The sequence below is a fragment of the Colossoma macropomum genome, unplaced genomic scaffold, assembly GCF_904425465.1.
Source record: "Colossoma macropomum unplaced genomic scaffold, Colossoma_macropomum, whole genome shotgun sequence".
Lineage (NCBI taxonomy): Eukaryota > Metazoa > Chordata > Actinopteri > Characiformes > Serrasalmidae > Colossoma > Colossoma macropomum.
The window spans coordinates 660,765-732,853 of record NW_023495267.1 but is presented as its reverse complement, the minus strand read 5'-3'; the positions used below and the strand labels follow the sequence as shown (position 1 = coordinate 732,853).

The window sequence follows — 72,089 nt, the reverse complement described above, 5'->3', positions numbered from 1 at the left end:
TCAATGTTATTATTATATCAAAGTAAAGGTTAGGTTCAAAACCTGATTGCGACTTCTAATGTCAATTGGTTTTCAATACAAGCCCTGAACAATATAAACTGAGTCTGTTCTACAGTTTCTCATTAGGTTGAATGAACCTACTGGACAAGTTTCCCCCTTTAAACTCTCGTTTACAACCAAAACTTAACAATGAAACACGAGCATTACTACAATACGTGCAGGATCTGAATGCAACAAGTGCGATGATCCAACTGAATAAAAATGAACTAGAAATCACAGAATGGTTAAAAAGTATCCTCACTCTTAAGAACTGAGGAGGTCTGATCTGATTGGCTGAGCCGGGCGTTAGACTTTCCCCCAGGGCTCTCTGAACAGCCAGACTGCCGTCTCCTCTTGGTTATGGTGTTAGAAAATTTCTGTAGGCACAGCAGAGGCAGCTAACCCCCCTAAATCTGGCCCAGTGACGCCCCCGACTGCTTCTACCCAGATACCGCAGAGAAAAACATTCCCAATGGACAGTTTTCTTCCCTTTTAACCCTCTTGTTTCCCACCAAAACCTAACAACGAAACACGAACATTACTACAATACGTACAGGATGTGAACGCAACGAGTAAAATTGAATAAAAATAAACTAGAAGTCACAGAATGGTGATTTATTTTTGTTACTTCACATAAATCATTAGACCTAGAGCTCTGGAGGTTCCCCACTACAGTGCAGCGAGCAGTGAGTGGACGCAGGGGTTTCTCATAAAGTGGACAGGGTCTGTATCAGCAAACAGTACAGAGAATCGGCTCCTTGGAGGAAAATGATTCACGGGATGTTCGGTTCATTGATCCGAACAGTTCTTTCACAAGAACAAAATCAGTGAAATGAACGTAACTCTTCCAGGGCGGTAAGTGCAGGAAGCCGTCTAGGTGTTTGACCGAAGAACTACACCGGCTCTCTTTTGAGAATCTGAGTTTTATTCAGTCCTCGTGATTTAAATTTGTCCTTATGTTTACATTTACAAGCTTAACACTTTTCTTGTGGGTCTTATTGTTTTATTTTAAAACCTTTGGCATAAAATTAACTCAGTGTACGGGCCTACAGCAAGACCCCATAGTGTGCTGGCTGGAATAACATGAGGAATTTTTTGGGTCACGGTATTTATTGACGACGTCATAAACCCCATACATGGACGTCGAATTGTGACGCCAGCGTCTGACGTAATTGCCCCGAAAATCTATATATAGGGGTGAAAAACCTTCACTTTCCACTATTGCACTTAAGCAGTGCAGCGTCGTGTGTTTTGTGTTCAGATCTCTGTGAGAACTGAAAGCAGTTTGTTTAGTGATTTACTGGAACCTGTTGGAGTTTATCGAGCTGTTTTCAACGCAGCGTCCTGAAAAATGGATACAAGTTATTTAAAAGACCTAAAAGCTGCTATTGATGATGCGCTACAGAACACAGCTCATGTAGTGCAGACATGCCGTGCAGCATACAGACAAGCCCAGGAGAAACTGGAGAAGGTCCAGGAAGAAGTGTGCCAGGAGAGAAAGCAGCTCGAGATTGCTCAAAATGTGGAGAGAGAATAGATCGTGGCCATGCAACACTGCCCACTGGCACATCTGGAGGAGCTGACAGCAGTACAGGGAAAGAAGCATGAGGAGGCCGGACGAAGAGCAGAACTTGACCTCCTAATAAACCACCAGGACCTGGAGAGAGAAAACCGTCAGCTGAAAGGCAGACTGTCCAGGATGTAGATGGAGATGCAGGAGGAACGAGAGATGTGGAGAGCAGAAAAAGAGGAGATAATGAGGAGATCAGACGAGCTCATGGAAGAAACGTCCAGCAACAGGGCCACAATGGAGCAGAAGGTCCCCCTGATAAACCACCAGGACCTGGAGAGTGAAAACCACCAGCTAAAAGATAGACTGTCCAGGGTGGAGATGGAGATGCAGGAGGAAAGAGAGACATGGAGAGCAGAAAAAGAGGAGATGATGAGGACAACACAGGAGTTCATGCAGTTCATTTGCAGCTACATGGCCACAACGGAGCAGAAGGTGAGGGATCTGGAGAGAGAAAGGCACAATAGAGTAGAAAAGAGAGGAGATGAGAAAGGACTGGAAGAAAGGAAGAAGGAGCAGAAAAAGAAGGGTAAGGAGCTGAAAAAACAGATGAAGGAGGAGCAGAGGAGGGTGGGGAATTTGGAGCATGAAAGGGAGAAAGAAAGGAAAGCAGAGGAGAAAGAAAGGAAGAAAGAGCAGAAAAAGAAGGATAAGGAGCTCAAAAAGCAGATGAAGGAGGAGGAGAAGAAGGAGCTGCAGGAGGAATAGAACTCAGGAAGGAGGAGCTTCTGGAGAAGACTGTGGAGAAGGAAATAAAAAAGACCCTGAAAGAATGGATGTGAGTGAAGGAGTTAGTGAATGAGATTTCTCCCTGAAATGAGCTAATAAAAATGTATCTAGAGCCACTGAGTTGTGTTTGAGTGGTTTCTGTACTCAGAAGTACACATGTCACCATGTGTGCACTGTGTCTGGTTAATAATAGTATTAATAATTATTATAATAATAATCATCATCATCATCTTTATTTAGCACCTTTCACTACAATGCTAATAGCTGTCTAGCTACTGCTGTGATGGCAAGAATTAATATTTTATAAATAAAGTAGAAATTTTATATGTAATACAAATATGATAAATATTATTGACATACTGAGCCAGCTAACATTACTAAGCTAAAGTGGACAAATAAAACTGCTAACAGTTTAGCATCTGTAGCCTAGAATGATCTACCTTATCTAAACGTAAAGGAACTCAATGTTAATAAATATATGAATAAATTCACACTACATATAAAAGTTCATCTGTACAATGTGTTCTCTACACTAAACCGTTGGAAGGTCAAACTACAAAGCATTCATTGACCTAAACTGTTGTTGAGAGGTTAAACTTTGAAAGGTGTTCTCTTCACTAAACTGTGTATGTGTATTCAGACAGTAAGCCATTCTCTACCCTCAAGTGTTGTCGAGGTCAAACTGTACAATGTGTTTTCTACACTAAACCATTGGGAGCTTAAACTAAGCAATATATTCTTCACACTAAGCTGTTGTTGGAAGATCAAACTGCAATTTGTTCTCTACACTAAATTGGTGGGAGCTCAAACTACAGTGTGTTCGCTAATAAATGATGTGTATGTATTTATGAGATGCTGAAATGTTTTGTGGAAGTTATTTACTTCAATTGTAATCTCTATTGTATTGCAGTTATTTCTTCTGGCTCATTCTCTCTTGCATATTATGCCTACTTTAACAGTTTCTTTGTTACTGTACATGTTCATCTAGCAGGTGGTGAAAATGTTGGGTGATTAGTTTTTCCCACTGTGCTGTCTTTGGCATGTTGTTTCTTTGGAAGTGTCACTTCATGGCTGCACTTTCTGCAGCTGAACTTAAACAAAGGTTTTATTTATTTATTTATTTTTTTGTACATCCAGACTGATCAGGCTGAATGTGTTTGTGTGTAGATGTCAGTCGAGGTGAGTTTCTAATGTGTGGGTTTTTTTGGGGGATTTTCCTTCATTTAATTCGTCACTCAGTAAGTCAGTAAACGTTACCATGTTCTCATGTTACTGTAATTGGAGGCAAAAATTGTGAGCGAATTAAATGTAACATATGCTTTACACTGAAGTGTGCTGGCTGTTGATGAAGTGTTGGTTGGTGTGTATGTGAATTCAGCATTCTAGTTAACGTCATTTGACAGTCTTGCTATTGATTTGTATCAGGGCAGAAGCATTGAAAAAGGTATAATGTTGACTGCACTGCCATCAGAAATTGTCTACAGCTTGATGTTACCACATTGCGGTACATGGCATGTTGGGAACTTATTGTATTGTTGGGAACTTTTGTATACCAAGTTGTCCTACCCACTTTTTCCACAGGTTTACCCAAAGTTTTTTTCTGCCTACACTACTGGTATGCGTGGGGTTCATCATCTGTGCAATGTGTGCTCTACACTAAACTGTTGGAAGGTCAAACTACAAAGCATTCTTTACCCTAAACTTTGTTGTTGAGAGGTCAAACTTTGAAAGGTGTTCTCTAGACTAAACTGTGTATGTGTATTCAGACAACAAGCCATTCTCTACCCTCAAGTGTTGTTGAGGTCAAACTATGCGATGTGTTCTCTGCACTAAATTGTTGGGAGCTCAAACTGCAGAGTATTCTTTGAACTTAACGGTATGGACATTCAAGCTGTGCCATGCATTTGGTACAATAAACTGTGTTCGGCAGTCAATCTGTGCACTACGTTCTCTGCATGAAACTGTTGTAGACAGATCAAACTGTGCAACGTGTTTTCTGCACTAAACTTCTGGGAGATCAAATGTTCTTTACACTAAACTATGTTTAGAATTGTTCAGTGTGCTACTTCATTTGCATTCATCTCTGTACTGTTACTGGTGCATGATGTATATGTATTATGAGATGCTCAAATATTTTATGGGATTTGCTTCAATTGCAGGTTTTCTGTAGAACTGCAGTCATCTCTGCTGGTTCGTTCTCATCATAACAGTTTTCTTTGTTACTGCACTTATGGTGGCATGTTGTTCGTCCAGCAGGCGGTGGTCATAACTGTGTGATTAGTTTTTTTTTTCCCCACTGTGCTGTGTCTTTGGCTTGTTTCTTTGAAGATGTCTTTTTTTTATCACTTTATAGAAGTTATCCTTCACGGCTGCGCTTCATTGATTACTTTAGCTGCACTTTATTCAGCAATTTTCTGCATTTTCTGCAGCTGAATTTAAACGGACCTGTTTTTTTGTACATCCAGACTGAGCAGGCTGAGCGTGTCTCTGCCTCACTGACACGCTTCTTAGAGCATGCCAGTGAGGCAGAGTTTTCCTCTGGTTGGGTAAGTGGGATCTCCATGTGTTTTGTGCAGATGTCCGTCTAGGAGAGTCTTTCTTCATTAAGAAGCATCAACTTGATAGCCACAAAGTTTCTTCAGCATCTGCCTTTATTTGCCTAATTTTCAGATTGAGGATTCACTCCATGGTCCAGAAAAGTGAAACAGACCCAGTGAAACGGCATTATTGGCTAATGTTGTTGTTGAATCCAACCTAAATTTTTTTTCATCGGCATGGAATCTTTCTGAGCTAGGTTTCTTCTGGCCTGGGCTTGCTGACGTCTGTGCCTGGTTGGACTGAGCAGAGGATGTGCAAGTCAGTGTATAGAGAAGAAGTAATCCAGCATCGTAGGATCCCATATTTGCCTGTAACTACTGCTTTCTTTTAGATTAAGTTAATGTAATTTTTTTTTGTAGTTTTAACTCCTATGTTGTGTCTAGTTTAAGCCATGCAGCATAACAGGGTTTTTTTTCTTGGGAGGAAGGATTTTGTTTAATTTGTTTCATTATTTTGTAAGTCAGCAAATGTTGTCATGTTACTGTAGTTATGTTAAAAAAAGCAAATTTACCTTAATTGTAGTCATTGTATTATGTGTTGCTTAGACAGAAGAATCAGGACAAGGAAGAGCTGGACTCCAGAGCACTGTGTGTATTTTGTTTCCACTTGGATGGAAGCATCCTATGAGTACCCCGAAGAATCACCAAGTCGTGTGTTTGTTTTATTTTTTTTTTAACCCCCACCTCCCTCGTCTGTGTGCTGTTAAGGTGGCTCGTTGCGCTGGGTTGTCTATATGATGTTGGTGGGGCTCATTGCACCAGGTGGTCTGTGTAGTCTTGGGTGTTTTCTGTTGAGTCATTGTTTGACTGGGTGGTTGGTCCTCTTGCAGTCCTTCCTGTGTGTGGTTTTGTACTGTTTTGTGTGTGTGTGTGTGTGTTTTGTGTGTAACATCTGATTGACTAACAATACTCACTGTATCTTATTGATTAATCTGAATGTTGTGTTTTATTTATTTTCATAACTGTGGTGGTGTGTGGACCAGAGGATGTGCTCCCCTTTTAAATCTTGGATTCTCTCAATGTTTTTTCCTCTTGCTTTTTTTTGTTTGTCTGTTTTTTTCCACTGGTTTATGGAGCTGTTGAAAAACACATCATTTTTTCACAATACAAAGTGCAGAATTTTTTTTATCAAATATAATTGTGATTAATTATGGAAGTCTTTTCAATAAATTATTTAATTCTTCAGTTTCACACATTGTGATATTGAGGTCCTATAATTTTTCAGTTAGAGATTTTGTTTTCTGATTCAGATCTTTTTCTTACGGTTTCAAACTTTATTTTTCTGTTTTCAGTTTTTTCAGCTTGTTTTTGTTTCTCTTTCTCTCAAGACTTTTGACCTTGATCTGGTGTGGGGTCCTCAACATCATCTAGTCACCTTTGCACATCATAACAGCAATTTCTCATTCTTTTGAACATTTTGCAAATGCTTTTGCACGTGTAAAAGGCTGTGTGCAATCATCTGCTGTTTAGTCTTACCCCTATAGAGGTAATTACATTGCAAAACTTCAGAACTTGTAGGACCTGATCTGAGAACTTGTAGAATAAAACATGTACTTGAATTTATAAATGTCTGTTACACTTTGGTTAAAAGGGCAGCAAACCCAAAATTCATGAAGATTTTACACTCTTATCCGTCATATACCCTACTTGTCAAAGAACCTCCATCACAGAGCGTTGTTATTAGTTGTGTATTAGTTTTTCCATAACATACATAGAAAATCTGAATATAACCCCATTAATTTAGAGAAGTGCCAGTCTCAACAACCCAAATTAGACAACCCCTACTAAACCTGTCTGGATGACTAACTAGAAATATAGTCAAAGTTTTTTACATTTATATTTTGGTTAAACTTCCAATTAAACTATTCTGGTCTAAATTAATTGTCTAGTATATCATTTTTGTGCTGTCACAGATTTGAAGGCCACAATAATAAAATACTACTTGGCACAGAAGCCCTTTGAGCACCATAGTAAATGCTGTTTGTACCTCTGTGTAGAGAAATGGTGGCAGGAATTGAGGGTCGTTTCTCTGAGCGACCACAACATCAGAGGAGCCCACAATACTTTCTGACTGACTCTGACAGCGACCTCTACAGGTATGTTTATTTTCATGCAACTAACAATGAACTGTTCCTTTTTGTTAATGGTTTTATAATGGAAGTAACACATTCATGCTCAATGTTTGTAAATAGGACTGTTGGAAAGATTCTGGCTGTTAGAGTCCAGGCCACCTCGCACCAAACTGTTTTCTTTCAGCCCATGGACTTGGTTATCTTCTTTATAGTGTTCAGATAAACCTGACGGTTCTCTACAGTGATGAGGAATAATTAACCAGGTATGACCTCTTTTTGATGGAAATGCATAGCTAATGAAAAAAACATTCCTTATCAAATTATATTGTCTTGTGTTTGCAGGGGGGCAGCACAGTGGCACAGTGGGTAGCACTGTTGCCTCACAGCAAGAATGGCCTGGGTTCGATTCCCGACCAGGCGACCAGGGTCCTTTCTGTGTGGAGTTTGCATGTTCTCCCCGTGTCTGTGTGGGTTTCCTCACACAGTCCAAAGACATGCAGTCAGGCCAATTAGACATGCTAAATTGCCCCTAGGGGTGAGTGTGTGTTTGAATGTGTACGTCTGTCTGTCTGCCCTGCGATGGACTGGCGACCTGTCCAGGGTATATCCTGCCTTCCACTTGATGATAGCTGGGATAGGCTCCAGCGCCCCACCGCGACCCAGAAGGATAAGCGGTTTAGATGATGTGTGTGTGTGTGTGTGTGTTTGCAGGGAATATTCGACAGTGTCCTGGTTGAGTTGACTCTGCATTCAGTTGAAGGCCTATCTGATAATCTTAAACTAAATCTGCCTTCAAAACAAGGAGTTAACTGTTTGGTGTGCTACAACATGTATTTCCATTTGTATAGAAAATATAACACATGAATAAGGTTTTGTAGGATGTTTCTTTTCTACTGTTGTAGCGCCATCAGTGCTGAAATTCAGCCTCTATTGGAACAACCAAGAGAAGACCTGCAGCTGTATGACCTTTCACTACTCAGGCAGTACCCAGATATCTTCCAGCCCCTGTTTGCTCCTGGTTGAGATGCAAAAGTGAGCAAGAGTGACCATTTACTATGAACAAGAAACATTTACTTGCTATGAAATTTCTTAATCAAACTGTTATGATTAACATCTTGATTTTATCTCATCACAGGTCAATGCAGAGTCTGTCATGGCATCCATTTTTCCTCAACTGACTGACAAAGGGACCACCAGGCATCAGACTGAGCTGGAGACGATCAACTGTATTTAGGACATCCTTTATGAAGCTGAAGGTATGTACACCGATCAGGCATAACATTATCTTGTTTCTACGCTCATTGTCCATTTTATCAGCTCCACTTACTATATAGGTGCACTTTGTAGTTCTACAATTACAGACTGTAGTCCATCTGTTTCTCTGCATACTTTGTTAGCCCCCATTTTACCCTGTTCTTCAGTGGTCAGGACCCCCATGGACCCTCACAGAGCAGGTACTATTTGGGTGGTGGATCATTCTCAGCACTGCAGTAACACTGATGTGGTGGTGGTGTGTTAGTGTGTGTTGTGCTGGTGCGAGTGGATCAGACACAGTTTTTAAACACTGTGTCCACTCACTGTCCACTCTATTAGACAATCCTACCTTGTCGGTCCACCTTGTAGATGTAAAGTCAGAGATGATAGCTCATCTGCTGCTGCACAGTTTGTGTTGGTCATCCTCTAGTCCTTCATCAGTAGTCACAGGACGCTGCCCACAGGATGTTGTTGGCTGGATATTTTTGGGTGTCACCAGCAGTGACACTGAGGTGTTTAAAAACTCCAGCAGCACTGCTGATCCACTCAGACCAGTGCAACACACACTAACACACCACCACCACATCAGTGTCATTGCAGTGCTAAGAATAATCCACCACCCAAATAGTACCTGCTCTGTGAGGGTCCATGGGGCTCCTGACCACTGAAGAACAGGGTAAAAGGGGGCTAACAAAGTATGCAGAGAAACAGATGGACTACAGTCTCTAATTGCAGAGCTACAAAGTACTCCCATATTGGTGAACCTGATTAAATGGAAAATGAGTGAATACAAGGTAGCTGTAAATGATAAAGTGCCTGTGTGTGTGTGTGTGTGTGTGTGTGTGTGTGTGTGTGTATATAAAATAAAGCACAGTGGTGTACTGCACACTTGAGTTTCGTGTGCATGTTTATTGGTATATGTTAACTGTTTACCTTTATGTACTGACTATTCCATTTTGTTAGTGTTGTAGACATGTACTGTATATTTATGTAAGACAATTAAAGCAGTTGTTTCCAAATGATTCCTAGTGTTGTCATTGAAATTCATGCAAGCATACAGGTGAAAACAGGTGAGCTTTAAGAATGTGTTACTTTACAAGGCATGATACAGTGCATACTAGCTTAATAGTTGATGATGCATATTAAAACTGTGGCAAACTATTGATTGTTCAGCTGTGTTCACCTGTGCTTTACTGTGTTCATTGGGTATTGGGTCAGTTGGTTTTCTTTTTATTGTTGTCTGGATTCTGTTATGCTATTTCAGAATAAAAGTGAATGTTAGTCTACATCTGAGCAAATGCTATGCTTTTGGTTGAGGTACATGTAGTTATAGAGATTCAGATTTATGCAGAAACTGTATGGAAGTAAATTGAGTATATTTTGCTAGCTGGGAGTGTTAATAGCACAACGTATCTGGATGTGAGCCGAGCATTTAGGCCAGAATTGGGCCGAGATATAAACCAAAGTTTCAGCCAACGAGGTTTAAGCTCGGTATGCAGTATTTGGCCGGGATGTGGCCCAACTGATTTTTGCTATCTGGGAGAACGTTGAAAGGTAAGATGTTGAAACAAAGTCGTGATATCAACATTGATTCATCTTTCAAAATCGAAACATAATCCAACGTTGTTTCAACCATGATCTGTGACGTTGATTCAACCGTGAATAAACGTTGAAATGCCAGCTGGGACAGGGTGCGATAGGAGGCGACTTTTCGAAAACCCTATTCATTCTGCCCATAGAGAAATGGAGCTTAGACCCGGAGTTCCTAATATGGGCATAAGAACATGGCGCCAACTACAAAACGACGACACGACTACAGTGGTCTATAGGGGAAAAGAGAGTCGTAGTTCGCTCGTTGTAGCCTCATGTTCAAGTCACAGTTAGAATCAGTTTGCTTTTAAAGACATTCTTTTCACCACGTGGGCAATGCCCATAAGTATAACTTACCTTTTTACTTCATATCATTTATATATCTACGAGAATAAGCAATATGCTGTGTAACTTTGTGTTAAAAATAGCTTTTCTTTGCTTTTGTAATGGCGGCTAAATTTAGCGTGGTCCCAGTTACTGTCCATCATGTCAGTGAGATTCATATTCTGTAAGAATTTGCGCTTCATTGAGACATGTATGAGCTAAAAATGATTTAATTGTATTTTCACAATAAAGGAATAGCAGAAAAGCCTACATGCCTACATGTTATGACTCAATAGAGGCTGACTTTAAAAAAGTCAGCCTCTATTAAGTCATAACAGATTGGTGGGATACTTTAAATGGCCAATACTGGAAGCAGCCTCAACCTCTATGGGGCTGGGAACCCTTAGGCTCGACTGATCCTCGAAGTTAAGAGAGGCTGGTCCAGGTAAGTAAGTGGATGCTGCCTTGCCAGGAGTCCAAGCTTTTCAACCAAACCTTTGTTTTAAAACTAAGCTATAGGCACAGTGAAAAGAAGTTCATACTGTGGGACTAAGCAGAAGGCTTAAGACAGCAAACAGGAAGTCTGTATGTTCTTGGTTATATATTCTACTGAATTACTTTAGAAGGCCTGTACTGGGAATGTACTGGGAACCCTTAGGCTTGACTGACCTGTGAAGCTAAGCAGGGCACCTTGTCAAGGATGTGGGTGGAGTGAAGGAGCATTGGAGAGAGTCTCTAATAAAACTGACAGGAAGTTCATGTAAACACAGGCAAGATTTCTGTCCCCAAACTCAGTTTTTCCAAACAGGCTTTCTCAGACATGTGACTTCACATCAGTAATTTCTCTTTTAGTTCTACATTCCGTACGAGTTCTGGTTATTTATAATAATAAAAATGTAAACAATTGACTTTTGCATCTTTAATAATTGTTTTTTATTTCTAATTTTTCTGTCTACCATGGTACTCTTTTACTTTTTAATAAACAGACATGTTTAATGAACATTCTTAGCAGCACAGAACATTAAAGGATCAGTTATGATTAATAAATGTTATGTGCAGATCTACTTAGACGTCAGCTGCAGAAGCGAGAGACGAGGAAGAGGAAGAGGAAGAGGAAGAGGAAGAGTTACTTTTCTGATAAAGATCACTCCACCTCTGATAAAGAGGCCACAATGGAACCTCCACGTACTCATCCTCGAACTGACTTCACTATGATGTTTAGTTGATGTATAGTTTCATCTGAAGAGAGTCTTTTCTGCTCTGAAGAGATTCTGGACCTGCTGGAGATGAAGCCTGACATCTGACAAACACCTGCAGAGATGAGTTTTAATGTCTCAGAAGGTCCTGGATCATCCTCTGTTTAGCTGTTTAGTTCATTATTACTGTTTGTTATGCATTAAACATGCTTATATTTCCAATAAAACATTTGAGAGGTGATGGAGTTCAGCACTCTGGACAGCTTCAGGAAAGTGACCCTGTTGGAGTCCGAGATAAATCCATCATCTTTAAACACAGTGAACAGCTCTGATCAATAATCAATATATCAACACACATCATTATCCAGAGTTGATCTGGAGACTCTTTCACTTCAACAATGTTCCCCAAAAAATCAACAAATGCTGCTTTGAGGGACTTTTCAGGCAGAGTGATTCATTAAAACAATGTTGACATGTAAATATTCTTAATAGTAATGTGATTGTTAAAAATGTTAGTTTTAGAGTAACTATATCCAAAAACAGACCTTTACTCATATCTTTAAATATGGTTTAATTAATTTAATAAATACTTTAATATGCTGTTTATACAGATTTTAATCCTCTGATCCTCTCATCAGTATGAATATGACATTAGAGGAAATGTTTTTGATCAGTGTATGTAAATGAGAAACATGAGTTGATGTAAGGCAGTGATAAAGTATTTATTTACTTTGTTCTTCATTTATTCTCATAGTTTTGTCATAGTTCATCACTTTTATAATGATTTTTTACTTACCAATTAAATCAGTTAGTGACATCTGAATTTAAAGGTATTTATTTGCCCAAAAACAGTGATTATGGCTCCTTTGTGGCTCCACCTTAAAAAAGTCCTACAGTCAGTATGTTGGAGAAAAGCTAACGGTGCTCTACATCATAAAAAAAATGCATAGACACCACGCTGACTCAGTTACAGTGATGTGTCTGCACATCCATCATATTGGAACAGTTAATATTGCTCGTAAATAAATAAACATATATTAAGATATGATGGCTGCTTATGTTTAAATCAGACATAACTGGCTTATTACAGCTATTATATAAGCTAGTATACAACTATTTCAGTTATAACACCTTTTACCTCCTTCTTTATCTTTTTCATTCTACAGAGTCTACACTCTGAACAATGAAAAAAAAAAAGGAAAGTAAACAAACTGTCTGAAATAATGACGTATTGTGTATTAAATGATATACAGTTGTCAGTGTGTGGAAATGAATGCAGTGTCTTCCTCTTTTTGTCTGCATGTTGGTGAGTGGATTAAAAATGTCCACTGGTTAATGGCTGCACTGGAATATAAGATGAGATAAAGACTGCTCTGATAGAGTTTGTACTTCATGTAAATATAAATATAATGATTAGGGCTGGGAGAATAAAATCATACAACGCATCATCAAAATATTTTGGGGAGGATAATAATTCACTTTTTAATTGTTGATGTTTTCTAAACTCACTGCTAGACTAATAGGAAACACAAATGCATTATTTTTTTTATCCACAAGATGGAGCTGAGAAGTCTTTTTTTGCTTTATGGTGAGATCAAGGCCTCTATCAGGGATGGTTAGAGAGATCAGATTACATCAGATTCTTCATTGTCCTCCAAAATGAAATCTGTTTTCAGTCTGTGCCATTTGTACATTGTGTTGGGACAAACAGAGATCAGAGATTAGATATTACATACATTCATATAGACACTAATCAAGCGTAAGTACAGGCAGCCCCATCCATAAAGCACCAACATAAGGCCTCTGTATCAGCTACTTCCTGTAAAATCAAACACTGAGGAGCATTCATTTCAGCAAGTAAGTGTAGTGAATAACAGCTTCACTGTAACATAGATACATGTTCCCTTATCTACTTTAAAATTCTGCTTTATTTCAATTAAAATATTAAAGTGTGACTCATAACATGTAAATTTTATTAGACAAAACAGAGAAAGGTTTCTTTTCAAAGTGTAATTTCCAGCCACAACTTTTAATATTTAATATATTGCATATCAGGACTCTTTAAAAATCACAGTCAAGTCATAACACGACTCAAATGTCATGATAATTTCATACAGTGGAGCCTCCAGTAATTCTCACTGCTAGTAACTATTTAGATGTACATTTATAGACATGTTCTTAATTTACCATTTCTGTTCTGTCTGATTTCTATACAGATAATCTACTTCAATTGATCAGTTGTTTATCTCCCACTTTACTCTTTGTTCCACACTAAAGAATAACAAGAATAACACTGAAAAAGACAAGTACACAAACAGTAAACAAAAACAGTGTTATTTATTGCATAAAATCATAAACAGTTCAGTGTAAAAACTGATGACTATCATCAAAGATCATTAACAATTAATCAGCTTATGAACATCAGAAACACTCTTTTAATAAGGAGTAAATAAACACCTAAACTGGGAATCATTAATAATCATTTTTTTCCCGCATTTCTGCATTCAGGCTCAGGCTTTCCACGACTTCTGGACTAGTTGACAAATCATAGTATTTTAGACATCTAAGATTCTACTAATCACATTTATTTTGTTATGATTTCACTTCTGTGTCCAATCCCCAGATGAGCGAGCCAGCAGCAACAGTGGCAAGGGGAAACTCCCTCCAAGGGGAACCAAGACTCAAAAGGGGAACCCATCCTCCTCTGGTCGACACTGGATAGCAAAACAATAATTTAAGAACTACATGAATGATTAATGATTAGTAATTAATTATTTAGTAATAAAATTTTTATTCTTCAATAAAAACTCAAACAGCGTACATTTAAATAGTATAAATCAAACTAACAGGTGTTTTTAAACATTTCATTCAGTATTTCAACAATGTTGGGAATTATTTGTTATTAAAGTTATTAAATGACAAACATACTAAGATTATGTATTTAAAGTCATTCCAGTCTCGATATTTGATTACTGTTTTACAAATATGGAGAATTCATTTTTTAAATAATTCTCAGTTGTCTACAGCTTTCTCAATCATTTAGAGAGATTTACAGCTCTGTCCATTATTCTGGACACATCTAAAATTTCACACTATAAATTATCATAGAATCATATTTAAAAGCCATTTTTATAGCTACAAATCGTGTAAAGTTGCATAGCAGTATAAGCATTTACATATTAGAATACTTTTCTACAGTTATCTGCAACAAATTTAATTCTGATAAAGAGCAGCAAGGAGACTACAGATCTCCAGCGGAGACCTGCAAAAACCACAGGAAGAGTGATGAGACACTGCAAATGGTGATATCATCAAAATACACTTTACAAATATACAGATACAAATAAACATATTCACTTTCCTTACCTCATGATACAAAACTGCACAAAAACTTCCATTTTATTTGAATAGCCGCCAATAGATTATCTACAGATGTTCAAACTATTAACAAACTATCTGAAACTCATTAGATTCTCAGCAGCATTTGAGTTAGGATTAGATCCAAGTTTAGGGATGAATTTCAAAGATTTGTAGTTGAATTTAAGGATTTTTTTTAGTTAAATGCAAGGTAAGCATCTACAGTGGGCTATTAAAATAAACTGTTACAACTTACCAGGTTCCAGTTTATACTGTAACTCAATATTAATAACAACAATAAATATAGCTGCAAATGGCAATGAGTGGGTCCAAGTGCACAATAGCACAGTTAGGCCTAATTAGCAACCATGTGCAAAAGTTGTTAATAGAAAGGAATAAAACAAGGCAAGTCAGAGTTTATAAAAAGTCCACAAAAGATTGTCCATAGACTAGTTCGCAAGAATAAGTTTTTAACATTATGCAAATTACCTCAAGAACTAAGAGAGCGGATCTAAAAGTGACCCAGGGTGCACTTAGGTCCCAAGCAATCAGCATCAGCAGAAACAGTTTGTCTCTATGTCACTCTGATCAAAAGTTACAGGCAAAAATGTGTTCAAAAAATGGGTAAAAGTTTGTATGTGTGCTGTAGCCCCCCCATTGGCCAATTGGGGTCACTGTTGTTATACGAGGTTGGAGTCTCCTCATGAACATAACCTCCAAGTTTGGTGGATCTACAACTTACGGTTTGGGCTCTACAGAGAAATTGGTGATTATACTCTAAGCGATTATAATCACCAGTACAGCTAAACATTGGAGGCAGAGTGATTAGATAACCTTATGTCGATGTGAACCTTTACTTTGTGTAGTGTATGCAATATGCAGAGGTCTTCAGCTCTGGATCTTGGTTCCAGTTTCCAGCCCTGGATTTTGTGATTACTGGTAGTTAGTAGAAGTTTTGTTGCAACTGCCTATACCTGCCAGTGACCACAGAACGCAGGACTGGAAAGTTGAACCAAGTCCACAGTTGAAGGCTTGTTCACTAGAGAGCCCTATTATGTTAAATGTTTTTATGGTTGTTCTGGGTTTTCAAATTTGCTGGTAGATGTCCTTTAGATTGCATGAAACTTTCATGAGAAATAGACTAACAGGAAAAGTGTAATGTGATTTAAAATGAAATTGCAGTAACTGACAGTGAAAGTTAAGCAAAGATACGTTTTGGAGGTGTGTGTGAATATGTGAAAATCGATAGTTGAAAGTTGTTAGAAGAACAAAGTGCATTCTGTTTTAAAGGGCAGTCTATTTCTGTTACAGGTTCATGTGACTGTGAGGGTCATGGAAGAACGGGAGAGGGGGACAGCAACCACCAGAACCAACAAAAAGCTCAACAAAATTTTGTATGCCATGTCCGATAAAAGAGGGTCCATGTGTCTCACTGTATGGGGAGATCACCATTTGTCAATTGGCAAATGGTATCTCCTCAAAAACTTTTCTGTTAGGATGTTCCTTGGAAAAGCTGCCTTGAGCACTACAGCACAGACAATGGTTCAAGTTGTACCGGATGCTGGACCTGCTGCTGAAGCAGTGAGAGATGGCGCTGAACTGGTTACTGGAGAAATTTTCAGCGCTGATGTGGTTTTAGAGTATCATTGCCCCAGAAGGCATGTCCTGAATGGGGTAAACCCAGGAACCCTGATGACAAGATGTCATCAGTGAGGGGCATTCATTAAAAATAACATCAGAGGTTCAGGGGAAGATTGCAGTGGTAGATGAACGTGGTGATCACCGCTCATTTCAATTGACTGAGCAGGTTTTGCGCAGTGTGTTGAAGCTTGAAAACAATGCAGTGGTGAAACCAGATGACCTCATTGCTTAGTTGCTGCAGTATGACAAGGCAGAGATTTTATGTGGCAGAGCTGTGTCCGTAAAAGGGGAACTGTGCGCAAAGCGGAGCGGGATGATGATTCTCAATTGCTACAGTCTGGATTGGTTACCACAGAAACAGCAGCAACAAGTGGGCCAAGTGTGGAAGATGACTTGGACGGCAATATGTGATTTGTTCAAACACGATGACCAGGAACAGCATATAAAGCAGGACAAAGAAGGTGTTGCTCCAAAGCAGTCCAGGAAAGGACGTGCTCTTTTATTTTACCCTGTTATTTAATGTTATGTTGTTGTTCTTCAGTTACAGTGTGTATGTGTTTATTGTGTTATTTTGTGCCCAGCTTAGATTTAGAATGTGTTTGTGTTTGGTATCCATCAGAAGAAAGAGTAGGGCTAGGAGTGACCGACCTCAGTTTTCAGTTGCTTTTCAAGTGGCATTGTTCTCCCTTGCTCTCAATAAAAGAGCATTTTTCAAACATAAATTACGGCCCCATCTGACGCTTCTTCATGTCAAATTATGTATATATTGAAGCTCCACCCATCTGTAGCTTCACAACATATATCAGTCACTCTCAGATCACCTCGCATTACTCTCTGCACAGACATTCTGAAGCAATTTACTCACGCGATACTCTGTGAACAACGGAAAAGTGAAGAGCACGCTGCTGTCACCTACTGCCCATTTCTGGAACTGCAGGTGAATATACAGTCATGTTTCTCCACAAAAGCACAGATGGGTGATAACTTTTCTAAACATGCTCTTGTGGAATTGTTTACCGATTGCTCTTTTAACTCCTTTTTTTATGTTAACAATCACATTGTCTGACTGTGCTTCACTCTCCCCGTCAAATTTAAAATGTTGTCAACATTGACTTATTTCATACATCTAATTCACTCTTTTCCACTTAACTTCCTATTGGCAAATATGCACAATGGTATCTTTTGTTAAACATTATATTAATCATTCTTTAGACCAAGTTATCTATCAGAAGAAATACCAATGTAACCAAATATAAACTAATTTTACTTTGTTAAGTTTAAGTAAACCCTGTCTTTTACCAGATGCAAACTCAGTTGTAACAGAACTTCATTTCGACCACCCAAATTCAGCAGTCTGTTACCCATGTTTTCAGTTTACCCTTTTCTAAAGAATGAGTCCAACATTTAATTATCTAGGGATACTGACTGCAGTTTAGTCCTTTGCTCATTATTTCAGTCTGTAGGTTTTTCCTTAAGTTCATATTATCAGTTTTGAAAGGTTCAGTTTTGAAGGTTTCTTTTCCTAACATCTTGTTTTATTGTTCATTACAGTCCAAAGGTGCCACAGTCCATGAGTAGGTAGAGGATTTGAGTTCAAATGCAAATTGTCAATTTCTACTTTAACAATGCAAGGTTTACCCAGTTCTTAATATGTCAGGACCTTTGGTCGCTCTCTATGTGGGCAAAAGTTGACAGACTGGGGGTTGGGCTCTCCATCATTTGGAGCATCTCCTGATAACACAAGATATTCATTCTAAGTGAACCCCAGAATACTGCCTCCATTTCTGCAGAGTCTGATAAGTCTGCATTACTTGCATCTTGTCTTGGCTGTACATCTCTTCTCTCTTTGTCAGGAACATAAGGCCTCTTTTACCGGGTTAAGGGCAAGATTTCTTTTAATCTGAGGTGTGTCAAGTGGGAATCTGCAGATATATTCACATTCCTCTGTACTCTCACTGTCAGGGTATTCTGCTGGCTCTCTCTTTCTTTGTTTTATTTCTGTCTGTGCATTGTTATAGCCTGCTCGTGGCCTGAGTTCTGTCTTCTGTCCATTCGGGTCTGGCTTATCCAGGGGCAAACTGTCCCATGGCAGTAACAGATTCCTATGGAGCACCCGAGTCTTTCCACCTCCCTCAGCTCTAACCTCATAGACAGGACTGCTACTCGCCTTTCTTTTTACCACAATGTCAGCTTTGTCTTCCCAATATGACCAAAGCTTGCCCGGTCTACCTCTTTCAGACATGTTTCAGACTAAAACTCTTCCTCCCGGGTGTAAGTCAGTACCTTGGATTTTCATAATTTCTCTTTCCTCTTAAAGCTTCTTTGCCAGCTGTTTTTGAAGCAATCTCATATGCTTGTTGCATCCTTGTTTGCCAGTTCTCCACATACCCCTAGTAATCCTCTTGTTTCTTGCTTGGGTTAAGACTGAAAAGGAGGTCTATGGGCAGTCTTGGGGAGCGTCCAAAATATGGCTTCACTGCGGGTGCAGTTATAGGCATGGACCATCTTAGCCAGTGAGTTCTTCCAGTCAGCTTTTTCACTGTCAGTCAAGGTACAGAGCATGGACAAAAGTGTCCTGTTGAATCGCTCCACTTGTCCATTTCCCTGTGGGTGGCAGCAGATTGTATGAGTGCCTCGCACCCTGCAGCATTTCTCCAGCTGGGACATTAACTGGTTCTCAGATTCTCTCCCCATATCGTGATGGATTCTCTCTGGAAACCCGAAATGAAGCGCAAAATCATTAAAGATCTTACCTACAACAGTTTTTGCTGATTTCTTTTTGTGGCATATACCTGGGCAAAGCGTGTGTAATGATCCATCACTATAAGGATATACTCAAAATCATGTTTACATGTTTCCAGATGTAGAAAATCCACTGATACCAGAATGGACGAGATGTTACAATGGGTATGATGGGTATGAGCAGCACTCTAGGTACTTTGTGTGGACTTTTTCTTTTCAGGCAATCACAGACATGCATCACAAATTGCTCAGTGTCCCCCTGCATCCTCAGCCAATAAAATCTGTCTCTGAAAAGGTCCAATGTCCTGTCCACACCTGGATGTCCCATTTCTTTGTGCAGCTCCCCAAACTGATTATGATTTTTATTCCCTGCCTTTCGAGAAAAACACTCTGAGCTATAGAGCCCTAACATCAGGATGCTCTAATCTAAGAGATCTTCCGGTTGGCTGCAGGTTGATCTTTTTCAACCTTATAACTGGCCCTATGATTAGATCTATCTCCTGACTGTCTCTGATTTGTGCGGAGGTTAAAGGCTTACTCAGAGCAGATGCATCACTGACCAAACTCAATGCATCCATACTCACTGTAGTGGTCCAAAGAGGAAGTGGATCACTGTACATGGACACTCCTTGGATGGATGCACTGATGGCTTCTTGGCTGATCTCTTCTGTACACTGTTTCATGAGAAAATCCATGTCCAGAGGCATTCTGGAGAGACTGTCAGCATCAACACTGTGTCTGCCAGGGCAGTACCTAATAGAGAAGTTAAAATCTGCAAGTTGGGCAACCCAGTGATGACCTGTGGCGTTTAGCTCGGCTGTGGTGAGGATGTACATTAATGGGTTGTTATCTCTATATACTGTGAAATGTGGCGTATGATACAGGTAACCATGAAACCGCTAACAGATAGCCCACTTGAGTGCCAGGAATTCCAACTTCCCAGAGTGCATATGGTAATTTTTCTCAGGCAGTGTCAGGGTTCTTGATCCATAACCAATTAAGACCAGCTTCCCATCCTGTCTTTAAAATAATACCGCTACTAATCCCTCCTGGGATGCATCACAATGAAGAATGAATGGCATAGTAAGATCTGGGTAGCCTAGAATGGGTGGTTCAGTTAACTTGTCTATGAGAGAATTCAGTGTTTCTTGGTGGCTCTGTGTCCAGCTGATGGGAGTGTTCGATGGTGCATTACGCTTTTGCCTGGTGCCCTCTCTGCTCTTGCCAGTTATGTAGGTGAGGATTTATCAGAAGACCATGACAGCAGCTGATCAAGTGGTTTGGCCAGCCTGGAAAAATTAGGTATGCATGATCTGTAGTAGGAGAGGAAGCCAAGTATTTTCGTTCAGTCTCCGACTGTAGAAGGCATTCTTTCCTTCAGGGCCTGTACTAGTGCTACTTCCGCAGGGTCCATCGTATATCCATCTCCTGAGACCCTTCGTCCCAGGAAGCGTATTGTCCACTTAAACATCTCATTTATGTGGACTCAATTTCACTCCATGCTTTTGGTATCTCTGTAACACTGTCCCTGATGATAAGCCTTCCCCTGATCTAAAACAGAGAACCAGGAGCTACCACTGAGAGAGTCAAGAATATCTTGAATCTTGGGGATTGGGTGACAATCAGGGACAGATTTCCAGTTTAATTCCTGGCAATCACAACATAACCTCAGGCTTCCATCTTTTTTCTGACACAGACAACTGGATCTTCAGTGGGTGATCCAGCCACGATTAAGCAAATCCTGGATGTACTCTTTAACTTCCTGGTGTAGGGGTTTAGGCACAGACATGTACGTTATCTTTACAGGAGTTGTGTCATGAAGGGTGATGTACAATTTCAAGGAGGAAATACATCCGACATCTTGATCATCATAAGCAAAGGCATGACACTCTTCCCGTAATAACTGCCGAACAATCTGTTGTTGTGAGTCGTCTAAGTGATCTAAGTTAAATGGAGGGTCCCATTGACATGGTTTTTGGATCCTGTCTTTGTTTGCATGATCTGTACTTTGTTGGATTTGTAACAATGTGTCTTTTTCATCTTTCTTTCCAGCCAATGCCACTTGTTCCGACTGGACTGCATATGCTGTTTTTATCACTTGCAGGTGGCCAACTACTGTCCGTTGATTCAAGGTGATATCATGTTTGGTTGTACTCATGATTGGAAGAGTGACAAACAATGGGTTTTCTGCTGTCACTGTAACTAAGCCACATTCACTTTCACTACTGTGTCTGCTGTCTGTTGTGATTTGCTGGTCCCAACTGTCTCCAGGATCACCTTTTTCATTTCCAACAACTCAGCTTTGAGACCCTCAATCATTCTGCTGGTACTTGTGTTTCCATCAATGTGACGTGTAATATTCTCACACAACAGCTCACCTGCAAAACATACAGAAACGCTCTTCAATATGGATAATGGCAATTTTCTCACGCGATACTTTGTGAACACCGGAAAAGTGCCCATTTCCGGAACTGCAGGCGAATATACAGTCATGTTTCTCCACAAAAGCACAGATGGGTTGTAACTTTTCTAAACATGCTCTTGTGGGATTGTTTACTGATTTGTCTTTTAACCCCCCTCAACAATCACATTGACTGACTGTGCTTCAATTTCAATGTTCATTCCATATATATTGTTCCATTGAGATATATTGAATGAATGCTGAAATATATACAATGAATATTGATATATATTAAATGAACACTGAAATATATACAATGAACACTGATATATATTGAATGAACATTGATATATATATGGAATGAACATTGAGATAAAAGAAGAATACTATAATTCATAAAATGTTTTGTTCAGACAGAGAGGGACTTTTGAGATTGTATGTGTTGTAGCCTTGGCCCTCCCCCACCTGCTAAACAGACTGTTTACGCTGTTATTTAATGTTGTTATGTTGTAGTTCTTCAGTTACAGTGTGTGTATGTGTTTGTGTTATTTTGTGCCCAGCATCTGTAGCTTCACATCATATATCAGCCACTCTCAGATCACTCTATCCAAAGGATCACTGTGTATACACAGCGGTCACTTTATCAGAATCCCCTTCCTTTAGCTCCACCTGGATCATTGGATCATTCAACGGAACTTTCAGACTACGACTGCACCTCGCGCCCTCGCTTTGTCTACACGAGGAATCAGCTGATCGCGCTGAGGAAGCTGGCGGCTTTGTTTACATCGCAGCGGCCGGTAATTCCAGCAGAGCTGCGACGTCCTTACCGGGGCTGCAGAGCGGGAGAGAAACAGCGGGAAAAGAAGCGGAGATATAAACCAAATCTTCCTGCAATAATTACGGGGAACGTACAATGGACGAACTCTCTGCTCTAACACGGACACAATGGGAATACCGGGAATGCAGCATTCTGTGCTTCACGGAGTCATGGCTGAGCCCCTGCGTGCCAGACCCTCATGTTCATCTGAATGTGACATACTACTGTGAGGGTCAAAAGGAGGAGGGCTGGTTGTGTTCGTGAATAACAGATGGTGTAATCCAGGTCACATAAATAAATAAAAGTTTTAAAAAGTTGTATAACAACTTTAGACTAGGCCCCAATATCCAGAAAAGAAAGAAAGTGGGTAAAGAGACACTATTTACAAAAAAACAGAAGACGCAGACACGGAGCTACTGGAACAGGCAGCCACCTCGAGCGGCGCCAGAAGAAGAATACACACACACACACACACACACACACTTGTCTAAGCGCATTTCGGGGACTACCAGCCCAATGCTACAATGTGGGGACTCGCATTTCTAAAGGCTTTAGGAGCAAATGAAAGACAGATTCATGTTTCAACTGGCGTTTTAAAGACGGCTGTCACTTCAAAATAACGAAAATGCGTTAATAAAACAATGTGACATTTTCCTACATTCTGGAGACAATTTCCGGTATTCAAAGCATGTGGGGACCAGCAGATACACACACACAACTTTCTGGTATTTTGTACAATGTAGGTACTTGTAAACAATCTGGGGACAAAATGTTATGAACAGCTGAAATGCACCTATAAGGTATATTTGTAACAAAAGACAACTGATGTAGACACATGAATAACAGGTCTTTTAATTGTTTCTTTTTAAAACAGTTTTTTGCCGTTTGTGATACAGTATTTCTGCACAGATAATTAATGACTGCTTTTTAAATCTAAAGCAATCATAAGCAATACTAAATACTTAAGCTGCCAGTAAAAAAATAATAAGTATTTAAAAAAATGCTCAAAAAGATGTTTTGTCAAGAGAACTTTGGTAAAGACAGTGGTTCTATATAGAACTATGATTCATGGTAAGTGGTTATTCAGACTGTGTTGCATGTGGTTCTATAAAAGAACTTAAAAATGGTTCTGTATAGTACAAAAAGGGTTCTACAAGTGTGTTGATGTCAAGCTTGTAGCAGAACTCTATTTGGTGCTATACAGAACCATTTTAAAATGGTTCATTAATAGAACCATAAACAACACATTCTCCAAACTGAAAAACCATTTCACCATGTGACGAAACATTTAAGCATGCAGATGGCTCTTTGTGTTTTTACTAAAGAACCCTTGAAGAACCATTTCTTTCAAAGATTGACATCAAATAAAATATACAATGAAATAAAACCTTTTTTTTCTGTTGGAACTATCAATGAACGTAAAAAACCAAAGACTGTGCAAACGACATTTGTTCTGGTTTACATTTTCCTTTTAAGTGCAGTGATTCTGTTCTTTACAAAGAACATCTCGGTCTTTCAGTGCAACAGGATCAGCTTTTATACAAGCCTCACTTTCTTTTTTTTCCTGGCACTGTGCAAGTTTTAATGAACCTGTTCAGATGTTTTTCAACTGCTTTCACTTCACCGGTCTCCCACTTCTTTCTCTTAACCATCTTTACACCTGAATAAATGCAGAACATTATTAGTCAAAACATACAATGTCTTTCAATGTCATAAAAGCTTGCCATCATGTTTATTTATCAGACAATACCTTTGGGAACTGATGTGGTTCAGCCAAGGTCTCCTGGGCTTGCTGTGTAGACGGTTCTAAGTCCGGTTCTGCTCCAGGATGTACATAAACCCAAACGAAACACACTCTTTTTGAAAATACTTTAAATAGCTAAGGACATGCCAAAATAATAATAATAATAATAATAATAATAATAATAATAAAAATAAAGCTATATAAATGCATTTCCTGATGAAAATGCAGAGTGATTGCTGAGATAAGTCCTAAGTGAATGCTAGAGTGTTGCTATGTCATTGATGTGGTCTTGCTATGTGGTTCTTAAGGTGCTGCTAGATGGTTGCAAACTACCACCTATACTGGGCAGCAGGGATATAGGACAATGTTGAAGGTGGATTATCACACAGGTGACAATGGCAATGACATCAGTTCAACTGTGCAGAAGAAGCCAATGGTAAACCACTTCTGTACTCTACCAAGAAAATCACATGGATAGGAACAACAAAATGTTTGGTATTATCTTGCACTCAACTTATTATTGGGGAAGAGCTGAGGATTCCTCTGAGTACACCTTGCTTGCATGACACAGCTAGGTCAAAGATTTTTGCTTTAGCTGATGAGCAAGAAAAGAGAATTCAAAGCTACAAGTGGAACTTGGAATGTCTGAAGCAGGAATCATGGCAAGCTGGAAAAGAAACACAGTCTACTAGTCAGGTAATGAACAACAAAGAAGAAATTGAGTGGCTTTTATTGTCAACAAGGATGTCAACAAGACCATTATTGGATGCAATTCTGTGAATGACTGACTGATGTCAATCCAATTTCATGCATAACCATTCAACATTCCATTCATCCAGGTTTACTCCCCAACAACAGATGCTAATGAAGAAGAAATGAAAAAGTTTTATGTTGAAGCTCAGGCTGAAATTGACAGGACCTGCAAATAAGTTATCCTGCTGGTGACTGGAATACCAAATATAAAATAAAGTATGAAATAAAGATCAATCAACAACATCTTACCTGATGTATGCTAGATTATGGTTCCACGGCAAGCAAGTTAGACAAAGCTACATTGTGTCATCATACCTGTTCAACCTGTATGCTGAACATATAATGAGAGACGCAGGACTAGAGGAAAATGATTGAGGATTCAAAACTGGTGGAAGATATCAATAACCTTCAATATGCGGATGACACGACATTCACAGCAGAAAATCAGGAAGACCTAAAGGCCCTTATAAGAAAAGTTAAAGAACAGAGTGAAAAGATGGAACTTAAGACCAAGGTTAGGACAATAAGAAAGAGCACTAACTGTATCACTGATGGAGAAGATGTCAAAGAGATGGACAGATTTTGCCAACTTTAACTGATTAACAACAAAGGATCCAGCAGTCAAACTGGAAAAGATGTTCAAATGCAAAAATCTGTCTCTCCACATAAAGATCACACCTGTCCAGACTGGTCATCTCTGTGGCTCTTTATGAATATGAAAGCTGGTCAGTAAAAAAGGTGGGAAATACTGATGCATTTGAACTGCTGGCAAAGTCTTTTGAGGGAACGTTGGATGCCAAAGGAAACAAAACAATGGGCCCTTGACCAAATCAAGCCTCAACTTTCAAAGTCCAGATAATAAACTGACACTCTCTTTGGGATTTGGGAATATTCTGAGAAGAACCACTGGAAAAGACAATGATGCTTGGAAGAGTTGGGAAGTGGAGCCCAAGCAAGAAGATACAATCCAAGGAACAATGAACGAGGCCATTATAAAGCCTGAAGACCCGAACAGAAGACCAGGATATTCTGGAGAAACACCATCCATATGGTCTCCAGGGGTTGGAAACAATTTGACAGCACTTAACAATAATATAGGGGGCTAATATGTGCTAAGGATCTTACACCAAGCAGTCTCTTTTTCCTTATATCTATTAAACAGGAAAACATTTACTGATTTTTCATCCTGATTTTGAAAGTTACCATATTTTTAAAATGTGGTCAATGTGTTTTAAATGTGTTTCAAAGTGGTTACAGCATAACTGTGCCTCTATATAAAACAACTACTAATGAGTACATTTCCTGGCAAAAACTACACTATGAACACAAAAAACCCACCCCAAACAACACCTTAACACGGTTACTGAAAAGTACAGGCTAAGGGACAGATACTGAACAAATACAACATCTTGCATCATTTCAGCTAGTTGGCCAAAGGCCAAATTTGACCTTTAGAGCAGGGGTATTTAATTAAAATTCAATAAGGTCCAGTTAACGAAAATCAAGCAAAGGTCCAGAACATCATAATGTCTAACTTCCATTATGATGGAACAACGTCTGGGTCTGGACTCGGACCGCAGTCCACCTATTAGTGACCTCTACTTTAGGGTGATTATACAGATCTATGAAAACTGAAAACTGAAATTGTTAAGGTGGCTCTACCAAATGGCTTCAATGCAAGGTACACAGGAGATTTATAATTTTAATTTGTGTTCATTTTTATATAGATCGGTGAGAAAAATTATTTAAATCCACTGAGACTGCAGGAGTGAGTGCTTTCTAATCTTTTGCCAAACCTAGTAAATTACAAATTAAATAAGCAGTTTCATACCTCGTTACAGAAAGTAGACTCATGCTGTGATGCTGTGCCTCCAGAGGCACCATCTGACTCCAGACGATTACTTCCTGCTTCCATTTCATTTTTTGTCATCTGAAATAGACAAAACAATTACCAATAAACACATTTTGCTAGTTCAAAGCCTGCATTCAATATACTGTAAAATAAGGAGAGATCACAGAACAGAAAACAGGAAAAGAATGCTGATAACACTAGATCACTTCTGTTTTACTCCAAATAACCCCTGCCACACCACAATAAATTTAATAATGAGCTTTCCATGATCCTTGACCCAGCTGAAGAGGAGGTTGCTACAAGTTACAAGGCAAGGGTTGCAAGATTGGAAACACAAAGATGGCACAGGGTGGACACTGAATGCACTTTTACAAAATGTTGCATGGTAGCTTTACAGAATCGAGGTCTAAAGCCAATGGCTCAGCAGCCCAAGAGCAGTAAACAGACAGCAGTGAAAGAGCTTGCTACTGTAGATGCTGGTCCCAAAAAAGGGAATGTAAACAATGGATCTGTAATACTGACGTGACACTGAGTGAAATGGAGCTGTGGAAGAGCAACAGTGACACAGAAAAAGCAAGAGGAAAGAACTTCAGTGCAGCAGTGTTAAGGAAAGAGCTAGAGGAAATGAGATTAGCATTAGCAGACTCAGAGCACAGTGAAGCTGCAGTGTTACAGCTGATGAGTGGTATGAGTGAGATGAGATGGCATGCAGGAGCATCACAGACACCTTAGAATGGAAGAAACTGGAGTAAAAAAATAGCATTAGTGAAACATGGAGTAAAGCTGGTATACATGATTGCTTGGTACTTTCTCTAAGCGGCAAGATGAGATATTCCTCAGCACCATTAATGAGACACTAGAAAAGAAGTAGCTGGAGTAAATTCAATTAGGATAAGTAACCGTACAATGTAACTGAGGTACAGTTAGAGAAGAGAGCATTTTACAGCTCTGCTGAGGAGAATCTGAAAAAGACCAATTATAGTATACAAAACGAGAAATATATGACATGAACAGCACAGAGAAGGCATCTTGTAACAGTACTGAGATAACCCTGGTAAAGGAGTAAATGAAGTTAGGTTTAGAAAACGAACAGCAAATGGTGCAGCATCATGAGATGGATGGGTCAGCCGAGCATAGTCTGCATGAGAGAAGCTCAACAGGTTAGCAAATGCACAGTGTGATCAAGGAATAGCATCTCAGAGGTGTCATGGTTGAAGGCGATGAGGTAGATGTGCATAGTCCACATGAAAAAAGCAGAAGGGATTAATACATGCAAAGCAGGTTTATGGAGCAGCAGCGCATAAATTTCATAACTGAGGTATATGAACAGACATGCACTCTCAGCCTGACATGCACCAGCAGCCTATTAATGACGTCAGTGCCGCTCCGCCACAACAGTGTTTTTGTGAGTTTTATGAGTAAAAACAGCGAAACGCGTACTGCTGGGCAGCAGGAGTTACACTGAATATATAATGACGTTGCCATACTGATAATAAGGTAATTAAATATGGAAACTTTCAAAATAAAGCCTACCACAGCAATAAGACATGAATGTCGGGTTTATTCACAGAAAAGACAAACAGGCTGCTGCTGAAACTCATGAAAGCCATGCTGACAATTAGAACCGGTCATCAAAAACTGTAATATTGATTAAAACTTATTAAGGATTCTAGGAGCTAATGACAACGTACAGTCACCATAGTACTGATTACTTTTGCCGTCTCATCAACGTCGTCACAACCTCCTAGAAAGTTGTCAGACAACGTTCATACCTTTCTGAAAAATTACATTACAATGTTATGACAATGTAAAGAGCACCAAGCAGACGACGCTGTGGGCATTGAAACAGTAGGTTGTCAAAGTGTAATTGTGTTTGCAGGGCTGTTAGGAATAAAACCTGACGGTTTGGCTTCCTAACGGGAATTGGCTTGATGGTTGCCGTTAGAGACCATTAGGAAATAATCAAACATATGTGGAATCAGTCCCAGAACACCTGATTAAACGATCGGAATCCTTCACACTGTGATATTAACCCATCAGGAAAACACAGAATACCATTAGCCACTACTGAAAACCACCAGAAACCAACAGACACTTTTAATGCGTTCTATGATTTTTATTCAACAGGGAGGTGCATTAAATGTCACTCTCTAGCCATGTTATGGATGAAAAATGGATTAAGTGATGATATCGCTAAATAACAGCAGCCAAAAGTTAATGTGCCATTGGGCTGTTTCAGCCATTGGCAGAGAGCACATGACGTGATTGGGGCTGAGACTGCATCTGTCTGAGAGCGCATGTCTGCAGCCAGACTCTCCTGATACTGGTTGACTACTTTACACATTGTGCAGACTTAGCATTACCTGTGTGAACATGCTTGAATTTTAGCAGTTTGCTTACCTGGACGCCAAAAGCAGATTTGTGCTGTAAATGCTTGGTGCAATGCTGATCATCTCCAGAGGCACCTTCTGACTCCAGATGATTGTTGTCTGCTTCCATTCCACTTTTTGTCACCTGAAATGGACACAACAGTCATTATTAAACACAAAAATAAGAGGGAAATCCTGTTATGGAAACAGCATGCAACATGTTAGCAGTACCATACTGTAACTGATTGGAATTGTTCTGATCATCTCTAGATAGTCTGCATAAACCCAAATTAACAGTATCCTTTAATTTCAAGCTTCCATTTACATTATGGATATGATATCTTAAAAATATATTCACTATTTGGTATTTAATTATCCACAACTGGTACAAGAAGTAACATTCTTACCTCACTCCTCCAGGGACAATCACCATCTCCATAATTATACGTAATCTCCTCTCCAGGTGTTATGTCTCTTAAAGCAAAAAGGCACAAATGTGACCTTCCCTCCACAATGATTCTCTTCATTTTACAGTTGGGGTTAATGTGGTCGTCATTAACCAGTCTTCCTAATGTGTGCCATCATCCCTTGCAGCATCAATGCTGAATTTGAACAAACAGAAGAGTTATTTAGTGACAAAAAGTAATATTTTAGTTGTATAGTTGTAAAATTTAAAAATGTAATGAAAGCAAACAATACACTATTTTCAGTTATTTCACTTAATAATAGTGTCAGTGTCATTTTGCTCATATTAATATATTATCATTATTAGACTATTCACAGTTTCCTTCTACCTCTTAAGTAACTGTGCTCAATATGCGTCTACAGGCAGGGGTGATTATGCATTTTGAGTTAAGGAACATGACATTTTGTTAAATAGAAATAGTAGTGAACTAAAGAAAGACTACAAAGCACAATATGTACGTCATACATAAACAGATTAGAAAATGTGGAAAACAGAGCTGGATAACGGAAATTACACTAAATTTAAAGATGATGCGAACTAAATCCACGTGTGGCTCAGGATCAGGAGGGTCAAGAGGTCATGATCTTAACCAATAACTTTAGAATTACGACCAGCACCTCGCTGGTTCTGATGCGGTGGCCCTTTAAAATCGCGTCAGGGGAAAGTTGCTATACATTTACCGAAAAAGACAACACGACTGAATAGGCGCATTATAAAAGCTAGCCAGGTCGCTGTTCTGATAAAAACACACGTCATCATTAGATGTGATTAAAAACGGAGGGGGGGGGGTCGATAACATTAAATGGCCAACGCGTCTGTAAACAAAACGACGACGCTGCCAAACACCTCGGCGCTGATCACAGATGAATGTTAGATCTTTAAAGGTTTAAATATGAATGAGTCGCAGTAATAAAGCGTTTATAGCCCATCTAACACCAGCCTCCCGTCCCCATCTCCGCTCAGCGCGGCTCTGAGCGCCGCGGCCGAAACCTCCCCACCTTTAACCCCGCAGGCCGAGAGAGAAGAAGGGAAGAGTTACTCACGTCCAGAGCTTTCCGTGCCAGATGAAGTCGAACAGGAACGCTTTCACGGCGCTGTGATAAACCCGCTGTCTTCTCCGACTCTCCTCCGCACTGATCAGGTCTCCTCTGTACTCCAGCACGAACTCTCCTCTCGCGAAGTTCGTCACGGCAAACACTCCCCTGCCTTAATCAGCAACCACAGACCGCGATAACACGACCTTCTCTGTGTCGAGGTTCAGTCAAAGCTGATCTACCTGCTCTGCTCACCTTTAAACGAACCAATGTACTTCACATCCAGCCCCGCTCTGTCGCGGCCGGCGGTGATGTGGAAAACAGCGTCGTTTGTCGGGCTCTTCCTCCTCTGACTCCTCTTCCTCCTCATTACCAAGCTTTCACCCTTAAATACTTCACCAGCTTCTCTACGGAAGACGCGTTAAACATTCATAGGCATCGTAGCGCGAACTGTCTCGATAAACGGGCTGATACAGGGAGGCAGGTTAAAGGCCTTAAATGCCCCGTCAGGGCTGAGCTAACAGGCTAGAACAGCCAGCTAACTAGCGCTAGCTAATTAACGAGAACACGGCACTACTGAAACTAAAATCTTAAATTTACAGCACTATTAAGGTTTATATTCGAGCACAGTTTATTAATTAAACATGTAGTCGCTGAAAACATTCCGTCTGATGGTGAAAGTTCACTCACAGAGCTCTCAGGCGCTGGGCTAGCTCGGCACACGTCACTTCGGACTTGGAAACTGCAGCACTGATTAAGGTGATACCTCATTGGCTCACAGTTCCACTGATTGCTTCCCGTTTCAACCAATCAGAGTTCAGCATTGCTGTACCACGTGATCAAGTGTGCGCCCGCAGTTGTTTTTACAGTCTTTGGCCCACAGGGGGCGTTACACACTTTGAGCAGTTCCCCCTAAGCACTCGCACACTTTTTGTCGAGATTGTGTTCATCTTGGGGACTTCCGAGATTTTAAGGGGGGAGGTTCAGCCCAACGAAATAGAGATGCTTTTTTGGTCCCCACGATGACACACGTCCCCACTTTATTGGTGTGCTTACTGGCTGAAGTCCCCATATTATAAGGTTTACAAACATATATATATATATATATATATATATATATATATATATATATATATATATATATGTGTGTGTGTGTGTGTGTGTGTCTATCTATCTATCTATCTATCTATCTATCTATTTATCTATCTATCTATAAGTTGTCTTTGACAGTTCTATTTATGTACATTTACAATTTAAGTCTAATAATAAATGTGTAATGTGATGTTTACCCGAGTCCTCCAGTCAGTAGAGCGTGCAGGACCCAGCCAGGCGAGCACTTCTGCACCATCTTGCTGAGGGCCACTTCCCCATTGTATGTGAAGAAGAGGCTGGACACTGCGGCATTGTGCAGCAGGACATGGGCAGTGCTCTCCACCTCCTGGTCCATTTTCCTCTGCAGGTTGGCATACAGGTGGGCCAGAGTGTTCATGGCAGCACAAGACACCATGGACAACCTTTGCAGCAGCTCTGTTGTTTACAGCCTCCACATGGGCTTCTGCTCCCCTCTTCTATGTACAGACACCTTTGGAAGAGCCTTTTTTCTTGCAGGCTCCACTTGGGTTTCTGTTTTCCTCCTTTGACGAAAACAAACCAATTTAGGAGCAATATTGTTGTTTGCAGGCTCCACATCAGCTTCAGCTGGTCTCCTCCTCTGCCTAACTAGGCCGCTCCATCTGGGTATCTTGTCACAGCATCTAAAGTATTCTCAGCTCTTTGCTCTCATTCTCATAATTTTTATTCTCATTCATACACAAAGCTGCTTATTCACAAGTGCCAAAGATCTGCTCTATATATCATAGATATTTTAATTTCCAGTAGAAATCCTTCCTATTCATGAACTATATGGTGTTCATTGTGGTGCTGCATATTAATCCTGTGTTGTGCACTCCTGCTCTACATACTAACTAATAAACAAAGACTTTCAAATTAAACTACTGGACTACTTAAACTCCTGGACCTTGCATTCTAAGCTGCCATGTAGCGCAGGTTCTTCACCTGAGACACAAAAGAAGCACAGTGAACCTCTGTCTGTAGTTCAGTCACTGGCTTTTGTCTTAGAACATGAGTGCTGTGACTTTGCATATGAAATAAAAAATCTTTCTCAGGTTTTTGGTTACAAACAGAACCTTCATTCCAAAGGTTTTTTAAAAATCAAGGAAAAAAAGTGTGTGGATTTCACATTCATTTTTTTAGTTTTGAAAGGCCATAACTTTATGTAGGAAGGTCCGATCTGGAAAAATCTTTCACCACCGGGCCTCTTTTTTTTGAGTAGATTTTGAATCCAAAGCCAGCCACTTCCATGATCTGGCCCCTAAGTAGGGTCAGGGCTGAATTTTGAGGACATTGTGCCTCTGATACCTGTTCACTTGCATCTGAGTCAGAGGCCTATGACCTCTACTGGCCCAACATTCTTTACCATGTCTGACAGCTTCCAGTATTATATGACCTGAAAGGTCCTATCATTAGGGGTATAAGGGCTCTCAGTGTTTTATCTGTGCTTATGGCATAGCAAGCTAACATTAATATTCAAGGTAGATTCCACCCAAAGGGATGAAATCTGCTTTGTAACTGATCTGCGTCACCTCCCCCTATGCTGCAGCGATGGGAGCAGAAGAAGATGGAGGTTGAGACCTACGTCATCCCGGGAAGCTAGGATGCCAAATTTGTTGTGGAGATTACAAGCATGGACAAAGAGTACATGCTCAAGTTTGCTATTGGTCCTCCTCAGTTCAAGGGTACACTGTTTTCAAGTGCTCAAGGTGAGTTAGCTCAAATTCAAGAACGAAGGAGAAGGGAACAATAAGAATAAGATCTTCAGAGGAGAGCTTGTTTCTGAGTCCTCAAGAGTTTACGAAATACAGCAAAAAGGGCATTGTGGCACTTAGACAGAAAGGTGTTATGCTGTTCTCTTACATAGATGACAGGCTTTTAACTGCATGGCCAGACAGGAAGTACTGATACATACTAGACTCTTCATAGAACATTTGGGTGCACTAGGTTTCCAACTCTGTCAAACGTGCTCTTACTCCCCGCCATTTCTTTTATAGGGTAGTCCAGGATTCAACCTCTTATAGGGCTTAACTATTTGTGGCATTTTTCATGCACAGGCATTGGCTCTGGGTGCTATACGGAAGGGGTCATCCTATACATGAAGGGGTGTCAGTGATGTGTGGCTTCTCTCAATCTCAGACAGTTATATCATGGGCATCACTGCGGTGGCAGTGAAAAAAAGAGCATCTGAGGACTACATGGAAGAGGTACTCTCATAGTAAAGTACTCGTAGTTCCTAACCTTGTGTTCCTAATTTTTTGCTTCCTTGTAGTACACAAATGGTAAGACGCCAGTGGCCAGTCAAACAACGTTTTTTTTCCTTAAGTATATAACCTAAAGGAGATTTTTCTTTACCCAAGGGAATTACTTCAGGGTGTTGCATAAAATCCCTTAGATGTTTCACTTTGTTAATTTTCCCATAGTAAAATTTAATCATATTCAATAATGGAACTTTGCTAGTTTGGACAATGCTTTCAACATATGGTTGTAAGTATTAGGAGAGGCTGTAGGAGGGGAGTGAACTCTGACAACTTGGGCTGGAATTGCAGACTGACTCACTATTAATCCTAGTGTACAGCTAGTGTTAACACAGCAATGTCAAATCAAGGCCAACATACAAAACTACACATAGAAACAGTTTAGGCTGCAAAGGTTGTATAAAAACACCAATAACAGGCCCTGTTTACCTGCTCTTTATTTTATATTCACTGTAACTGAACTAAATTCTGTCTGCTTTAGAATAGACTGTCCTGAGGTCAGCGAATAACAGGCTACTCCAACAATATCCAGAGACAGGAATTAAGTTTCAAAGTTTCAATGTAAAACCCACAACATACCAACTAAAATATGGCACCTGAATGTCCATTTTTAAGCGTGGACTAGATGCTAATGTGCACTAGTTTTGCACAATACAGAAAACTCATTAGCATTTTGTTACTGGAGGAATAAAGACTAATTACTATACACACTAAAAGGTTTCTACATTAAACATTGCAATGGAACATTAATGACATGCACAGTTAGAACAAACACAATTTAACAACTGTATATCAGCCTGTCCATGTAATAGAATAAAAAAGATAAATGACTGAAATATTGTATGTTTTATTTTATGTTCACATGTTTAAGAATCATCCTAGGTGACTTCATATCTCTCAGTTAAGTTTCCAGTGCTCTATGGGATTTTACTGAGTTTTTGGAACATTTTTAACAGAACATGGCAATCGGGATGTTCTACCGGTTCAATCGAGTGAGTGAGTTGTGTAGAGTTAAACATGTTCTCAAGAACTGATGACATTCAGCTCAACCACTTATTTTTAGCTCAGTCACGAACCACACAGAGCGTGCTGGAATCAGTTTGCAAACAGGTTTTCGGTTCTTTCGGTTGTGCAAGTGAGTTTGGCTCGTGCCATTTTATCATCAGCACAGAACTGAATCAACTCATAGCTGTCATGTATACAGCACAAACAGAGTAAACAGCAGACTGCAACCCAGAGACAATACATAAGCAAATTCAAAGAGGTATTTCCTATTATGCGCTGTTTTATGCAATGCTTTTAAACTAAACCATCAAAGAGTTTGAACCTAATTGCAATTATTCAGCACATAACACTGACGTAAACATTGCAAAGATGTTACAGAATCATCCAATTTGAACTTTTGAACTGGTGCAACTGATTCATTAAAAAGAACTGGCTCAAAGGAATAATTTATTTATGAGTCGGACATCATTTTGAAACTCCATTTACTACCAGCCAACCTAGCTAAATACTAACTAACAAACTAATCTAAAATCCCTTTTGCCAAGATGAATAATTAACTGTTTGGTTTCAGTTCTAGTATTATGTAGTTTGTAAATGAACAAAAAACAACAAAGCTCTTGAGATTACTGTTATACCACAAATGATTCACTGTTGTGGGGAAAGTCAGACCAGGAAATGAAGGCTAATGAGAATCAGGATGGTTGGTCTGGGGAAAACTTGCTGAACTTTTAGCGCTGGACTGTTCCCTCTAAAACCCATCCACAAAGTCCACTAGTCTGTGCTCTTTTACCATACAGAGTAATTCGATTACACAAGCAAAAGCTTGCCAGTAAACGTTAGCTAACTGAGCTGTTTTTCCTATGTATTTCCTAAATGTTTATTTTTAGATAAACTTTTTTGTAATACAGCAAATATATTGTCGCAACCTCCAAAACAGTAACTTAACTGGGTGAGGCAAAAACATTTTTTACTTTTAAACATTTGATTCTTCAGATTGATGGAGAATGTGCTATAGATAGTTCTATATAGAACCTCTCTGAAATGGATTCTATATAGCACAAAAAAGGGTTTCACTATGTTACAAGCCAAAGAACCCTTTTTTTTGGTACTATGTAGAACCCTTTTTGCTAAGAGTGTAGTTTTGCACAGCAACTTCCACAAAGATCTATGTTTTTATATGCCAGGCAATCTCCATGTATGTGAAAGACTCATAATTTCATATTCCTACTGTGTAACTTACAAATATCTAGTTGTTTCATTCAGCCTTTCTCAGAGTCCTTGTTTTTGCAGCAAATGCAACAAAGAGGCCATAGCACTGCTTATACAGAAGGCCGTTTTTCTGTCCACATACATAGATGCAGCTTTTAGCCATTCAGCCAGCCAACAAGCACTGAAGTATACTAGACTGATGATTGACTACACATACTTGAAAAGTGACTCACTACTGTGAGAAAGCCACACTGAACCCTAGGAAAAGTGACACAGGAACATGTTATTGAAAGACTAGCTGTTCAGAGTGGAGGTCTGATAACAGTAACACATGCAAATATTGTGCAGAGACTAGCTGGTCCTCAAAGTAACACATTAGACAGACACATAGAGATGTGTTCCTAATACGGTTACGCACATGAGACATCCTGCTGTGAGTTTGCTCATGCAGGCAGGGTGCAGCAGACATACCACTACTAGAGCAGGACCTGCTGACACATATGGAGGAGTGTGGGGGGTACAGACAAGTCATGAATAGATAGCACACTGAAGAGAATAAACAGAGGAGCGTGGGTGGGACACATGTCTGCCTACAGATGCAGTGAAAGCCCACATGCTTTCACTGAAGCACCTGCAGAAAGTCAGCTAATGGAGGGTAGACAGAGAGGGGTGCTGGGAATGTTGTGACTGGGTGACTATATGTACAGGCATATTAACTTACCATAATATTAGGGCGATACAGGACACCAACCTGTCCTTGCAGCCCAGTGGCCACTGAAGCGCATGGTGGCACAAGCTGATTTATTAAAAAGCCCCTGTGGTCAGTCAGACGCGGAGGACCATGCCATTTGTCATCAGCTCAGAGTAATGGAGCATGGCAGAGTGAAGAGGCTCTCCTTAAGAGTGATAAACTCAGCCATCCCCTACAAGGCCTCTCCACGCTCCTAACACAGGCAAGGGTGACACAAACATCCACGTATCCTCAAATTCTCTACTCTATACAGACTCGTTTCTCAATGATTTCATAGAGTTAAAATCACTATAACCTCTTAAGGAAAAATGCCTTTGAATTCACTCTTCTTAGGTAAATGCTATCACAGTTATACTCGTTTTCAAATGGAAATAAAATGATTTAACAAAGCCTCAATTTCAGATAATTTTTAGGAATCTACTGACATTTTGGGCCACAAATAATTTTTGGCCAAAACTTCTGACTGAAAAAAAAAACTGAAAGTTTTAATAGGTCAACAACGAACCATGAAAATCTAACACTTAACAAATAATGTTAATGGTAATGAACATAAGAAATAGTGATTGAAAATGGTGTTTGTCTCTTTTGCTCTCCTGTGTCAGTCTGCACTGACACGTTCAAACAGTTAGAGCAGCAGCAAATCAACAGTGAAAATGTTGCCGAATTGAAATTGCTGTTCATGCTGATTACCGAGAGAGGGTTCCAGTGGTGACACTATGATTAGGCTCAGCGGGCCTGGGTCCACTCACATTTATCGTTGGAACACCTACACCTTAGATTCAATATTAAAATCTTTTTTATAAATAACCAAAAAAAAGTTCTCTCACTGAATATATGACATATTCACTGTTCCATTTTTGATTTTGACCAATCAAAATCCCAGTTTAACCAATAATCATAAATGTGAGGTGTCCCCGGTCCCAAGTCTCAACACTGAATCTAGGAGCTTCTCATGCTCAAAAAGTCCTGCATTAGCAGCAATGCTGTCCACAGTTTGGAAATAATATAGAAAGGAATAAAGGACTGGAAGTGTACGAAAATAGCTTGTTTTAAAAATATGATTTTTTGGTGAAAATTGAAAGAAGCAGCATTACTGATTTAGGAAAAAAACATGCGAAAATGCAGTAGTAATGCAGTAGTAGTAAAGTGAGAGGTGTTGGTTCAGATTTTGCAGGAGTTTTCAGGACCACATTGTACATATTTACAAATTAATGTCACACTCTCAGGCTAAAAAAGATGGGCCAGCTCGAGATTTATGTCTCAAATTCAAAATAAACAGTATACTGATGAAGATACAATGGCAATAGTATGTAAGTGAATAATGGATGTAAGTGAATTACATCACTTCAGCCCTAACTAAAATGGCAGTCTTGGCATTGCTACTGGAGGATGCAACAGCCAAGAACTTCTCCATAACAGGCCTGGCCTTTTGACATCCAGTTTCGATGTGCAGAATACAGCTAAACAACAGAATCAGAAATTTATACTCACGCTTGTTCACAAGTAAGTTGCATTTAACAGCTGCAAAGCAGAAGCTCAGGCAGAATTGTAGAGCTACAACTTTTGCAGTATTATCACAGCTTCCTATTTAACAACAATACTTGATTACTCAATTTAAGTACTTTTTCAAATATATATACTTCTACTTTACTCAATTAGTATTATATTAAGCATATCTCTACTCTCACTGAAGTACAGGGATTGTGTGCACTCTTATTTAAAAAAAACAGTTCTATATAGTACCAAAATAGTTTTTTTTTTTATTTGTAACAATAGTGGAACCCTTTTTGGTGCTATATGGAGCCCTTTTCAAAAAAAGTTCTGTATAGAACCATCTACAGTATGTTCTCCATCAATCTGAAGAGCCCTTTCGTGACATAAAGAACCCTATAATCATGTAAACAGTTCTTTGAGTGTTCATGGGTTTATATAGAACCATTTTCTTGACTAAAGAACACTTGAAGAACCATCTTTTTTAAAGAGTATACTTTCTCCATCACTGGTTACCTTAACCAGCAAAAAGCCCTTGACAATATGTGAAAAATATCTTTTTTTCTGACTGATATTGTAACTGCCATTGAAATTGGTATTATTTTCTATTCATTAAGGCCTGTTTATTTTTTGAAGATCAGAAAAATCCACTTTTTCTAGCTTGAGGCTTGAACACTGAACTTACTGTGCCAGACTGCTAGTTAGTTGTGGCTGTGATATTACATCACAGCACAAGGGTGTCTGGTTGTTTTTGATCTACAGAGAGTTCGGGATCTCCATGTTATTAGGTAAAATTTCCCCACTTAAAAAAAGTTAAGGCAAAGTTGACGATAATATCGGCTATGTTAAAATCACAGGTCTTGCGATATGAATACTGCTGGTGCATCAGAGCTTCTGTCACTCCTTAAGCTCTCTCTCTCTTCTCCTTCTCTAAAGACCCCTTTTCTGTCTCCTTTTGTCTGCCTGTACCCCCTCACACCACCCCACCTTTATTCTCCAGCACTGAGAGAAGGAGATTCCCAAAGCTTGCATGTCTCTCTAAAGGCAGAGCCTGAGCTGACACCAGGGAAAATGCGTTACCATCTGAATCCAGCTCCACTGCTATGGTCCAAATACCACTTGATGTGACAACCTGAGATAAGGTACAAAATTAAAGTCTTCTGGATATGGATTAAGCCCTGTTCTGGACAAAAATGGCCTCTTATATCACGATTACTCAACTTTGTACAAATGAGCCAGTGATTTACAATACATTTTAAGTTACTGATGTCTACATATGGTTGCAGGATTTGTTAAGGATGTGAATTAGACCTGGTTAACTAGTGTACACCTAGTGAAAGGTAGGTAGATTGTAAGTATGATGCACTAGTCATCCATCAACATGGGAAGAGAACACACAAAAACCTAGAAAATGTGCTCAGCTGGTATTTCTACATGATCTAAAATGGCTGTGAGTTGGCTTTGCGTTCATGTTTACATTTCCTTTCTACAGTTTGCTGCATGGCACCCTCCTGCCCCTAGTGTCCACTTTTTTGATAACCAAACAACAAACAAATCAACATGCCAGAGCTTTGTAAACATCACTGGAAATATGAAGTCATACAGTCAAATGAGACAAAAATAGGTGAATGGCAACAATTTGCAGAGGTGGGTTCGGTTTAAGTAGAATTAATGTCTGCACTGTGAGGTAGAGGCCTGCTACCTACCCCAAGCTCAGAGGGGCCCAACAAAACACCTGGTTTCTGGTGCAACGCTGGGCTTGCTGTGGGCTTGGGTTTGTCTTCTAATGAGTGGCTATTTTATGAAGTAGATTTTGTGCACTCTCACACATTACTCCTCTCTTTCTCTCTATCTCTGTTTCTCTCTCTTGCATAATGTTAGCTGCATCCAGAATGGCTTGTAAGGAGTTTGAGGAGTAGGTGGATGTGCCATGGATGATGAAAGAGATGTGTTGGGGTGGTGGGAAAGTCACAGCTGATCTTTTCCCATGAATGTTAAGCATTTCTACAGCACCTGCAGTAGCAAGGGCAACTTTAGGGCTGTGAGGCTAATGTTAACAAATACACTGATAATAAATGCACTTGCTTAGCCACACATATCGTAGTGGATCTGTGATGTTGTTTTGAAAAAACGTGGAATGAATTGAAAAGGACAGTCCACAAGTAAAGACTAAAACTTCAGAGCCATCTGGATTATTTGTATGGGGGAATTGTCTGAGATACATTTCATTGTTCTCCCACCTTATCCAACATTAAGAAGAGGTTTAGTGTTGGTGTTCTGTCAGAGAGATGGTGTTAAGTACTAAATGCCCAATAATAATAATTATAATAGTAGTAATAATAATAATAATAATAATAATAATCTTTACTTATATAGCACTTTTCATGCTGGTGGCAGCTCAGAGTGCTTTACAGACAGGTGATAAAACAGTTTTACAAGAAATCATAAATATTTATTTAGAATCAGCAGAAAATGAAACTGATCAAATTAGAAGTTAAATACCCTGAGACATAGAGTTTGAATTAAATGCTAAAAAGATACATTTTTAGATGCTTCTTAAAAGTGAGCACTGTCTAATAAAAGGTGAATTAAGTTCCACAGTTTAGAAGTTTACACAGTTTAGGCCTCTCCATGTTTTCTGTATTTTACAGAGGGTAATTGTGAAGGCCACTATCTGCAGATCTTAGATTATGTGCTGGAACATAAACAGACAGATACTCTGTGATGTGAGCAGGTGCTAGGTCATTTTGAGCTTTAAAAACTAGTAGCAGAACTTTAAAGTCTATCCTGAACGATGCAGGTAGCCAGTGCGGTTCTTTTAAAACGGGAGTGATATGATCTCTCTTTTTTGTTTTTGCTAAGATGCGCAATGCCACATTTTGTACGAGTTGTAAGGGATGTATAGTTTTCTTAGGAAGCCCAATAAGAAGAGCATTACAGTAGTCAAGTCTGCTTGTAACAAATGCATGAACAAGTTTCTCTGCGTCGCTCTGAGAGAGAAAAGGCCTGTGACTGTGTTTACATGCAGGATAAAACAAAGCTAAGAGTCTAAGATCACACCCAGGTTTCATACTTCAGGTTTTGTATATGAAGCTAAAGAACCAAGTTTCTCATAAATCATTTTTCTTTGAATTTCTGTACCAATGATCAATATTTCAGTTTTTTCATGATTTAATTGTAGAAAATTGAGTCTTGATCTTCAGAAGGACTAGAAATGTATAACTGGGTGTCATCAGCATAGCTATGAACCTAGCCACCTAGAGGTAGCATGTACAAAGAGAAAAGCAAAGGCCCTAAGACTAAACCTTAAGGGACTCCACAAGAAATGTCAAATCTTCGTAATGAATGATTTCCAAGTGAAACCATGAACTGTCTATTACTTAAATATGATTAAACCATTCTAAAACTGTGCCTGAGAGGCCAACCCAGCATTCAAGACGCTGGAATAAAATCAAAAGCTGCACTAAGATCTAATAAAAACAGAACAGAAGGATTTTGTGCATTTGTAGATGCGGAAACAAAAACTACCCACTCAGGACTGAACTCTGATAAGAAGTGCTTTCTGCAGGGAGTGTGCACATTTAGCACTAGCTTTCAGCTCCGTTCCAACTGTATGGTTGAGATACTGCTCAAGCCAAGACTTTGATTTAACTCTCTTTACCATACCCCCTGCTTTTTAACTGCTGATCACTTTGATTTTAGGCATGTAGGATTCTGCATTGTGAGAAGGAAGATATTTGGGGTGTAGGTGCACCCGCAGTATGCCTAAAATTCAGGCAATGGTAGCGCATAAACTAAAAGACTGATGATAAATGCATTTCATCTAATTGTCTCTCACATTGACTGTTCCTTCAAACATGAGCATGCTGAGACACTCCAGGCTTTGGTATCCCCAAATATACTTTTATCTGACTGGGTGCTTTCATACCTACCTTGTATGGTGCAGACCAATCAAATTTTTTTGTTTGTTTGGTCCATTTTGACAGGTGTGTACACTCCACCCATACTTGGGCACACACCAAATAATTGAATCATGGTCTAACATCACCCTAACATTCACATTCAACATATGCTAATTTGTAGGAGACAACATACCTCTTTTCTCCTTCAAATCCCACACTTTCTCCAGACTGTTTTTCTAAATAAAAGTACTCATGGTGTATGGCAGATTTCTACCATTAAGTTTGCTTAATAATATTACAACCATGGCCACTCACTGTGAAGCATTAACGCACATTCATCACACATACAGCAGTCTATCTTTGCACTCAGTAATGTTGACATTAGCACTATGCACATGTCTGGTAGATGAGGCAAATCTCTCACCAACATTTACCTGTATTTGGCAGGTGGCGGGAGATACTTTAGCTTATCACATTATTGTAATGTATTTTTATGGCTTGCAAAATTGTATACTTATAAAGCATTTTTAGCTTTCTTGGTTAGATTCATGGTTAACCTTTTCATATTTTAATTCATTGGCTGCGCAAGATGTTTTTGACTTGAACTAGGCCAGAAACAAGGTCTCTGAATAGGCCTACCCAGCAAATTTGCCAGTGTAAAATCTACAATGTGAGTGTCTTTAAGTGTTAAAATTTTAACACAAAGAGATTGTCATTCAGACAGCATTGATTAAATTGTAATTAAAGAGTGGAGGCAGGTGAGCCCCGTGTTCTGGCAAAATGAAGAGACATGCTCGTTCCCACTTTTTTCCGTCTCTCTGATGCTTGGCAGTGGGATGATGCTGAGAGGGGACTCTGGGTTTTTGAGCCTGGCTTGCGCTGTCATAACAACAACGTGTGCATCCTTTTAATCAAACTGGAGAGAGTATGGTGGTGACAGCTTCTCTCTGACTATGTTTTATGAGGTGCTGTGCCTTTAATCCAAGTGAGATACAAAATATTTGGTAATACTTTACTTAAAACCTGCTACCTCACATTAACATAATCATGCCATGTCATGAGTTGTCATAACAGATTTTGCATAGTAATATAACACTGTCACCACTACCATGCGTTATTGCTATAGTGTTTGATGTTGTGACACTTTTTGTGACGTGAATTCTTGCTGTCTATGCTAGTTAGCTGTCATGACATCCAGTACAAACACAGTTATAAAAAGGTTGGGACAGTATGTGAAATGAAAACAAAGACCGAAGCAGTGATTTATTTTTATAGGTATTCAATTGACAATTAAAAAGCACAAAGAATATAAGAGTATTTAATATTTTACCTTATCAACTTTATTGATTTTTGTAAATCTACGCTAATTTCAAATTTGGTGCCTGCAGCATATTCTAAAAAAGTTGGGAAAGGCACAATGTAAGACTTGGAAGTTTGTGGAATGATCAAAAAGCCTGCTTGGAACTTTCCACAGATATTGAATATAACCGCATGGGCTTGGGAATACAGTAAACACAGTTTGTTGCTACATCTACAAATATGAGTTAAGACTCTACTATGCAGATCAGAAGCCATATTTCAACAACATCCAGAAACACTGCTGATTTCTCTGGGCTGATGCTGCATTCACATGCTTGCTTTGGAAAAACATCTTTCAACATCCGATAACGCTATATTGCTGAAGACGGCATGAAGTCACGCAAACGCTGGCATGGTGACCACGCTACCAGCGAAAATAGATGATCATCAGAGGAAAGCTTTAGAAGTGTATATTGTTAATGTAAGGTGGCAAGAGGCAGGAGAAAGCTCCGTGTTCTTGTATTTCTGTTGTATAATACTGGATCTATCTGAAATTCAACAACGAGGCATTTGGCGTGTATGGCTCCCCAAAAGAAATCAACATTTGATTTATTCCACCCCTGTTGCTAAACGACAAAAATTGAGAAAATTAAACTCTTGATAGAACATTCCACTTACCGCTGTAGTCTGCAGATTGCTGCCACTTGCAGTGGTATAATTTTCTGTCACAGCTCTATTGAAAACAAAGGAGTGTCCGGTTTGCCATCTACCATCAACATGTAAACACAGCTTAAAGCTCATCCGAGACTGACTGATGCAAAGTGGGAATGTGTGATCTAACGAGTCGACCTTTAAATAATGGATGTTCATGTCCTCCTGGCCATAGAGGAAAAGGACTATCCCGATTGTTACCAATGCAAAGTTCAAAAGCCACATTATGACACACAATATATGACAATGGAGACCCTGGACTGTTTAGCACCTGAAGTGTTATATCATGGAAGAATGGGAAGAAATCCACTTTCACAGCCACAGTTGGTATTCTCAGTTCCCAGAATGTTTGTAGTGTATGTCAGAGTGTATGTCCACCTGACACACCAAACAAGCCCAACTGAAAGTGTAAACAATGCACTGCATTTAATCATGTGCCAGAAAGAAACACACAATTGAAAAGCTGCAAATGTACAGACCACCAAAAAGTAAGTTTAGGTGTAACCCTCTGGATGCTGTGCCCAAAAGCTCTCTCTCTCTCTTTCTCCTCCAGGATCCCAGATTAATCCTTCACAATCCATCATTTCTTTCCATCAAGGATTGTAGAACAGAAGGAACATTTCAGTTCTGTTCTCGGAAGCCTTGGAAGGACTCAAAGATCTGCTTCCTTATGTGTCCTCTCACATATCCACACTCGCCCCATTCCTCATCCTTCTCTTCGTCTTGCTCTCCCTCCTTATCCCACCATCTCCTCCCCCCGTCTCATCTGCTGCACCATCTGTACAGCTGGGCTGAGCACGATTCCTCTCTGTCTCTCTCATCCCTCTTGTCTTTCCCTCCATTCACACTTTCTCTTGGTTTCTCGTTTGCCAGACGTACCGCCTCCCACTGTGTCAAAGGGAATGCAGAATGTGTTTGTGTCAGTCCAGTCATTTCCCTCATGGCTGCCTTCAAATACGCTCATGCACAAATATACACATATGACACCTAAATCTACACCTGGCACACCCAAATATGCTCCTATAAATCAAAGAACAGTGTAATTGTAAATAAGAAATATACTGTTTTTGGCAGACATGGCTTAATAATAATGTTTTATCATGATGGATTACAACAAACATGATGAGCAATCAGATTCACCTGTGTGCAGTAAGCTTGGTGGTGCCAACAGACCACAAGAATCTAGCTTAAAAATTAAAGCAAAGTGCTTTTAGAGGCCAAGTATTGAGGAAAATGAGAAAATTACAGGAGGTGCACAGCATGAAATTAAAGCCCAAACCTGATTCCAGTGGGTTCCCACTAAATTAAGCAGACTTTGGTTGAATTTGGTGGGGGAAAACTTTATTTGGCAGGCGAACAAAATTTGAGCTGGTTTATTATTATTGTGGCAGGTTTTAAAAAAATAAATAAAATTAATAAACTGCCTCTGAAATTTGAATAGATTTATCTCCCATATCCAATCACTTATCAAAACTTGGATTGATTATTTTTGGAAAACTTGGATATTTATTATTTTGCATTATTATTGTGGATGTGCATATGGGCCTAGCATGGTATGGATTATCTTGTTCACATGGCATTAGCGACTGTACACAGTAGGAAATTGGAAATTGGCATAGCCCATAAAGGTAAACAAGTTTTAAAAATGTATATGGAATAGTTCTGCTTGCAATATTATTGCTATTCATTGCCTTTTTTATCATATACACATTGAAAAAATGTTAATACTCTGAAAACATTGAAAGGAGCTCTGCAAGTTACAGAAATAAGATGCACATACAAATCAAATCATTGAATTATTTTATTCAAATGACTTTATTTGTCCAGCCGTTTCTTAGATGTTTGACAGAGATACAACAATTACGTGAAAAGCTTTTGGTTCTTCTTAACAGTTTAAAAGATGGACAGTACCATCTAGTAACAATTTAAATATTATGCAAATATTTGAAAACATTAGCTGTTAACTTACTCAGATTCTTATTATTGATGTCATGTTGGTTAAATGCTGTATTATGGTAGTGGAGGTGATTTGGAATTCAGATATAGATGCCTGGTTACAAATGCAGTCTGATAGCAAACATTATGTATTCCAAACTTATTTGCAACAGTCGCACATAGCTAAACATAATGGATGTACTACAGTCTCTAAAGCTTTGAACTTTTGCTGATCCTGCAAAGTCACTCAGTGATCTGTTTTACTCTTTATTCTTTCTTCATAAGCTACATTCAAAAGGTGGGTGTCATATGAGAGCTGTAACTTCTTCTTTCCAGTCAAATAGATGCGTAAACCCTTATAATAGAAGAAGCTGAACTCACAGTGATATACTTTGTACAAATTCTTTTTATAAAATAATACAAAGAGCATCTAAGATTTTTGTCTTTCAGCAGTAAACTGTAAGCATATAGCAATATGTGAATGATCATAAAACACATTTTCTGTTAATTTGAGGGGGGCTTTTAAAAAAATAAAAATAAAAATAAGAATTTACATTTATTTCATGCAGTTACTGAATGATTTGCCTTACGATTTGGTCATGTAAATTCAGATGGAAAAAACAAAATATACCCTGGTCAGTAAGAGATTAATTGACTCACTGACAGAAAAAAACTTCCCTTCTTAAAGCTAACTCTGACTGCCTCCTCAACGTTTGGGAAAACCTTCAAAATGTGTGAAAATTTAGCTAGCTAGTCAGATTCATAATCAGCCGACATAAGTAGCTTGTCACAAAAATGTCAATGCCAATACAGATTATGGGCAATTTAGTTCATATGATTTCTATGATTTAAAGTCTCAGCTAGCTAGTGTTAATCACTTACATGGAAGGTGGCACATCAGCTATTTTGCTATCTGCCAATGACAGAGAGTGTTTCAGTATGTATACAGCTAACGGGAAGAGAGTGAGGAATGCTGCATGATATGTCATTGCCAAGTGTTAACAATTGTAAAAATGTTTGTTTTACTTCTACATTGACATATTATGTATTATGGTGAACTGTGGAAGTTGGTGCTGCCAGTCCTGCTGCTCTCAGACACTCACTCAGATTGTTGATGGTGAATTGAAGGGGAGCTGACCTGTTTGCGATATTGTTTGTTTTTGTGCAAGGCAGACTCTCCAAAAAACAAGACCCCCAAAACCTCAAACACAAATCGGACGCTGATTTAGTGAATGAACCTTTAATGGGAGTTTAAATTCATCTTGTGGTTTGATAACTGTTGCACACAGATAGCTGCAAACTGTCCTCTCCCACTGTAAATTGCAATGTAAGACAAATAAAGCTGATGTAAAAAACTTACAGAGAGATTAACATAGTAGCTCTGTGTAAAAGAGATTTAGACTGTATTTGCTGTAAAAGAGCTCTACAAGAGGAGTCAAATCAGGAAATTATCCCCGAAAGAATGTAAACGATGAACAGTGAAAACACTGAGCAGCTTTTATAGCTTGTCGATAGTGATGGGAAATTTGATTCACTTTGTTGAACCAGTTGTTTCAAACTGTCCTTAATTCTCATCTCATCAAATGTACACTTTGTAGTTTCACCTGTACTATCAATGTGCTCGCCCGCGTCTGCTTCAGAGTCAGAGACTGTCTCAAAATTACACAACGAAATAAGTGAAGCTATTATTATTATTATTACTAGTGGTAGCTTTAGTATCTCTGTAAATAGCTCTGCTGATGCTTCTGATCATATCAGCAGATGTACATACAAAGATAATACTAATAATGCTAATGATGATAGCAGAAACACTTCCTTTTCGTAATTTTGAGAATTTTGAGACTGACCCTGAGTCCGACGCGGCCGCGGGTGCAGCAGTGTGCAAGTTGAAGCTTCGTCAAATAAAAGATTATGCAAAGGGAAACCTGTTTTGACTGTTTCTGGTGGTTATTTTCCACACTTTTGACCAAATAAGAGGATTTTGTTACCGGTATATGTTATTTCAGTAACATATATAACGTTAAAGTAACGTTAACATTTCTTTAGTGGTTGTGTTACTGTAGATTATACTAATGCTTTTTAAATAAAAAAATGGTGAAATCCGACACTACAAAAAAGCAAATAAAAAATAAGATGGTTAAACTAACGTTAGTGCTTGCACTGGCTAATACAGCTTAGCTAGTTAGTTAGCTAGTTAGCTGGCTAGCTTCACACACCACAATATAGGTTAACTTCAGATCCTAGCAAGTGGATGTTTCTTGCATTGGTCACTAAAATTCACTTCTCTGTTTTCTTTAGACTTGTTTTTTTCCTAAAACAGGCAGAAATATTAAAGCTGCTCTTAGAACATTTTCACATTTTCCAATGAATGATAATGCTATGTGTAATGTGTAATGCTAGTTACACAGCCAGGCGAGGGAGATAATGTAGCTAAGATTAAGAGTATGTCGTTATTAAACATAATTAAAGAGAAATCTCTGATGTTAATTTAGGTTGGAATTAGACATTTTGACTTACTACCTCAGCTAACATTGATGTCCTCCCCTCTAGCAACTCCACCACTCAGCTTATTTGCTTGTCAAATTGAATAACATATTAAAAGTTAAACATTAAAAGATAAAGTTAAAAGATACCTGATCGTAATCCTAATAAATGTGCAAATATTTAAAATACAAAATACACCTTACCTCAACAGCAGCAGCAAGTTTAACAGTCAAAGTCAACTGACGACTGCAGAGGACTGAGCGGGAAAAAAGGGGCGGGGCAAATTTTAAATGAGGCACACATTTTAAATGAGGCGTGTCTGTTTTAAAGATCCAGCCCAAATGCGCTCTGAGTCCGCTGACCGGCAGTGTGTCTAGTGGTGTTAACAGTTACTTGGCCCAATGTGGCACAAGTCCGCAGTGCAGATGCGACTGCTAGGAGGACTTTGTGACGACGAAGGTAATCCGGCCTGAACTGCTTGCTGTCTGGGAAGCTTCCGTTGCGAAATCTTCTCATTAGACATGAAAACCTGCTGCTTTCACGTCAAGTGACTGGATGATTTCCTGGTTTGATTAATGTAAACATGGTTTCTGTAATTAAATTGACCTAAATGCATATTTTGTGAGTTCTCATGTATGTCCTGTATATCTGCACTGAACATCTTGAACAGCCAGTTTATTTTCTAATCATATGTATAGTTCTACATTTCCCTTTATACTACTGAAATTCTTAGCATGTTAGCACAAGTGTTCTGATGATACTAGGTGTCCTAAGTTTAAGGGACTTAGGAACAATAACTAACCAGCTTCCAGTATGACCATTACTAACATTATCATAAGTAATGATTATCAAATGGAGGGAAGAACGTTGCTGACAATAAACAAAGACTTTATTGTTTTAAATAGGCTGTATGGGAGTTTTTGCAAACACCTGGCAGCTTTTTAGTAACTCAGTTGTTCTGAACAAGGTGATATGTTTACTTCATGAGGTGAAAAACGCTAATGGGCAGAAATATGTTTTGGTGTGAGGTAATTGAATGAGCTGCTTCAGATGGCAGACTTTTCTGACAAGCCAGTGCTCCAAATGTAAAGACTTTATAGCGTAGTATGCTGCTGCACAGCTACTGCAGCAACTCGAGACAGTTACAGTTTTTTTGCATTCACTACAGTCTGTGTCCCCACACCTTCAGTGTAGCCTTGTAATGTTAGCTCACAATTTTATGGATAAGTTGCTCTCAAAGAGGTGTCAGAATAGGCCTCTGTACCTTTTTTGACAACAATCTTGTGAATTGTGACTCTCAGGCTGAGAATCACTAATTTAAAAGGCATGTTGTTTGGAGGATGCTTGATAATTGATGCTGGGTGCCTCCTGGTGGATTTGAGAGACATAACATTGGCTTAGAAATCTGGCAATTACTGCAGTTACATGTTCTGCTTATTGTCTTTGCAAAATATGTATATATATATATATATATATATATATATATATATATATATATATATATATATATATATATATATATTTAATATTATATTAGTTAAAAAAAAACGGAAAATCTGAATTTGATTTCCAGTCTTATCTGACAGTCCTAAAGTAAATGCACTGTTGAATATACAGTATGTTGTTTCTTTAGATGTAAGTCTATTTAAGAGAGTGTAAATTCAAAATGCACCCACTTTCAGTGAGCTAAACAGGGTTTTTTTTTGTAATATAGCATTTAATTACAGATTAGAAAGCGAGCTGGCAAGCTAAGCAAACTAATGTTTGGTTTACCAGCTTACTGTCATTCACATGAACCAGATTTTCCCCGTCGAATGTTGCGTGCCACATCCTTTCTGATTACATGAGTGGCCTTGGTGGACTGTTCCATTTTGCAGAATGTGATAAAAACAAGGAGCTTTCATAGCAGTTTACAGCTTTAAAAGTCAATCAGCCAATCAACAGTTTTGAACTGCAACTATACATTCATAATGCTTTATTTAAAATCTTCAGATGTTTGAAAGTTTACATCTTTCCCAGCATTGATATCTATTCATTAAGGCAAAACATTCAACTGTATCAAGGCTAGTACTATTTTCCAACACTCTAAACTCTGCTTTCATTCACCTGGGCATTTGAGATGAAACAATCTACACACTATCAAACAAATTGTGTTATAAGCTGATGTCATTTGAACTCTCTTCTTTGAGGTGTAACACAGTGCCTCATAAGCGCTTCTATTCTTGTTCTTCACACATTTCAAAAAGTCACTGCACTAATAACGTTCTAACATAGGCAGCCCTCCACTCCCAAAATCTGTGCTCTCAGATATTGCCACCACTTACTGTCTCTCACACACACACACACACATCTTTGATTAGCTTTCATGGGCCTTGTGTAACATTTGCACTAAAGACACACAGTAATGTGTGACTTATCACAAATGAGCACGTTCCACCTGAGTTGCTGCAGACAACCAGCAAACGAAAACATAACGCAAAGCTGGCAGCCTCTAAAAAGCTCCCTGACAATCTGCGAAAGTCAACACAGCAGCCATGGCTGGCCACGTATCTTATAAATGCAATGTGTGGAACACTCCCCAAGTTACAGTTGTATGTATAATATAATTTGAGGACCACTGGCAAAATTACATATTTTGCTGATTTTTCACATGAAGTAAAGACAACCTCAGAAAAAAATAACACCCTAATTGTAGCATGTCCAAGTGTGTTGACTGTGTCACATTTGCTCCCAGAATTTTCTGATATGCAGTGAAATCCATTCTTTCATCTACCTGTGCAATGTTTCAACCAGTTTGAGATACAATGGAAAATGCTGGTCAGTGACTAGGACATGACTAGAGATTTTTTAACTGAGGGGGTTATGCCAGAGGGGACAGGGGTAAAAATATTTTGCGTGACTGTTTTGAAATTTGTATACAACTTTTCTTTTATTTGTGGTCATGATTTCTTAATTTGTTCCCATGATTAACAATTCATTTTCTCATTTTCTTTTAAGCATGCCAATGTCTTCTTTAATTTGGGGGTACCTTTTTTATTATTCTTGCACAAACAAAATAAATGTAGTGGATAAAGGCAGTTTAATTTGTCCTGTGCACAAATAGGCTTAACAGGCGACCCTGGAACTGTTAGCTCCTCTTGCACGGTGGAACATCAGAAGTCTCATGATGAAATGAAGGAAGACAAACCATAACCTCAAACTTCAATGAACTGCATTTTCTAATGATTAGATTTTAGCATATTTTATTATATTTAGAATTTATTTGACTAGTTGGCACGGTCTCTTCACTACAGTTTGTATTAGATGCTGTCCATCCTACAAAGATACTGAAGTCTCCTCTCTGTTAGATACACTGAAAATCCTGTGTTATTCAAATACACAGACTATAGATTGGCATTTAATCAGTCCTGATTCTTCAGCCCTGTCAGTTTCCTGTCTTGCCTGAGTTTAGTAAAACGTTATATTCACAAGTACTCAAGAACTCAATAAGTCAGTTCAAATTTTTATTTGAACTGGCATAACATTTTTATTTGACTGGCCTTCAAAGGAAATTTTGTAAATCAGTCTACAGGTTGAGGAATTGAGGGATATAACAATGTATGTTGATACAAGGTGTGACACAGCAACACAGCTAAGCTGGATTGCAGCAGCAGCCAGGTCTTAGCACCCTGCCATTGCTACATATTTTAAATTTGGAGATGCAACGGCACGGTTAGATTATAAATGAATAAGAGAAATTACTGAGGGTTTTAAAAAAATGCACATTTATTAAGGAGCTAAAGGACATCTTTGCGGACTAAAGACCTAACAACAACCCTGGGCAGTGGTACCCAAATATTAATCCAATTGATGTTTATCTGGCCTATTAATGCTTTTGTGAATCTAAAAACTTCCTACACCTTTAAAGGCCTTTAAGTCTGAATGGGCTAACATAACCACTGCCATTTTCTTTTTCTGGTCAACACAGTCGAGTATGTGTGAAGGCCTAGCACAAAATGCGACAGTGGTGTAATCTAAGAAATAATACCTAGGAAACTCAGTGTCACAAGAGTCAATGGGCAAACTCTGGAGTGGACATATTACTTACAGTCGACAAATATTCTTTTAAGTACATCCATGAGGCCTGTGCCTCTTCCAGTCTGCCGTTGGTATGCCAATGCTGCTGCAGCAAATCAAAATATACTAGTAATATAGATTATATAGATTATGGGCCTAGATTTCACAACAAAAGGTTGTACTGTTTCTGTTTCTTCACCATCACAATGTCAAATTCATCACATTAAGCAATATGACAGACCTTTGGATACCTAATATACGTACATGAATTTAATCGTGCTTGACCTCCATCATGTGGTGCATAAGGAGAAAGCTGACACCACCTCATCTATCATGAGCTTACAGTGTCTGACACCACCACATCCACCATCTGGTACTGTTAATACTGTACTGTATTAATCATGTGCAGGCCTACAACAACCATAAAGGGTAAACAAATAAATCAATAAATAATAAAAGGTTCTAACAGTCATGTCCCGTTTTGTGCTGCTTCATGGAGGAATCCATGAACTATGATCGCTTCTGCAGCGTTGCAAGAGAAGAACTAGAGATAAAACACAAGCAGTAACATCTATTACACACTCATCTTTACTCAGTGCAGTACCAGCATACCAACCTGACTTCTGAACTTCTCACCCCTACACTCTTCTTTGTTCTAGCTACCCTGTTACATAATACAGCAACCCCTTGCATAAGTTGCTGTGAGCAGTTTCATCTCAGTTTTTTCCTCTGTCTAGGAAATGTGTCCTATGATGTACAAAATAAACAGTCCCACTACATTTGGTTCCCTATTGGTTAGGGATAACATTTGGGCTGAGGTTAAGGTTAACATAAGATTGGGTGTTCCATTTAGGGTTAGTGATGTTAACAGTTATTAAGTTGAATATGAAGAGGAATTCCATGATTCAAGCTTTGCAAGGTCATACAAAGTGGTTTCAAAGTGGTTAACTGTACACTCTCAGAAGAAAAGGCACGAAACTGTCACTGGGGCAGTACCCCTATTGCCACTGGGGTACCTCAGTACCAAGAGAAATTTACAACACAACACAAACACAAACACATGGCCATTGCATTTACAATACACAACGACCAGTAAACCTACATACCTACATGCGTCTTCTGAGTTTTTACAAGTAATGTTGTAAAATCAGAAAAAATAAGTTTTCTTTGGGTACTGTGTTGCCTTACAGTGCCCTGCAAGTACCTCTCAGCCATGAGTGAATTTTAAAAAAAAATATATGTTTTAGGTCAAAAACTTAGTAAACTATAGTTGTACTAAACAATGCCTCTTACTTCTTTCTGTTAGGTAGCTTTAAGAGGCATTAAACCCCTCAGATGTCTGGTTCCTATCACCACTGTGAATTCTGTCTCAGTAAGTTTCTCTAGAACAGAACATTTCACATCAAACCACTCTGAGTCTGATGCACTGAGCTCTTTGTGCCAGTTTTGAGGCACAAATCGAATTCGTTATGTCTACATGTTATGTATGAAACTGGTGCACGGGTCTAAACATTGGCCGTGTGCACGGAAAAAAAAGCTAATTGTGCTTCTCTTCATCATGCATTGGAGAGAGGGCTGCAGAAAATATGGGAGGATAACAAAAAGTGGCTGGAGATGTGTGGCTATATAAGTTTGAGCAACTCACAACAGCTGGTTTTGCCTCAGTTTTCCTCTGCCTTTTAAAACTAGGTGTAAATTTGTTTTAGGGTCTAAAAAGATATACTGTTGAGAGACTTCCGTTAACAATGAAAGCTAGAAGGAGGAACAAGCCTTAAACACTTGCTGAAAGGATATTTACCATCACAAGAACACTATTTTAACTTTCGAGACCAGAAATGCATATGTGAGAACACATGGTGCAAAATATGCTGTGATTCAGACAAAATTAACACACAGCCCATGTTATTGGTGCATAAACTGTACTTTCTTAGCCAGAGTGAAACAACACATCTGTTGAATGTTTTGGTGGGTAAGAACTTTATTGATTAACACTGCTATCTCTTCATCTCTTCATCATTTTCTGTTTCGTCTCAAGCTTGTCAATAGCTTCATTATTGCACTGTGCCTTTTAAACCCTGCGTTTCTCAAGCTAAGGGCTATGAACAGTTTGTGTGATAGGCCGCATTGAATATTCATTTTAGACGCACTGTAGGCGTGCATTGTGCCACATTTTACATTTTTATGACTTACTTATGCATAATTTCTGAAATAGGTGAAATTCCCCTTTACGTTAAATCAGGTTAAGATCCTACTCAACACCAGACACTACACTACAATGGACTACACAAATAAAGTGTCACCAAAATATAACAAATTAAATTTGTTTAAATAACTGCTTTCACATTAGAACTCAGATTTAGTTTTGTGGGCTTAATATATTTGTTTACCTCAAAGAACACAGAAGCCATTACATGATCACAACAGTGCTTTAAGAATGGGGTACATAAATCCATTAAACCAGAAGACCAGAAGTTAGGACACTACTCCCAGAGCTGAGCCTGTCACCATATTGGTCCAGCAGCTGCAGAGCGACACCGTTGGTCCAGCCGAACCCCAACTAAAAAAGAAAGCACAAACATAGATTAGTTAAAAGGGACAAAATTTTCCACAGCATTTAAAAAAGAAGAGTGTGAAGTAGTATGTGAACATGTACACAACATATTGTTTACTCCCCAGTCTATACAGTCCATCTATGGAAATTAAGCTGCAAAACAGCCTATTTTGAATTAATGTTTGTAATGTCACGCAAAACACCACCTTTATATACGTCCACGTATTCAGCTACAGTTATAAGGAGTGCTTTAATCTAGACTGCTTTTTGAAAATGAGGCACAACACAGGGCAGCCAATTAAATCGTGCTCATTTACACATAACGGTCTTAAAGGGGAATTCAGAATTTCTGTATCATTACATGACTAAGATGTAAACAAAATCGGTCAGAGTGGTTTGACATGCAATATTCTGTTGTAGAGAAACATACAGAGAATTATTCACAGTGGTGGTGATAGGAACCAAACATCTTAAGAGTTTAATGCCTCTAAAAGCTCCCTCACAGAAGTTATTACATGAAATGTTTATGAATACTCTGCCTGATGTCTGAGATATTGCTTTATGATAGTTTTGAAAGAATATTTTGGCTTAAAGCATTTTTTTAAATCTTTCACATATGTATACATCATGACCTCTGCTTCCTATCAGCACCACTGCAAAGAACTCTAAGTCAGTAAATTTCTGTAAGGTGAACCATTTCACATCAAACCACTCAGAATGACTTTTACATTTACATTGCAAGGACTGAATTGTGCAGAAATATAAAAGACACATTAACAAAACCAGGCTTTAATTGTAAGGGATAGTGAGAATATGGAAAATGGTCATGCAAAAATGAATTACGATTGTTTTATGTACATAAAAACAAACAGGCATCATAAGTAGACCTCAGGGGAAAAAATTCAAAACAAGACTGATGTAGGATATGGGCCCTTTAAAACTACCAGGGAGAAAAACAAAGATGGGAGTAATAACTGTAACTAACTATGCCTACATGTGGGCTTATATTTGTCATCAACATATGCTTTGGCATATGGCGTACACATTGGAAACTTCAGTTCATTTCATGTCCCTGTGACCTTGAGATAAAATGATCGGGATTAAAATGAGTTTTCTGCTCATCCTCTGAGTCATACCAGTTTTCCCCGTAAGCGAGCAATCTCTGGAGCCGCTTCACTGGGCTGCAAAACAGACTTAATTCAACTCTAATTCCTCATGGGATAAGAATGATGTCTCCCTAGAGCTGTGATTGGGATGGAAGCAGAAATATGAATATCTAAATATGATTATAGCATCAGGACCTGAACTTCATATTCGCCACCTCCTCCAGGTTTGCCATCCCCATTGACATCATACTGCAACAGAAAGAGAGCGAGAGAGAGAGAGAGAGAGAATGAACAAGCTGTAGCAATTACTGCAGCACTGCCCCAAACACAACACATATATACTAGCCTGAGCGAAATAGTGCTCCATCACTACTATGAAGAAGGAACCACAAAAGACTTTGCAAAACAGTGCAATCCATATATTTAAAATATTTAATATAAAAATCCATTACAAGAATATCAAACTGAGATGAAAACCCACCTTCTCAAACATGGCTTCGTATTTGTCATAAGCTATCCCAGTTTGTTCGAATCCACCGCTGGGCTAAATCAAAGGCCAGCTCTTTGGCATCTGCCGAGTCAAGCTGTGACAGGCCTGAGAGAGAGGAACAATGACAGATGGGGAAATGAGCAGGAGAAAGACTTAAGTTAGAGAGTTACACTACACGTCTTAAAAAGCTACTCATTAAACATAATATTCTCTCTCAAGAACAGGTAGGCTTTGTTGGGTGCAATAATTGATTGTTTCAATGTTGTGCTTAGTTTCCCTGTTTTTATACTTTTTCTTCTTTTTCGTATTGTTAGATGTTCTGTGCTACTGTCCTCATGTGATCCGATGTATTACTTGTTAGATCCGATATACTGCACCATTTTATATGCTAGATGCAGTGGCAGAACTTCTAATAGATTATTCAAAAACTATTCAAAGATACAGAAAAGGAACAACCACGCAAGACCTGGTAGACCACCGAAACTGTCACATTCAGATAACCAGAACTTTGAGGGAGAGGAGAAAATCACTCTTGCTTCAGATCTGAAAAAATCCACAGGTATTTCTGTCCATCCTTCCACTGTGAGAAGAAAACTAAACACAATGGGTCTAATGTCATGAAGCTGTTACTGATAAAATGTATTTAAAAAAAAAAGGAAGAAATGTTGCAGTAGAACAACAAAACTGGACACCTGTAAAGTAAGTAAAGAGTGTAAAGTAAGGTTTTACAAATTTGTAACTGAGATTTGTAATTGAGGCAAAGAGTGGACACAATGCATACTGACATTTGATATTATATTTAGTTGCTAGGGCTTTCTGTCAAATATTTGTTTTTCTTGATGTTGAAAAATGAATAACTTATTGGTGTTGATGGAAAATTAAGTAAATGAAAGGGTGGTATCTGACTTTTGCACAGTATTATATATTACTGAGACATTGATCTTTTCAGGAAAAAAAAGCTTTTTAGGTGAGATTCCTGAGGAGATACAATAAAATAATTCACTTGCATAAAGAAAGGGAAACTCATAGATGTACAGTTCTGTCAGTACCAATAAAGATTTTACCATGGGTGGATCCTGGATGTTCACTATTTTCCGATTCAATTCAAATGAAAAAAGCCTCTCTCATCATATTCTTGTATAGATATATAAGGACAGTACAGCTAAGTTGAGCTAAACAAAATATTTACAAAAGCGAACTGCATACTGAAGGGAGCCTGAGTGGTGTACAGGCCCAGTGTTTGCCAGCTCATACCTTCTATAAGTATGTGCTGGAGTGGAGGCCAGGCATTAGGCATGTCCCACTGCTGACCAGTCTCACTCAAAGAAGTGGGAATGCCATTAGGGTAGTCCAGACCTCCACTAGCCTAAAAAAAGAGGAAAAGAGAGAAACATTATGAGTGAAGAAAATGAAGCGAAGGCATCATAATAGTGTGTACAGTGTGCCATCTGCTGGTCATTGCTGTACACTGCACCACACTTAAAATGTTTGTGCTAAATACAAGAAATTTAAGATTTAGTTGGGATGTTTGTAATGTGTGTATATATGTTGGCACTCTCAACTGCCATTAATATAGGCTGTCTGGACTTGCCTACAGAGCATATGCAGAGGCTGAGGCATGCTGTGCTGCTTCCACAGTATGACACTGCTAAGCAAAGTTAAGGTAGTATGTTAAAGCTTCTGCAGTTTGTATGATGCAACTTACACATTCACAACTGAATATGAACACCAGGAGGGATTCCATGTATTACACTAACATGCACTGCTCAAAAACAAAGACGGCTCTACACTGTTAGAAATAAAGGTTCGGTGCAGGTATGTTTTTTGTTTTTGTATTTTTGCCTTTTCATAATCTTATATTTTAAAACAGTACAATAAAATAAAAAGCCTGGTGTTGACACGGGGTGTGTGGAGTCAATACAACTTAGAAAATATAATTTCAGTGGATTATGGTACAATTATGTTCCCAGACTAAAGGTAGTGAGATGAACCCTTGAGGGTACCACCCCAGTGACAAGAGGGGTACTGCCCCAGTGCCAGTTTAGTAGCTTTTTTTCTGAGAGTGTTTGTGTTTCTTCTCAGTGCAATTAAGCACCAAGACAAAGTAAGCTAGCAGTGGATGAGCAACAAAAATAGACTGTGTTCTCACTTAAATGTGTTTCACACAACAATATTCACTTTTTAAGCTATCACATAATTACCAAAACATCCCCATTGCTGCAAAGTGTATACAGTAAATGACAGAAATATAGTAGCTCTCAGAAGCAGTATCAAAGGTATCCTAATGAGAATCATTCACAAGCAAATCCCTGTTTTGAACTTCACAACACAAAGCTCTAAAGTGAATTTACCTACAGCAGCAGCAGCACAGGGGAACTGAAATTTGTCTTGATGAAGTGCAAATAACTGCAAATACACACAGTGCTTTCTGCTTTGAATGTGTAAAATACTTGAACATTTTTATTAATAGTAATTTGTAAATGGTTTCTTTTCCCTAAAATGCTGCTACTAAATTGTTTCTGTTCCTCCAAATGCAGCACAGGAGTAATCTCCCAGCATGCTTCAGGCTCTGCAGCTGCCTTGTAGTGAAGTTCAATCAGACTATAATAATGGCAGTCAGAAGAGAGCCTAGCTATTTTAGTGATTTCAACAGGTCACTAAATATTCACTGCCCAACAACTACTGCTCAGTGCTCTGGAATTGCTCACAGGCAGAAGGTAATTCTGTTGCTCTCACTTTTAGATACTGCAGGGCTAGCTCTCCCATGCCAGGCTGAGAATGGCACCGTGCCCAGAGAGGACTCAGGTTAGTTGGGTAGAAGGCTGGGTGCCTGGCCCCACTCAGCAAATTGTAATCAAACCAAGTTCCCTTCTCTGCATCCCATAATACACTCTCTATGGCCTTCAGCCTGGCAGAGGCTGCACGGTCATACACCAATGCCCTCTCCTCATCACCTGCGGGAAACAAAGTGGATGAAGGTACTTACAAAAGCCACATGAATATATGAATACAAGCAAATGCCCACAAACAGGACCCTCACAGAACAGGACTCTCAATGGTAAATATGTCATATATGCAATTTAGTAATTAGACAAGCTACGAAAAACAAATTGCTCACTATAACATTTCTCTTATTTCCTAAGACTAGCAGTGGCCTTTCATTTCAGAATCATTTAGGCTTTGCTTAAAGACTTGTTTATTTCTGTAGACACCCTAGGAGCAATGAAGAGATGGAGCAGAGACTATAATCTAAGTCACACCTGAGATAATTTCATCAACATTTTAGAATCATGAGGGATACGAGAGCTCATAGTTCAGTTCTTTTTTAATAACCAGCTAAAACCAGCAGTATCAGCCATCTTGCAACCTAAAAAACCTTCCAGTCAGTGTTTAGGACTCTTGGTTTTTAAGACTAGGCTAAAAACCTACTTGTTTAGTCAAGATCTGGGGCTTCATGGATGTAGAGTATTACGATAAACTGAGGTTGTCCATTTATTCATGCTCACCCAGAATCCTTGAGAAGGTGGCCAGGAGGTGCTCACTGCGGCACATGAGAGCATTGAGCTCGACGGGCAGGATAGAGCTGGTGCTGGTGTCCCTGAATGAGCCAGTGTTTTGACCTAAGCTGTCTATGTACCAACGTGAGGAGAAGTCCCAACCAGACTCAGCTGCTGCTTTTAGCTCTGTCCACAGCTTCTCCCGAGCCTCTGAGAGAGGAAAAATAGCCACACACAAACTATCCACACCAAGTTGCAAGTTTATTAGGTAAACCTACCTTATATATACATTCACTGGCCATTTTATCCAGGACTCCTACCTAATAAGTGCACTTTATAGGTTTACTATTACTCAATGTAGCCCATCTGTTGCTGCACAGTTTGTGAGTCACCCTAGGCCCATCCTATTCCGTCCCTCTATTCTGCATCAATGGAAAGCAACAGTACCACTTCTAAACCTAGTATTTGGGAGGGCCACTCTCAGTACAGCAGCGATACCGACAGTGCTGATGGGCTAGAGGGTGACTAAGACAAACTGTGCATTCAAAAAATGAGCTACATATAGGGATGTAGTGATACACAAAATTCAAAATTTGATGTGATACGATACGGTGTCGATATTTTGCATGTTAAAAAATGTTTAAAAAGAGTGTTGTAGTTTTATACTACACTGATTATTTGTCAAAGATAAATAAAAGTTCTTTGATATAACTTTTTTAGCACCAGTCATTACACCCTCTAACAATATAAAACAAAATCACAACCCCTAAAATTTAGAATTTATTAATTAAAAGCCCTTTTATGTAACATAAGCACCAACCAGATGCCTAGTCTTGATCACTGACAGTGGTGTAAACTGAAGTTGATAAATCAAAGACCCTCGGAGAAGACCAAATGGCGTACAGTGCCATGAAGAAGTATTTGCCCCCTCCTGATTTCCTTTAGTTTTGCATATTTGTCAGACTAAATTGTTTCAGATCCTCATACTAAATATAATCCTTATACAAAACATTATGACTGGTTGCATCACCTTTAGCAGCAACAGCTGCAAATGCTTCCTCTGACTGGAGATCAGTCTTTCATATAACTGAGGAAGAATTTAGGCCCACTCTTCCTTGCGGAATTGGTTTATGTTACAGAAAAAGCAAACTTAATCTAAAGTGCTTCTCAATTATGGCACTGAAATTTTGTCAGTATCCACAGCCAGCCAAACCTGAAAGGGCTGGGGTCTGTCTTTAAATACCAAGTTATTTTGGACTGGACCAATTACAGGTAACTGGTTATTTCAATTACTTAACAATGGTCATAAACTACACATTTTGTTTACCTTATAAAATGACCCTTAAATTGTTTAATGAATTTAGAATTATAAACATTAAAACATAAAATAAAAAATACATAAAATTAAAAATAATCATAAAAGACAAAGACAACCAGGAACTCCCCGACTCAGTCATAAATTTCATGGTTCCAAGGATAGTGTGAAATGGAAACCCCAGTCCTCAGGTTCTTTGACTCATAGCATTGTGCTGCCAGTGTGCTAGATAAAAATATGTAAGTAAAATCCTACAAACAAAACACCCTTTTAAAAAAGTTATTACAGTTAAAATGCATGTAAAATAACAATCATAGCCTTTTGAAATGATGTACACAATCAGTTGGCCACCCAGAACAATGTAAGATAATTAAAACAGTTTGTATTTGTTTTACAGAGTTCATTGTGTGGGTGCATTTGTTCTGCAGCAGTCAAGTGGAGGAAATTTGCAGTCTTAGAGGAAATTTGGTAGGCTTTGGTAGGTACTTCCAGAAAGAATTCACCACTGTTCAGGTCCTTTTGTAGATAATGGGTCTCACTTTGGTTTGCTAGAGTCCCAGAGCCTCAGAAATGGCTTTGTAACCTTTTCCACACATACATATTTTAACAACTTTCTTTTTTATCTCTTGCAAAATTTTTAAAAACGTAACTAAGCCTGGGTGTGTCTAGTTGAATTGATCCCAACTGTCAATAAAATTGGGTTAATTGTTTAAGCAATTATGGGGGCAATTCTTTTTTTTTATTTATTTATTTTTTTTTACACAAGCCAGTTTGTGATGGTTTTTTTCCTTTATGAATGAAATTATCATTTAAATATTATATTTTTTTATATAGTTTTTATATAGTTTACTCAGGGTTTACTATCTTTATCATATGGTACTGAAACAGTTAAGTGTGACAAATTTGCAAAAATAGAATAATACAGGAGGGGGACAAATACCTTTTCATGGCACTGTATTGGCAATGCAGATTTAAATTTCAACATATTGCTTTAAATTAGATTTTCTGATACATATTGAAAATTTAATACCTTTAGTCTCTAGGCCAATAAGTGTACACAGTGTGCATAAAACCTCAGCAATGCTGCTACACCTGATACACCCATATCACATACTACCATGCTACTACAGTGTCACTGGTGTGAAATGGTTCACCATCAAATAATATCTGTTTAGTGGTGGTCCCATGGTGGGCCCCTTTCCACTGATGGACAAGGTGAGAGTGGCACAGCAACAGACAACTCTGCATATACAATTACCTACAAAGTGCACTTATACAGTAAATGTGCTTGACAAACTAGTACAAGATGAAGTACGTGTTTAAAATTGGAATGCGAAAAGGTCAGAGTAGTTACCTGCAGGTAAGCCCTCTGCTAGCTCTGCATCATGTGTATAAGACTCTGGCCTGCAGAAAAGGAAGACTTGAACTCCTGCTTATTATTTAGGTATTAAAGGAATACAGCTGTATGCAAAAGGTGTGTTTTTGTTAAATTAAAATGTCTGTAGAGGAAATGTACTTTTTCACCTATAAACTCAACAAAGCATGTAATTTGACCAGGGGTGCCCAAACTTTTTCCTTTTGAACATGACTGTAGTTTGGCAATAAAATTAATTTTCCATTCACCCCAGATGCAGTCTATCAGCCAAAAGTAACATGTTTGGAGTTGCTTCTTTAGTTTAGAACTTAAGTGTGACGCTAACATTGCTAACGAATATTAGACATCAATAGTCACCCAAATAGCCCAAATTGTTTCCATAAAAAATGAAAAAAGGTAAGTGGAAAACTGTGTAAATTAGATTTTAAAAGGTATCATTAGTAACTATCATGAAACTGACATGTAAGTAATATTCAAGTTATGCAGTTATAAAAATGAGTAACATCCTAACATCTAAACAACACAGATGTAGGAGCTCTTACCTGGGCTGGCCCACCTGTACATCATACCGATTCAAGACATGCTTTGCTCCATCCATTTCCACAGCAACAGAACGATTCTCCATCCAAAAACTGTACTCCTTCTCTAACGTTGGTAAGGCCTGCCTGCAAACACCACCAACAACACTGATTACAATGCTATTCTATAAGTCATTGAGAAAGGACATTAGAGGGATTTCATTGCAAAAAGACAGCTACCTGATAAATTCTATGTCTTTGGTGGCCTCATAGAAACTCTCCACCATTAGGCAGAGGAAGGGTGGCTGGCTGCGTCGCTCATAGTAAACTCTACCCCCATTGGGGACAAAACCATATCTGCATGAAAAGAAAATAAACTTGCTTATTCAAGGGAATTATTGAGTAACATCATACATTAACTACCGTGTTTAGACTGCAGGCAAAACCAATGTTTGGCTCATTTCATATTTGTAGAGATACATGTTTTGGGGATAATATAGAGAATCCAAAGTAGGTCAAAGGCACCAAGATCACCTGTCCACCATGTATAAGAAGTTCTGGATCATTCCTCGGGCTGTATCTGTCATCTCAGACAGGAGGAGACCATTTAACACCCAGTATGAGTCCCTGTCAGACAAACAATGGGAAAACTAAATTTGTCATCATCTTTGGATCGTCCACTTCATTAGACACACCTACCATTCGCTCAAAAGTCACAGCCCACCGATTATTTATTTAATACAACAGATTTTTCAGCATTTAGTGTGTCCATGCTTGCCTGCATGGATATTTTTCCACAGCTCCAGTTAACCACCTTCAGTCTTAGAACTTGGTTGCATTTTTGGCTTTTCATGATTCTAGTAATCCCAAACAGACCGAGTGATGTTAAGGTTTGGGCTGTAGGGGGGTCAGTCCATTGTTCGGAGAACATCAGCAGCTTTTGTGATTGATTAGCAAATTTTCTTCTATTTTCTTTTCTCAGCAGCAGAATCTTGACATTTCTTTACAGTGGAACCAGGGGTTGCTATGTCTACAATGCAAACACAGCCATTTTATCTACTATCTAAAACTACCAGTGAACCTAAACATGTCCGAGTTTTATATGTAATGTTGATGATGGTAAAATAGTGATAAACCTAAAAAACTGTTTTTTGAGGACTGTTTTGCCTTACAACGCCCTACACGTACCCCTCAGTCATGAACTGCTTTTAAAAAAATACCTTTTAGGCCAAAATCATATTTGAGAACAGTTGTCTTAATGTCTCAGACATTAGGCAACATACTCAGACATTTCATACAATAACCTTCAGTAAGATACCTTTTAGAGGTATTAAACTCTTCAGATGTCTGGGTCCTGTTGTCATCACTGTAAACAACTCTGACTATGTAAGTTTCTCTTGAATGAAGTACTACAGATCAAACCACTCTGAATGACTGTTTACATATTAACCATTGAATTATGTAGAGGTTTTGAAAAATTTGTGACGGTCCTCTTTAATTATTGTTTAAATGTTGGTGACAGTTTTGGTGTTGTACCAGGTCTTGCATGGGTTTGGAGTCCCATTTCCTCTGTGCATGACAGTAGATGGGCTACTGTAAAAATATACCTGTGGGCCTATATGGTAGGTGGACTTAATAAAGTGGCCAGTGATTAGACATATGTTATGACCCTATGGGTCATAGTTTTTGTAGTGTGTTTTTTGTATTAATTGCAGAGCTGAGGGAAGATGCACTGAGCCACCACCAGGGGGAGCCGCCAATAAAAGAGAGACGCCAGGCGGAAGTGGGGGGTGCTTTTGCTTCTGGCGTGGCTTCTGTTGCATTCCCGGTTCCCTGCAGTCACTTGAGCGACACTACTGTAGAGCTGTGTTGGTGTGAGAGCTTCGCTACTGGTGTATGGTTTATTGGTGTTTTGCTGCTTGTCATTGAGATTTTTGTAAAAGCTAGCTCATGCCGTTACTCTTTCATTGAAGTATACTGTAAACACTCAGCTGCCGTGGCTGCCCAGACAATAGCTCTTGTACATAAACTCTCATTGGGGAAGAGGTTGTCTTTTTCTCTTGGTTTGCTTTAGTTAGGAAGTTAGGTTAGAAATTGTATTTGATTTTCTTTTGTTTGTTAGGTAAGTTATATTTTTCGAAACTTAAGTTAGCTGTGTTTTTGTTTGTTATTTTACCCTTCCCTCCCCTACCATTTCATAAATGTCTAAAGCCTTGAACCCTTGAAAATAAAGCCAAATTGTTATTGTCGCAAACATTGGTTGTCTGTGTGACTTGGGGAACCGGGAGGGCACGGAGGTCTCTTTATTTTTATGTTGCGGCCCAACCTAGACCAGGTCGTAACACATATAAGGGAGGAGTTTGTAATAGGTTAGTACAGTGAGTGTATGTGCATGTATGTGTTCCCCTCACCAGTAGTAAAACTCAGTGAAGCGTCCACCGGGCACAATGACTGGATTTGGGACATATATCATAGAGTGCAGCTGAGGGTTGTCTTTAACATCCGTACTGATCTGACAATACAAAGAGAAGAAATTGAAATTGGTACATTTTGAGAATGCCTACTCAAGCAATCAAAAAGAAAACTCAACATAACTGACTTTTCGGCCAAGTGACTTCCACAAACCATGCAACTCCTCGGCCCAGCTGCAAAGATTTGAGTCAGAAACCTTGGACAGGAATTTAGGCCTGCAAGACAGTAAAATCTGTAGCAGTCTTCATCTCTGTCATTTCAAATTTCATAAAAATTGATTGTGCTTCAAACAGTGGACATTCTAAAACTCTTAAAGGGGCATTCCAGTCTAAGGCTGGCTTTAAGTTGCTTGAAACCTATGCGGCACCAAACTGCACCTGAGTTGCATAATGTAAAGCGTCCTGCAACTCTCTTGAAACTCTGCATCAATTGCATGTCTCAACTTTGTGAAATAAGTTTCATGAAACAGCCAATCAAAATGCAAATGACATCACATGATCACATTGGATGACACTAAAATGAAAAGGTGCTTTATAAGGCAGAATATATAAAAAGGATTAACATACACGCAACAGCTAAAAACTCAAATATATAGTAAAGAACTACAGACAGAGAGATAAATGTCAGTTATATACATATAGAAAAACATTAATGACGGCTAAAAAAAAATCTAAGATAAAAATGCTGCAACTATGTAAACCACAACTTGCAGATGAGTTTATAGTAAGGAACATTATGGTATATCAAAAAATATGAGCTGATAACTTGTCTATCTAGTAGAGTAACTAAATGTGTTGTTTGCAACTTTGTTTTTGAATTGTTTTGTGTAACTATCAAGTTGCTCAGAAATTATGTTGCAGGCAACTCACAACATGCAACTAGTTGCAAGAATGTTTCACTGTGTAAAGCCAGCCTAAAACTAGCATTCAACATGTTATTTGTTACGTTTTATGTTCTGTAGCACACCGCTGCATCTCTCAGCCTCATCAGTTTGACGGAATTAATCATTTGTATCACTTTTATGTTAATGTTTATGTCTGTCATTCATCAGTGTTCCCTCACTGCAATACCCAGCATGCAGTACATAAATACATCAATGGGAAACCCCACAGCGCTCAACAAATCCTCACTGCTAACAAAAACTCCACTAATAGCTAGCATCACTGATATAGCACTATCCTCAACTGGTTGTCAAACTTTTTCTTTGTTATAGGAATTCAGCTGAAGAATTAGCCAGCCAGCAAAAGCAAGTTCAAACAGCCCACCCTCACGTATCTACACCAATGCACTAGTAATCTTTTGAAATTTACTTCTAGCTTCAAGATACATCATCAGAAGGGAGTGTTCCTTGTCTTCAAACATGGAAATCTCACTTTGAAGACGACTATGGCACAGCCCAAAAGAAGTGTATTGGCATGTGTACAACAAATGTTTAATTTTTTTTATTCTAGCCAGAGTGTCCTTTTAACATGAAAAAGCTCATTGTAACAATGAGTTAAGAACACAACACTTCTCTCACATCCTTCTGGACATTAGCCTGTATACTGCCAAAAGAATAACATTGTAACCCAAAGAAAAACTATTTCTTCATTGTAGCCATTTGTCCCTCTGTTCAAACCCATTATACAGATACAACTTAATATGACTTAATGCACTGAAACACCAAATTTCCCTTAAGATTTAATGCTCACATATACTAGTAGTAAGGGTAAGGAATGAGGGGAAAAAATGGTATTCTTAGGTAAGTGTTTTAAGGCCTGTGAGTGAAATTTCCTCTTTTTTGTTTAAGAAACTGCTGTACTGCTGTAGCACGTAAACTCTGATAAAGTTATAAAATGTAATGTTTATTGTCAATTGCATACAGTCCATATATGTAAATTAAGCTGCAAAAACAGCCTGGTTTAAACTGAGTATTTTCACATAAATCGAGAAAACCAATACATGTTTCAGCCCAGACAGCTTTTTCCTTTTAAATACAGAACTGACAATCTGAACAAAAGTCATTTACATATATGAGTCTTAAAGGTACAGTAAAAAGCAAAAAAAAAGCAAAAAAACTGCATAATTCTAAGGGATAAAGAGAGTTTGGAAACTGTAGAAGTAAATTTTGACAGTTTTTGTTACAGATATAAACACAACTGTCATAAGAGGACCTCAAAAAAAAAGTCTAAGCAGCGTCTTACTTTTCACGCCAGTCAGGTGGAGTCCATGGCTCAAATTCTTTCCCATCACCCACAAAGTACGTGTTCACAAACACCCTCAGATCAGAAGCAGGAACGGTCCCATTTGGAAACCTCCATGTTAGATTGGAGAAGGCATCTAAAACAACCTCTACAAGCAAATTGGAGTGAAGACCAACAGTGAGATCAGCAGAATGAGAATGCAATGTTAACTGAGAGGTCAAAAAGAAAAGACCAAAGCAAACACAGTAGGGGAGGGAGGGCCACAACCTAGCACATTCTGAGTTTTGTAAGCTCTGTTTAGCACACCTACTGTTTATGAACAATTCAGCCAAAAGAGTGAGTGCCTATTTTACAACCTATAAGTGGGGATAACTGCAACAGATTGAGGGGCTAGTTGTAACTGTCGCTATAAAAGTCAGGTAAATATATGCAAACACAATAAATTTATTACTAAGCTGTCTGAAAAAGGCAAGGTTTGCAACCTGAATGTGTAGAAATATATGCAATAAAATGAATATGATTAGCAAAAAAAAGACTCAGTCATACATTTATTTTTCTCTACAAAGTAATAGAGCAAATATCAGCATGGCAATATTGAAATATACTATTTATAGAACATGTTTGATAAATCTGTGCATAAAAACTTAAAAATAAATTGGTTTCAATATATATAGGGGAAAATACACATCTCCTTGTTTACTTAATTAACACATCTTTTACAAGAAACAAACTAAAATATGGCAATACATATGGCTGAGTTTAACATATTTGAAAAATTAAAAAACATTAATACAAAATGTATTATTTGTATGAAACTTTTGCACAGGGCACATTCTTCCATTATGGTAAATTAATTCAAATAAACTGCAATTGTGCATTAAAATGTGCAGAAGTGTGTGTTCATGTAGAAAATTAACAAAACATTCAACAAAACAAAGTCATTTGACAAGGGCGCCCAAACTTTTTGCATACAACTGTTATTATCATGCTATTATCAACAGGGTAAATCTTGAAAAATACATCTGATAGCTGTCAAATTTCATATGATATTTCTATGGGAACACATGAAGATGACCAAAACCATGTTTTACTTGATTTAACTACATGTTTAACTACAAAAAAAAGTCTATGTTACATTATACACCACGTTAGGTTGTGCCCCGCTCTCAGCTAGCTCTTCTCACCAGGGGCTGCAGTCAGCTTCATATCCACAAAGACCTTGTTGTCATCAAACAGTTTCGCTGTCTGCACCTGTCTTAAGAGCTCTCCTGTGCAGTAGATCTCACTAGTAGACACAAACACAGAGATATCAAACAGGTGGAGAGGAGACAGAAGCAAGCCAGCTGGTCTGTACACCTACACCACGTTTAAGGTTGTGATAAAATCAATACTTTTCACTAAGCAGCTCTGCTTTGGTAAGGGCTCAGAGTTCATTCTTGCTGAAACTGATCAGCAGTATTATCGTTCCAGAGGTCAGTATTAAAGAGAGGACCATCTGTGGCTAATTGTGTGATTAGCTATGAACATCAGGTGCTTCTATGAAGCCTGTGTCACACTGTAATACTGCCTATGCAACAACAGCATTGGTTTTCTTTGGCAGCTTGACTGTAGAACCAAAACAGTCGAATGGATTCTATCCGGTCAAGAAGCATTTTTCCTGCTCCGAAACACCTCATTCTATTAATAAACCTCTAAGTCCAACTGGGTGTGTAAGAACAGGGAAAACTCTAAATTACGTGAGGCAGTGGTACTTCAGGACCAGGATTGAGAACCACTGCTCTAAACCAAACATGCTCAGCCAGGCTTCATGAAGGTGGATAGCAATTAGCCAAGGCAGCACAAGCTTTAGCCTTGCAGGAGGGGACAGCTTTTAAGCAGTTTTCTCAAAGTTTTCTCAAAATAGCCAGTGTAAGGGGGGAAAAGGCTAAATATATATATATATATATACATATATACATATATACATATACATATATACATATACATAATATATATATATATATATATATATATACACACACATATATACACACACACACAATACAATAAATGTAAACCCAAATACAAATTTTGATGCATCAGACCAATTTCAGTGTTCTAATGCAAATCTTTTTTTCTTTGTTTCCTTTTCTAAGTAACAGCTTCTTGACAGCTACACATTCTCTCAGACCCATAGCATTGAGTTAGTGGAAGGATGAACAGAAATTGTGTTTAAAAAAAAGCAGTGAAGCAAAAGAGGAGCTTCATTCCCTCCTGTCTCAAAAAGATAAAAGCTTTAAGCATTGTTTATCGGATGGTGCAAGTTTTGGTGGTCTAGCAGGTCTTGTACTGTTGTTAGATTTAGTATCACTCAGCATATAATTTTCTGTTAAAAATGTTTTTCTGTTTAAGACACTGAAAAATTAATTACTTAAACTGAATGGCCATTTTGACCAATAATTGAATAAAAGAAAGGGTGGTCTCTGACTTTTGAACAGTAATGTAGACATTCTAGAAAGCAATGAAAGAGAATGTTGCTTGCCTCCAAACAGTAATCGTCCTTTCCTCATTAACTGTTTTTTGTTGTATGATTTTTAGCTCTCCAGACATTCTCTGCCCTTTTTTCTTCGTATTTCTAAATATCATTACGTTTACTGAATTTTATTGCTGTAAAATGCTTTTCACAAAATAGTAGTGGAAAAGTAAAGTGAACTTAGTTTAAACAGGACTGCCCGAAGTTGGCTCATAATTATGTTTGATCTGGCCTGCCAGAAAGTTATCCTAATCCCACCTCCTCACTAAACGAGAGATTAAAGATATGTTTATACTACTGAAAACTTATTCAATTGTTATTCTCTTTTTAAACATACATTTTTAAGTATTTCAGCGACAAAATATAGTGCAACACCCCAAACTGCAACTCATTGAAAGTGTTAAGAGGAAATCAGACAGCATCAGGGACACCGCGTTATTACAGAAAATAACAGGGAGAGTCCTTGATTTTCGCTCTGAAGCGCATTTGGAATTTTGTCTAAATTACTTTGGCAAATAAATCCAAAACATTAATTTCTAGACTTTTACAGGGTGTACCAGTGAGGGTTTGTAAATTCTATAGCCTACTTTTCAATCCTGAGCAAGACCCCTTATAAGACACCGGTAAAGCTAAACTTAGCTCGCTAGCTAACGCAAGTATCCTGTTCCTTGCTGTAGCTCTCTGACCGAGTTCAGTACGTAAACAAACTGTGCTTGACTAGACAGAATGTCTAAACGTTGGCAAAAGAGGATATTTGGACACATCTACATGTGGGAATGGAAACTTACCTGTCGCAGGGAGGAGGGAGAGCAGCTTCAGAAGAGCTGAAGATGAACAAGAAGATACCTACAGACAGCCAGCACATTTTCTTCAAATCAAAACACGTGTACTTTCCACTTTGCAGCAAGAAGAGATCAGTCAAGCCCAGCTCGAGTGCGATTAGATTGCATGGAGCACCAGAGCACAGCCTATCAAACTTATCTATGAATCACACGAGTTTATAGTCCTGAGCTGATTAACTTTGTCCAGGGAGCAGATGGTTTATGGCTTTTTTTTTCCTTTTTTTTAGCTCTGTAGCTGCTGAAGGATGGAAGTGAGGATTGTGTACAGGGAAACTCCACTGATTTTTCTAAAATTCTAGCTAATTAAATGGTTAAGATGTTAGCTAACAAAGTCATTGGGAGTGGTTTGGTGTGAAATGCTCCGTTCTTGAGAAACTTGTCGACTTAGAACTGTTCACAATGGTGGTGATAAGAACCAGACATCTGAAGGGTTTAATGCCTCTGAAAGCTCCCTCTCAGAAAGGTATTAG

At 38.7% G+C, this 72,089-nt stretch overlaps 1 protein-coding gene across 1 annotated transcript; it reads right to left on the bottom strand.

The window, feature by feature from the left end:
- Positions 1–54,716: 54,716 nt before the first annotated feature.
- On the bottom strand, positions 54,717–71,760 carry treh (trehalase (brush-border membrane glycoprotein)). The gene is given in 16 exon segments (XM_036561601.1): positions 54,717–55,315; positions 56,611–56,664; positions 56,897–56,929; positions 56,931–57,010; positions 58,160–58,271; positions 59,642–59,859; positions 60,412–60,612; positions 63,072–63,121; positions 63,635–63,757; positions 63,851–63,967; positions 64,145–64,237; positions 66,022–66,122; positions 66,210–66,297; positions 68,266–68,413; positions 69,450–69,550; positions 71,566–71,760. Coding segments are annotated over 16 exon segments (1,701 nt in total). The 5' UTR covers positions 71,643–71,760; the 3' UTR covers positions 54,717–55,210.
- Positions 71,761–72,089: the final 329 nt, after the last annotated feature.